The 70639-nt window shown below is 51.6% G+C and overlaps 2 protein-coding genes across 4 annotated transcripts in view; both read left to right on the forward strand.

The window, feature by feature from the left end:
- Positions 1-3965, forward strand: part of INO80B (INO80 complex subunit B) — a 6840-nt gene extending 2875 nt beyond the window's left edge. Inside the window, exons 2-5 of one of the 2 annotated variants that reach the window (XM_077478268.1) lie at positions 226-430; positions 1045-1157; positions 2101-2261; positions 3124-3965. In XM_077478268.1, the coding sequence (XP_077334394.1) occupies positions 226-430; positions 1045-1157; positions 2101-2261; positions 3124-3618 (974 nt within the window). In that variant the 3' untranslated portion in view covers positions 3619-3965. The remainder of the gene's footprint in view (positions 1-225; positions 431-1044; positions 1158-2100; positions 2262-3123) is intronic. The other variant, XM_077478269.1, reaches the window with a different exon arrangement.
- Positions 3966-18837: 14872 nt separating this feature from the next.
- Positions 18838-49340, forward strand: WBP1 (WW domain binding protein 1). Of its 2 annotated transcripts, none has more exons than XM_077478271.1 (4): positions 18838-19057; positions 32179-32281; positions 34218-34379; positions 46141-49340. In XM_077478271.1, exons 1-4 carry the CDS (start codon positions 19004-19006, stop codon positions 46770-46772), a joined length of 951 nt encoding a protein of 316 aa, XP_077334397.1. In that variant the 5' UTR covers positions 18838-19003; the 3' UTR covers positions 46773-49340. The 2 variants fall into 2 exon arrangements, with proteins under 2 accessions (XP_077334397.1, XP_077334396.1); XM_077478270.1 differs by lacking the exon at positions 18838-19057 and adding an exon at positions 28138-28254.
- The last annotated feature ends 21299 nt before the right edge of the window (positions 49341-70639 follow it).

Raw genomic sequence — 70639 nt, forward strand, 5'->3', positions numbered from 1 at the left:
ACCTGCTCCCCATTCACACCTGAGACCTTATAACACTAACGAGTCACATGACACCGGGGGGAGGGAAAATGGCTAATTGGGCCCAATTTGGAGATTTTCACTTAGGGGTGCACAATGTGTATATATTATATATAAAGGGTGGGGGGGGGGGGTGGGTCACTGTCTGTAGATTATATAATCAGATTGTATGATGTGTGGTCACCTGACTTTCTCCCCTCCTCCCAGGTGATGATGGTGACGCCCCCTCACACGGAGCTCATAAGAAGAAACATAAAAAACACAAAAAACATAAGAAGAAGCATCACCAGGAAGTGGGCGGGACCTCAGGTTACTCCCTCCATCACCATCCTGACTCCTCCCACAAATCTCAGCACAAACCACAACTGAAACTGAAGATTAAACTGGGAGGTCAAGTGTTGGGGACCAAGAAGTGAGTCGACCCCCCCCCTCTTCTCTCCCCTCTTCTCTCCCTCTTCTCTCCCCTCTTCTCTCCCCTCTTCTCTCCCCTCTTCTCTCCCCTCTTCTCTCCCCTCTTCTCTCCCCTCTTCTCTCCCCTCTTCTCTCCCCTCTTTGCTTCCTTTCTCTCCCCTCTTTGCTTCCTTTCTCTCCCCTCTTTGCTTCCTTTCTCTCCCTTCTTTCCCCTCTTTCCCCTCTTTCCCCTCTTTCCCCTCTTTGCTTCCTTTCTCTCCCTTCTTTCCCCCGATGTTCTGAGTGAACAGGGACCCTTCTGGGATTGGGTTGATGGGGACGTGTGGGCGGGGCGATGTTGGGATCTCATGCAGCGGCGCTCTCCTCCTGTACGGGGGGCGGAGACACTGACCATTTTCATGTCCAGGGAGGAAGGGGGCGGGGTCAGGTTTGACTTATTGGGAAGTCAGAGATCTGCTTGTGACTCCAGCATGCTGTGCGGGTTTTCTCTGCTGATATGTTTTTTTCCTTTCACATGTCTCTGTATATGAATAGAAGAGATTGAACTGACTGGTTCCTGAATTCTGCCTGCACTGACATCACATGTGCCCCCCCCCCCCCTCTCTCTCTCTGCAGTGTCCCTACATTCACGGTGGTCCCAGAGGTGCCGCAGTCTCCACTCACGGTGGTGGACGAGGATGAGGAGCCGATGGAAGGAGTCCCTATTGAGCAGTACCGAGCCTGGCTGGGTGAGAGCTCGCTGATCCTCCTAGAGCTTTATATGTCAGTATTGGGTGGGCTAGGCTCCACCCCCTTCCACTGCATGGGGGCCTACATTGCTGAGCTCCGCCCCCTTCCACTGCATGGGGGCCCTACATTGCTGAGCTCCGCCCCCTTCCACTGCATGGGGCCTACATTGCTGAGCTCCGCCCCCTCCACTGCATGGGGCCTACATTGCTGAGCTCCGCCCCCTCCACTGCATGGGGCCTACATTGCTGAGCTCCGCCCCCTCCACTGCATGGGGCCTACATTGCTGAGCTCCGCCCCCTCCACTGCATGGGGCCTACATTGCTGAGCTCCGCCCCCTCCACTGCATGGGGGGGCCTACATTGCTGAGCTCCGCCCCCTCCACTGCATGGGGGGGCCTACATTGCTGAGCTCCGCCCCCTCCACTGCATGGGGGGGCCTACATTGCTGAGCTCCGCCCCCTCCACTGCATGGGGGGCCTACATTGCTGAGCTCCGCCCCCTTGCACTGCATGGGGGGCCTACATTGCTGAGCTCTGCCACTGCATGGGGGGCCTACATTGCTGAGCTCTGCCACTGCATGGGGGGCCTACATTGCTGAGCTCTGCCACTGTATGGGGGGGGGGGGCTACATTGCTGAGCTCTGCCACTGTATGGGGGGGGGGGGGGGCTACATTGCTGAGCTCTGCCACTGTATGGGGGGTACTTTCATCCTAATGCATACTCCGCCGAGGCCATTCTACCCTCCAGTGACGGCTCCTGGTGGGTTTGGTTGCTGAAATGTGGTGGTTGGCACATCACTCATCATCCTCACCATAACTGACTGAGGGAATGGGCTGAAGGTTGTAAGTTCCCAGGAACTCCTCACCGCCACCGTGACAGATTACAGTGTGTGCGCTCAGGTAGAGTGCCTGGTCTGTGACCGTATTCTGGATCCTCCCTACAGATGAGGACAGTAATCTGGACCCTCTACCTTCCTCAGTGGGACCTCGGGAGACAGAGCAGGATGAGGAGAAACGCTGGTTGGACGCGCTGGAGAGAGGAGAGCTGGATGTGAATGGAGACCTGAAACGGGACATCGATGAGACGCTGCTGACCGCTCGTCAGGTGAGGGGGCGGGCCTATCTCTTCAAAAACGTCCGCTGAGGGGCAGACCCATCCCATCATAACATCCCCTGAGGGGCAGACCCATCCCAACTCGTCCCCTGAGGGACAGACCCATCTCAACTCGTCCCATCCCCCCCCCGTCCCCTGAGGGGCAGACCCATCCCAACTCGTCCCATCCCCTGAGGGGCAGACCCATCTCAACTTGACCCATCATAACGTCCCCTGAGGGGCAGACTCGTCCCATCCCCCTCCCGGTCCCCTGAGGGGCAGACTCGTCCCATCCCCCTCCCGGTCCCCTGAGGGGCAGACTCGTCCCATCCCCCTCCCGGTCCCCTGAGGGGCAGACTCGTCCCATCCCCCTCCCGGTCCCCTGAGGGGCAGACTCGTCCCATCCCCCTCCCGGTCCCCTGAGGGGCAGACTCGTCCCATCCCCCTCCCGGTCCCCTGAGGGGCAGACTCGTCCCATCCCCCTCCCGGTCCCCTGAGGGGCAGACTCGTCCCATCCCCCTCCCGGTCCCCTGAGGGGCAGACTCGTCCCATCCCCCTCCCGGTCCCCTGAGGGGCAGACCCTTCCCCCTCCCGGTCCCCTGAGGGGCAGACCCTTCCCCCTCCCGGTCCCCTGAGGGGCAGACCCTTCCCCCTCCCGGTCCCCTGAGGGGCAGACCCTTCCCCCTCCCGGTCCCCTGAGGGGCAGACCCTTCCCCCTCCCGGTCCCCTGAGGGGCAGACCCATCCCAGTGCCTCTCTAGGTCCCTATAGCCCTATCAGACTGCTGTCCTAGTTCTGCAGGCCTCCAGTCTATGAAGTTTATGGTTCTGGGTGCGGTCAGATGAATAACCCTCTTTTTTTTATTTTCTCTACAGAAAGCCCTCCTACAAAAGCAGCAGACCCCGCCCATGCCTCTGTACCCTCCCGCTGTATACACCCGTCCCCTGCCTGAACTGTCCCAGGAGATGTTGGTGAAGAGGGAGGAGAAGGCCCGGAAAAGACGGCTGCAGGCTGCTAAGAAGGCAGAGGAGAGCAAGAAGCAGACCATCGAGAGACTGACCAAAACCTCCAAATCACGGGGTGCCAAACCCAACCAAGGGAGACGTGGACGCCAGCCGCCCTGCCCCACCGTCCGCTACCAGCACACCGCACACGGTATCACCTTGTCCTATCCGGTGGGAGTGCCCTACCCAACCCCTGCAGAGCCGCGCCCCGCTCTGCCGGCACCACAGCTCTGCGGAGTCCACGGCTGCACCAACCTTAAACGCTACGCCTGTTCCAAGACTCTAATCCCGCTGTGCAGCCTAGAATGTTACCGCAAGAACCTGCAGAGCGTTGGGGTGGAGGGGGCGCCGGACACCATGGCCTGAGATGGACTGAGTCCCGGGGCATGGGGGTGGATGGGACTGAGTCCCGGGGCATGGGGGTGGATGGGACTGAGTCCCGGGGCCTGGCGAGGGGGATGGGACTGAGAGCCACAAGGACTTTTGTATATAGTGTTCTGCACAGTGTCTGAACTGATATCCACCTTTTTTCTGTTGCCAGTATCTGGAATGTCATTGGAGAACGCAGGTCACATGACGGCAGCAGCTTCCTCCTGGCACTCGGCGTGGGGCACAAAGAATTTTATTTTTATAGAAATCTGCAATGTATTGTGATAAATAGAAATTAAAGTACCTCTCTGCAGGAGAGAGGAATTGTGTGAAGAGTGATTGAATATGGAGAGTTCTGCAGTACTTTACCCATATCTATGGTGCTGTCATCCCCAATACAGTGCCCCTCCTCTGGGTTACGTGATGCCCGGTGTCACACCCCACTTCCTGTGATCTCAGGGTGCCAAGGCCCTGCCCTCTAGGTATCTGTTAACTTCAAGGTCCTTCTAATACATGACTGACCCAATGCTAGTCCACCGGGGTCCTTCCAATGACTGACCCAATGCTAGTCCACCGGGGTCCTTCCAATGACTGACCCAATGCTAGTCCACCGGGGTCCTTCCAATGACTGACCCAATGCTAGTCCACCGGGGTCCTTCCAATACATGACTGACCCAATGCTAGTCCACCGGGGTCCTTCCAATACATGACTGACCCAATGCTAGTCCACCGGGGTCCTTCCAATACATGACTGACCCAATGCTAGTCCACCGGGGTCCTTCCAATACATGACTGACCCAATGCTCGTCCACCGGGGTCCTTCCAATACATGACTGACCCAATGCTAGTCCACCGGGGTCCTTCCAATACATGACTGACCCAATGCTAGTCCACCGGGGTCCTTCCAATACATGACTGACCCAATGCTAGTCCACCGGGGTCCTTCCAATACATGACTGACCCAATGCTAGTCCACCGGGGTCCTTCCAATACATGACTGACCCAATGCTAGTCCACCGGGGTCCTTCTAATGACTGACCCAATGCTAGTCCACCGGGGTCCTTCTAATGACTGACCCAATGCTAGTCCACCGGGGTCCTTCTAATGACTGACCCAATGCTAGTCCACCGGGGTCCTTCCAATACATGACTGACCCAATGCTAGTCCACCGGGCTCCTTCCAATACATGATGACTGATCCAGTACAACTTCGCCAGGGTTCTTCTGATAACTGATCCAATACTAGTCCTCCAGGGTCCTTCCAATCGAAGACTGACCCAATATAACTCCACCAGGGTCCTAATAACTGACCCAATACAACTCCACCAGGGTCCTTCTAATACATGGCCGGTAAGTGTTTCAGCTTTAAACATGATGGGGTGGTGAAAGGATATGACGGGAGGGGAGGATATAAGGAGTATATGGGGGGGGGGGGGGGTGTTCTGGTGCAGGATATGATGAAATTAAGGTTTCAATAGCTTCTTTCTGAGCAGCTTGCCAGGTGGACTGAATGGAAGGAGAAGATTTACCTTTTTGATGAATGGACTGTTGGCAAGAGAACAATGTAAGAGGGGCTGCAGTCTGAGCAAATTTTGTGATAAAACACGGGTAGTACCCTACTAGTGCCAGAAAGGAGTGCAGTTCTTTCTTTTGGGAATGGGAACAATCCCGTACTGCCCGGATCTTAGCCAAATCGGGGGGTGGGGGGGTCCTCCAGCCTCCTCTAAATGGGCCAGGTACTGTACTTGACTCCTCATAAGATGACATGTTTGCTGGGCTTCACCTTCAGTCCATTCTACATCAATCGGGCTAAAAACCTGGTCAAGGCGATGGGTATGGTCTTCAGAGGTTTTTGTGAAAGAACCATCTGGGAATTGAGGTCCTCCAAACATTGTTCTAGGAGTTTTTAAAAGTACCGGGGGGAGGGCCTTGGTTAGGCTTTAAGGCATTTTATTGAACTTTTACCATCCCGGGGAAGTGAAAACGTTTGTTTTTTTCCCCTACTTTCTTAAAAAGGTTCACCTTTGTACACTTCCGTGGCTCATCCGTCTTTCCGTTAGTAATGTCTTTCTTCCTGATCACACTGGAGGTCATGACACAGGAAGGAGTTGACCAGCTGACCAAATTAGCACACGCCCCTCCCAACTACACGTGTTGTGTGTTTTTTTTATTTTTATTTTTTTATTTTTTTAGAAATGAAATGCGATCAATAAGGCTCGGTTCACACAGGGGGCGATGCGAGGCGACACGACTTGCCTCGCCGCGACCTCATCGGCGACTTGCAAATGACTTCTGTATAGAAGTCAATGCAAGTCGCCCCCCGAGGTCGCCTAAAAGTAGTACAGGAACCTTTTTTCTGAGTCGGAGCGACTCGAGTCGCTCCTCTCAGAACGGTTCCATTGTACAGAACGGGGGCGACTTGTCAGGTCGCGGCGAGGCAAGTCGTGTCGCCTCGTGTCGCCCCCTGTGTGAACCGGCCCTCATCCTTCTCACTAAATACACAATCAGATTGCATGGAGTTTAGAGGTCGGCTGATATTTGGCGTTTTTTAATTAATCGGCATCTGATAAAAAGGCCGATTAGATCTTCAGCGCCACTTGCAAATGATTTCTGTAATAGAAGTCAATGGAAGTTGCCTGAAGTCTTCAGTGAAGGGACTTGTCTCTCCTTCTCTGGGCAGTCTGCCAAGAAAAGAGCAAAGAGATACAAAGTTTACACTTCTGATTGAACTGAACTCCCTGCATAGAAGTTCTCAGTTTAATCATTTAAAGACTTAGGCCTCTTTCACACTGACGTCCCGTTCAGGCCCGCCTGTCAGTTTTTCAGGCGGACCTGAACGGGTGCTCCATAGAGCTCTATGGAGCGTCGGATGTCAGCGGTGACATGTCCGCTGACATCCGACCCGCTCCGATCCGAAAAAGTGTAACGGAGGAAAAAGCTATTTTTCCATCCATCTGCGGATCGGATCGGGTGACGACGGGCACTGCGGTCCGTCGTCATCCGATCTCCCATAGGGGAGAGCGACGCTGTGACAGGTCCGTCCCTGCGCAGTGTGCAGAGACGGAGCTGTCATCTCCCTGCTCAGCGGGGATCGGCGGAGTGATCCCCGCTGAGCAAACGGATATCCACGGGGCGGATCAGAACTGATCCGCCCCGTGTGAAAGGACCCTAAATCTTTTCTGACACTTGATGCTCACAAGTAAAAATCCTGCATTTTCTGCTAGAAAATCACTTGGAACCCCCAAAAATTATATATATATAAATTTTTAGCAGAGACCCTAGGGAATAAAATAGCGGTTGTTGAAATATTTTACGTCACACGGTATTTGCGCAGAGGTCTTTCAAATGCATTTTTTTTTTTTTTTTTGGAAAAAAGACACTGATTTAAAAAAAAAAAAAAACGTAAAGTTAGCCCATTTATTATTTTTTTTTTTTTTTTATTTTTTTTTTTTGTCCAAAAGTTTTGAGTACCTGTTTTTGTGTATTTAATATATAGGGTTTTTTTTTTTTTTTTTTTTTATAATCTAAATGATACATACAAGTGATCTGATTTGGAGGTTTGTTTTGTTTAATAAATGTAAGAAATTTTCTGTATCACTTATGAAGGCGGCTTTCACACTGGAGTGGGCGGGTGTTGACGGTAAAACGCTGCAAGTTTTAGCGGAGCTTTACCGTCATTTTAGCGGCGCTATTCGGCTGCTAGTGGGGCGCATATAACCCAGCTAGCGGCCGAGGGAGGGGTTAAATGCGCCCCCGTAAAGCATTCCTCCTAAATCGCATTGCAGGCACATCGGCAGCGGTGCCCATTCATTTCAATGGGCAGGAGTGGTGGGGGAGGGGTGTACACCGCACCAAAGGTGCTGCTTGCAGGACTTTTTTTTTTTTAACATCCTGCCAGCGCGTCGCCTCCGTGTGACAGCACTCGGGGGGGCTTCCAAACAGACTGCAGGGGAGCTGTTTCCCAGGAGCTATTTTTTAGCCCAAAAGCGCCTGAAAAACGCCCAACTGGGAAAGGTGTCTATTAGATTTTATGAAATGAAGGGTGGGGGGGGGGGGAAGAAAAAAAAAAATCGTCCCAAAAAAAAATCAGCATTATATCTCGGCTATCGGCCGCCGCGATTTCTAAATATCGGCCAGAGGAAAAAACCCATATCGGTCGACCTCTAAGCCCTTGTACACACGGTCGGAGATTCCGACGGAATGTGTCCGATCGGACCGTTTTGTCGGATAATCCGACTGTGTGTGGTCTCCATCGGACTGTTTCCGTCGGAATATCCGTCGGACCAAATTTTCTAACTTGCCGGAAAAAATGCTCCGATCGGACATACTCCAATCATGTGTAGAGAATTCCGATCGGACAAAGTGCCACGCATTCTCAGATCAAATTCCTAGACCAAAGCTATTAGCTACTAGCCTGAACGTAGTCCCATCGTAACGAAATTACGTCATCACGTTCTGAATGTTCGGATTTTTCGACAACTTTGTCCGACCGTGTGTATGCAACAGTTTCGGACAAAATCCGACGGATTTGGTTGTCGGAATGTCCGACCGTGTGTACAAGGGCTAATAGTGTTAGAGCATTTTCACCCATCCCCCCCGTGAATGTGCCACCCCACACACACAGCAATTTCCCCACAAAGAAGCTTCAGAACTTTTTTTTTTTTTTTAGAGCGGAGCTTCTGGGGTTTTTTTTTACCGTGATTTTTATTTTATTTTATTTTTTTATGTATTGGTGCAGCACATCTCTGAAATGTAAGGAAACGCACAGATGTGAATGGAGCCTCCTTGTTCTCCCAACAATCTCACTTTCGGGTCCCCATTCACATCTAGCATAGCGGGAGAGAACGTTTTACGTCTCGTTTTTTTTTTTTTTTTTCGGTGACACACATAGGGGGCAGCCTGTTGATTTCGATGGGCTGCCCTACATGAGGCTGATGGGAGATTTTGGCATTTTGTGGGTCGTGTGTTTGTTTTTTTTTTATTTTGCACAGCATTTGCCTCTCGTTTTTTTTTTTCCAACGGGGCAAAATGTGTGTTCTTGTTTCTGTGTTTGGTGCGCCGTTATCAATTAATGGCACTGAAAGCGCAACTAGTAATTTTTAAGTGTATAAAAAAAGGTAGGTGGCCATACACTATACCAGTGATGGGGAACCTCGGCACCCCAGATGTTTTGGAACTACATTTCCCATGATGCTCAAATACACTACAGAGTGGATGAGCATCATGGGAAATGTAGTCCCAAAACATCTGGGGTGCCAACGTTTGCCATCACTGCTCTAGTGTGTGCTAGAAGCGAGGGTAGGCAAACCACACTCTGACTTACAGTTAGACTGATGAGTCTTAATTGGGTCAGCGTTCATTAGAGTTCAGGGCTGGGTGACTCATCCTGGCAGCTCACTTGGTCTACAAGGTTGAAGAATCTTCTAGAACTTAGAGGGTGGAGATTAGGAGGATCTGCCTTGAATATTTAGGAATCCTTGGCAGTGGGCTGGCAGGAGGCCATGCCAGCAGGGGCAGTCGGGTGGAAGATAGAGATGAAGTGTTGAGGAGGCTGTCAGTGGCCCTGGGAGGGGGGGCGGCACCTAAGGATTCTGCCAAAACACATGGGAGGAAGCCTTTCCTGGAGACACGGGAGCAAGAGAGGTCAGAGAGCGAGTAGAGCAGTGATGGTGAACCTTGGCAGACCAGATGTTTTGGAACTACATTTCCCATGATGCTCAGCTACACTGCAGAGTGGATGAGCATCATGGGAAATGTAGTCCCAAAACATCTGGGGTGCCAAGGTTCCCCATCACTGCCCTATACAATCCATGAAGACAGTGAAGTACGTGTCTGTAGAATTAATGGAAATCTTTGATATTTTTGCAGAAGTAGTACATGAATGGTATATTGGTACATATATATATATATATATATATATATATATATATATATAGGGGGGGGGGGCTGTGATTTAGGAAAAAATAAAATAAAAGTGTACAAAGGTGAACTTATCCTTTAAGAAGGTAGACAAAAAAAAAAGCTCTTTCACTTCCCTGGGACAGTACAAGTTCAATAAAATGCCTTTTTAGGCTAACCAAGGCCCCCGGTATTTCTAAAAACTCATAGAGCGATGTTTGGAGGACCTCAATTTCCAGATGGTTCTTTTACCTATGTAGCACTAATCCCCCCCGAAGGAGCTGCTGGTTAGATTTGGGCTTACCGTTACCTTCCGTTTTCCTGGTTGTACGTCTAGGCCAGTGATGGTGAACCTTGGCACCCCAGATGTTTTGGAACTACATTTCCCATGATGCTCATGTACTCTGCAGTGTAGTTGAGCATCATGGGAAATGTAGTTCCAAAACATCTGGGGTGCCAAGGTTCACCATCACTGGTCTAGGGGTGTCCCGTGGTAAATGGCCCAGTAACTTTTCAACCTGACTAACTATGTAACTCGAGAGACTGACAACAGATCCACTTGAATGGATTTTATTTGCAAAACGTAGACAATGAACAGTCTCTTAAATTGGGATCAGAGGGTTGGAAAGGAAGTTCAGGTTCTCTTAATGTCAAAGTCAAAATGTTGAAGGACATTATTACTTTGACTGCATCCAGAGAATAGCCAATCACAGCTGGATGATCCCTCAGGTTGGACAGTCCGCCTCTCACAAGGCCTAGCAACCAACAAGGAGCTTCCTCAGGAACAAAGTCTTTATCACAGACGTTGTTGTAGAACACGTAGGGAAACACTTGTAGGATTCCTGGATCTTCCAGCCAGCTTGGTGATATCCACAAGACCGGATTCTCTCGGGTACTTCAGCCCTTCCAGGCTCTTACTAAGAAACCAACCCGTACGTGGTCTTCTTCTGAAGAGTCTTCCCCTGGAATGCTTGAAGTCACTGGGTCTCTCCCGAACCGGAGACGGCACCCAACCACCTCAGAATCCTCCTTTAGTTTCCTTGCCTTGGGCTAGCCAGCCCCGAGACACCAAGATTGGGTGGATCCGCACCCCAAGCCATAGCCTTCCTGGGGGCTGGTCAGGAGGACCATGAAGTCAGCACCGAGAATGAGTAACTTAAAGGGGTTGTAAAGGTTCATTTTTTTTTTTTCTAAATAGGTTCCTCTAAGCTAGTGCATTGTTGGTTCACTTATCTTTTCCTTCGATTTCCCTTCTAAATGTTTGTTTTCTTTGTCTGAATATCTCACTTCCTGTTTCTCCTCAGTAAGCTGTTCAGTAAGCTGTTCTGGCTGACTAACCACCAGCTCGGATGATGGTGAGAAGTTTACCGAGGAGAAACAGGAAGTGAGATATTCAGACAAAGAAAAAAAACATTTAGAAGGGAAATCAAAGGAAAAGATAAGTGAACCAACAATGCACTAGCTTAGAGGAACCTACGTAGAAAATAAAAAACAAACCTTTACAACCCCTTTAACCAGTTGCCGACCGCCGCACGACGATGTACGTCGACAGCATGGCACGGGCAGGCATAAGGGCGTACATGTACGTCCCTGCCTTCCCGCGGGTCGGGGGCCCGATCGGGCCCCCGCCCGGTGCCTGCGGCGGTCGGTTTTCGTGCGGGAGCGATCCCGGACGAGGGGACGGCCATTCATTCATGGCCACCCCCTCGCGATCGCTCCCGACGAATGAAAATCCTTCGTGACATCACTTCCTCTCCTGTGAGGAGAGGAAGTGATGTATTCTCTCCTCCGTGTCGGTATTTTTCGTTCCGACACGGAGGAGAACGGATCGGTGAGTTGCACCAACACTCTACACAAACAGTAGAACATGCCAGGCACACTCACACCCCCCCTTTACCCCCCGATCACCCCCCCAATTACCCCTGCCCCCCAGTCACAGTGACACCAATGTCATTTTTTTTTTTTTTTTTTTTTTTTTTTTGCATTGGTGTCATTTGTGACTGTAATAACTGTTAGGGCAGTTAGGGTTAGCCCCCTTTAGTTCTAATGTACCCCCCTAACCCCCCCAATAAAGGTTTAACCCCGTGATCACCCCCCGTCGCCAGTGTCACTAAGGCTGGGTTCACATTGCAGCGGTTTATGAGAACGAATGTGATTCGCACCGCACTGCAGTGCAAATCACATCCGATCTCTGTGCGATTCGAGTTCAGCCATTCGCCGCACCCGCCGCACCCGCCGCACCCGCCACACCCGCCGCAAATTCGCACGGGACCCTTTTTTTGGCCCGCAGCAGAATCGGATCGCATGGGTGTTCACACCATGCGATCCGAGTTTGCAGATCGCACTGCGATATGCAAACTGATCTGGGGGTGTCAGTAACATTTCACTGACACTCCCAGCAGTTCGCATAGGGCAGTGTGAACTGCCGCCGGGAGGCATGCGATGCGGGAACCCGCCGCGCATTCGTGGCGTTCCCGCATCGCTCCAGTGTGAACCCAGCCTAATAAGCGATCATTTTTCTGATCGCCGTATTAGTGTCACAGGTGACGCTAGTTAGGCAGGTAGGTATTTAGGTTCGCCGCAGCTTTTTATAGCACCAGGGACCCCCATATACTACCGCATAAAGCCCCCTGATTGCCCCCTAGTTAACCCTTTCACCAGTGATCACCATATAACTGTTACAGGTGACGCTGGTTGGTTAGTTATTTTTTTATAGTTTCAGGGCACCCGCCATTTATTACCTAATAAAGGTTTAACCCCCTGATCACCCGGCGGGTGTCATTTGTGACTAATAACTGTTAGGGCAGTTAGGGTTAGCCCCCTTTAGTTCTAAGGTACCCCCCTAACCCCCCCAATAAAGGTTTAACCCCGTGATCACCCCCCGTCGCCAGTGTCACTAAGGCTGGGTTCACATTGCAGCGGTTTATGAGAACGGATGTGATTTGCACCGCACTGCAGTGCAAATCACATCCGATCTCTGTGCGATTCGAGTTCAGCTATACAGATAGTATACAGATAGTATACAGATAGTATGGCTGAATTCGTGTCGCACCCGCCGCACCCGCCGCAAACTCGCACGGGACCCTTTTTTTGGTCCGCAGCAGAATCGGATCGCATGGGTGTTCACACCATGCGATCCGAGTTTGCAGATCGCACTGCGATATGCGAACTGATCTGGGGGTGTCATTAACATTTCACTGACACTCCCAGCAGTTCGCATAGGGCAGTGTGAACTGCCGCCGGGAGGCATGCGATGCGGGAACCCGCCGCGCATTCGTGGCGTTCCCGCATCGCTCCAGTGTGAACCCAGCCTAATAAGCGATCGTTTTTCTGATCGCTGTATTAGTGTCACAGGTGACGGCAGTTAGGTATTTAGGTTCGCCGCAGCTTTTTATAGCGCCAGGGACCCCCATATACTACCGCATAAAGCCCCCTGATTGCCCCCTAGTTAACCCTTTCACCAGTGATCACCATATAACTGTTACAGGTGACGCTGGTTGGTTAGTTATTTTTTTATAGTTTCAGGGCACCCGCCATTTATTACCTAGTCTCACTAGTGTACCCCTAAATTTAGGGGTGTCTACTTTCTAAAATGGGGTCATTTGGGGGGGGGGGGTTTGTGCCATCTTGGCATTTTATGGCCTTCAAAACTGTAACGCCCTTAGAAAGCCTGAAGGCGGTGCTTGGTTTTCGGGGCCCCGTACGCGGCTAGGCTCCCAAAAAGTCCCACATATGTGGTATCCCCGTACTCAGGAGAAGCAGCAGAATTTATTTTGGGGTGTCATTTCACATATGCCCATGGCATGCGTGAGCAATATATCATTTAGTGACAACTTTGTGAAAAAAAAAAAAAAAAAAAAAAAGTTTGTAATTTTCCCGCAACTTGTGGCAAAATATAAAATATTCCATGAACTCAACATGCCTCTCAGCAAATAGCTTGGGGTGTCTACTTTCTAAAATGGGGTCATTTGTGGGGGTTTTGTGCCATCTTGGCATTTTATGGCCTTCAAAACTGTAATAGGTAGTGAGAAGTGAACTCAAAAATTTACGCCCTTAGAAAACCTGAAGGCGGTTCTTGGCTTTCGGGGCCCCGTACGCGGCTAGGCTCCCAAAAAGTCCCACATATGTGGTATCCCCGTACTCAGGAGAAGCAGCAGAATTTTTTTTGGGGTGTCATTTCACATATGCCCATAGCATGTGTGAGCAATATATCATTTAGTGACAACTTTGTGTAAAAAAAAAAAAAAAATTTTTTTTTTGTCATTATTCAATCGCTTGAGGCAAAAAAATAAAATATTCAATGGGCTCAACATGCCTCTTATCAATTTCCTTAGGGGGTCTACTTTCCAAAATGGGGTCATTTGGGGGGGTTTTGTACTGCCCTGCCATTTTAGCACCTCAAGAAATGAGATAGGCAGTCGTAAACTAAAAGCTGCGTAAATTCCAGAAAACGTACCTTAGTTTGTAGATGTGACAACTTTTGCGCAAACCAATAAATATACAATTATTGACTTTTTTTTTACCAAAGACATGTGGCTGAATACATTTTGGCCTAAATGTATGACTAAAATTGAGTTTATTGGATTTTTCTAATAACAAAAAGTAGAAAATATCATTTTTTTTCAAAATTTGCGGTCTTTTTACGTTTATATCGCAAAAAATAAAAATCGCAGAGGCAATCAAATACCATCAAAAGAAAGCTCTATTTGTGGGAAGAAAAGGACGCAAATTTTGTTTCGGTACAACATTGCATGACCGCGCAATTACCAGTTAAAGCAGCGCAGTGCCAAAGTGTAAAAAGACCTCTGGTCATTTACCAGCAAAATGGTCCGGTCTTAAAGTGGTTAAGCACCTAACCAGACCATAGTTCCATGCCTGCCAGAAGAGACAGTGCCCCCCCTGTGGCCAGGCTGAACATCTCACAGTCCAGTCAGACTGATGCCAAAGTCTAATTTAGATAATTGTACCCAAACCAAACTGCAGTTTAGGCAATTTTAACTTTGAAAAAAAAAAAAAAAACGCAGAGCGCGTGCTCTTCAGGAGCCGCCGCTACATGTGGATGAAATGATCATCTTTTCCAAAAACCTTCTGAAGACCATACCTATCGTCTTGATCAGGTTTTCACCCGATTGCTGCAGAATGGACTGAAGGTGAAGTCCAGAAAATATGTCCTCTTATGAGGAGTCAAATGCAGTACCTGGCTCTGAATTTCCCAGATGACCCCAGTCTACAACATATTATGGAGCAGATCCTTCACTTCCTGGCTCAGGGCTTGAAGAATGTTTAAAGTATCTTTGGGCGCACCGTGTCCCTGATGGGTATAGGACAGTGATGGTGAACCTTGGCACCCCAGATGTTTTGGAACTACATTTCTCATGATGCTCTTGCACTCTGCAGTGTAGTTGAGCATCATGGGAAATGTAGTTCCAAAACATCTGGGGTGCCAAGGTTCTCCATCACTGGTATAGGATGATCTAGCGCAGTCGTGCACCTGTACTCTTCGGGCCCACTTACAAACACCACTACATGCCTTTCCAACAGTTGATCTAAGAGCCGTTCTTGTTCAAGCAAGAATTTAAGCAACCTCCATGACAGGACACTTCAATACGCTTCTTCTGAACTCTATACTGCTCGTTGATGACCAGCTGAGCTGAGATGTATGGGGTTGGTCTTCAGGCTGATCATTTGGACCAGCAACTTACCATGATGCACTTTGGACAAAGTCCTGGCCTCTGCTCACTCGCCCTTCACCTCCAGATCCTGTCTGGGTTCCACCAGACATTGTTCTATGAGTTTTTAAAAGTACCGAGGGCCTTGGTTAACCTTAAAGGCGTTTTATTGAACTTGTACTGTCCCGGGGAAGTGCAACTTTTTTTTTTGTTTTCCTACTTTTTATTTTTTTAATCCCAGCTCCCCTTTGTACCAAGTACTTTTTTTTTTTTGCAAAAATATCAAAGCTTTCCATTAAATCCTAAATGAAATGGCTTACTTTTCTTGTGCTCATCCACGTTTCCATTAGTAATGTCTTTCTTCCTGATCAGACTGGAGGTCATGACACAGGAAGGAGTTGACCAGCTGACCTCATTAGCACACGCCCCCTGCATCATCAGTTGATCTAAGAGCCGTTCTTGTTCAAGCAAGAATTTCTTTATGGGCAGAGCCAGTTGAGCGTCCTCTAGAGTGGTCTAGGCAACCTCCATGACAGGACACTTCAATACGCTTCTTCTGAACTCTATACTGCCCGTTGATGACCAGCTGAGCTGAGATGTATGGGGTTGGTCTTCAGGCTGATTATTTGGACCAGCAACTTACCATGATGCACTTTGGACAAAGTCCTGGCCTCTTCTCACTCACCCTTCACCTCCAGATCCTGTCTGGGTTCCACCATGCTCGTATCCCCTTGCCGTTTCTTTCTGGCCCCCCAGCGGGAGCGGACAAACCACCTCTTATTGCGGCGAGGTGATAGTCCTATCTGACGTTTGTCCTCCCTGTGTTGGACTTGATAAGCATTCACCAGGGATTTGCTCCTTCCCGAGCCATGCAATGCACAGCTGCTCTCCCAGGACACACATACACAGTACCACGGGAACATCCTTCGAGGCGGACCCACAGGTCATCACCACCCCATTTCAATCTACCATTTGGTCAAACAATCGGATGGACATCCAGTTGGTCCCACTCCACTGGGATAGGAAGATTGCTGGTGTCCTTCAGAGTCAGCCAGGAGGGATCCAGAGTCAAGCTTTTCAGAACTATCACTGATAGAAAGCATAGTTTACGGCAGTGGTGGAGAACCTCGGCACCCCAGATGTTTTGGAACTACATTTCCCATGATGCTCATGCATTCTGCGGTGTAGGTGAGCATCATGGGAAATGTAGTTCCAAAACATCTGGGGTGCCAAGGTTCACCATCACTGGTTTAGGGTGGTGACCTTTGATCCAGTGTCCACTAAGCACTGGGCCTAGTGCCCATTTAGCACTGCAGAGACCATAAGGCAAGAGGATATCATTTTGGAGTCAAGCCTGGGACTTGTTGAACTAGTTCCCACATAGTAATCCCAAAGCCCCACCCAGGAACATGGGGGGGATCCTCAACTCTCATCTCTGCCATTGTTCCCTGCAGTGTGCCCCCACCACTAGGTCCACATCAGGATCTGCCTCAGAGGATTGCTGGCCAATGGAACCTGGCCCATCTCTCACTCTTGACAGATGAGATTTCCAATTGAAAGGATGGAAGGGCCTCAGTCTGGTTCCTCACTTCTAATGCAGAAATAGGAGAAGGGACAGCAGCTTCCTTTCTCGGCAATAGCCGTCCTTCTCTCCTGGTAACCCCCATACCCTGACTTTGGTCCCTTCGTGTTCCCCTTCCACTGCTTCCAGGGTACTGCAATATCTGCCCCGTACACAATCCTGCAAGGCCCCTTTAAGAGGACCAGTGAGAATCCCGAATATAAATGGATCTTGTAGGACTTCTTCAGGAGAACCTCCAGTAGGACAGCCTTGGTGGCCTTTCTCCTCCAAAGACTTCTATGGCTCCTGGAAGGCCACCCCACACCGAGGAACTGCCTCACCCTCTTGCTGCTTCCGGGGGAGAAACTTCCACCATAGGCCTGACTTCCTCATGAAGACTTCCTAGGCGTGCCACTACCTGCACGAAGGTGGTCTCTTCCATAGGGCCCCCCTGGCACCCTCCCCCCATGGAGTTGATGACCAAATCAGGGAGGAGTTTGGGTGAGTTGCACTCTCTACCCTTTCCAGCCAATCTTGGGGTATTGCCGCCGTTCTGTTTTGGGATCATTTCTAATGCAGCTCCCAGGGGTATCGCGGTGGCAATTGGGCCCTCGTGTGAAGAGGACCGCCTTTCCATATGCAGGGCCACCATGGAGGGGGTGGGGGTCATCCCATACACATGAAGGGGGCCCAGACCCCAACCAAGCTGTTGTTGCTGCGTCCAAACTACCCCCAGAGCGTCCTGCCCAGATGTCCAGTCAGTGCCCCTACAATACCGCAGCCGTGCCGCTCATCACAGCTGTCCCTGAATGTACGGCGGCTGAGAGCATCCACCGCCGCCCGCTGTTCTTACAGCTAGGGTTTGGTTGCTAGGACTGCCCATGTCCTAGCAACCAGTCATGTGCTTGCCCCTCCCCCGTACTCCGGCATTCAGAGGAGGAGGAAGTTCCTCCTGCAATCCTATCCGGTCCCAGTGCCCAGCCTTCCAGCTTCCTCCTGTTCCTGTAGCCGACTGCTGCAATAAGAGGGAACGGATCCTGATGGGGTCTTCACAATAGTCCCCTCCCCCCCTTCCACTACCCCAACTATTCCCTTACACCTACCTCTCCACTCACCTTACCCCGCTCTGCACTCCCCTTATAAGTTTAGGGGCCCCCTTCTGAAAGGGAACGGGCTCTAGGAACTACGGCGTAAGGAGGATTTGAGCACTCTGATGTATGGTCGCTTTAGGGACCCTGATGTAAGGAGGGTGGCTCTGGGGGGGACCATGATATAAGAGGGGGGGGGGTGACTTTACGGATCCTAATTAAAGGGGAAGGACCCTGATGTAAGGGGAAACACTGGAGGACCTGATTTAAGGAGGGTGGCTCTGGGGGGGCATGATATAAGGGGGGGGGGGGGGCTCTGGGGATTCTAATTAGAGAGGAAGGACCCTGATGTAAGGGAAGACTCTGGGGACCCTGATGTAAGGGGGAGGGGTGACTCTGGGGACCCCAATTTAAGGGGGACTCTGATGTAATAGAATTGGGAGATGTTTGCTGTGGGTTTTCCTTTTAGAGACACATTTTGGGGTAAATTTGTGTGTTTTTTTTTAATTTATGAAATTGGATTTTATTGAACGTGTGGCGTTTGCTGTGCAGATTGGGGGTGAGATGAAATCTACGCCTCCATTTTATTCTCCGGGGTCTCTGATCAGACATACAGATCTATCATGTTTGGGGATTGATGTGGAGAAGAATGTTCTGGAACCTTCTGATTGGACACACAGCTGTGGCTCGGGTGTCCCCATAATAAGAAACTTGTCAGGAGCTCTGTGTGTGACCCCACCACTAATAACTGATCACTTCCGGAGTCACCTCTCTGCGGGAGGGCGGGACTTCCTGTCTCTCGATAACGCCATCTCCTACCACACATCCTCCAATCATCGCTCACAATCAGTACCGGAAGAAGCCCAGCGCTCACTGGCATTGGACATATTTCCTAGACCCCGCCCCCAAAGGCGGGAAGCGGCAGGGTGTGATTGGCCGCGGAAGCTGTCCGTCGGACTCGGAGCACCGCCTCCCCCCGCTATTGGTGGATCTGTTTCGGGCAATCAGCGCGCGCGGCCTCCGTAGGGCGCCGTTGATTGGCGGAGTGGGGCCGGATAGGCGGGGTCGGCAGTGTTGCTATGCGAGCGGCTGCCGGGCGGAATAAGATGGCGGCGCTGGAGCCGGAGAGCGGGGAGAGGAGGGGACCCCGACATCCATTGTGACAGCATGGAGGAGGCCGGGAACAGCGCCGGCCTGTGGGAGAGGAGGGGAGCGCACCCGGTGAGGGGAATCCGCCGACACCACCCCCACACACTCACAGGACACGCCTCCCGACCGAAACCACGCCCCAACCTCACAGGCCACACCCCCGCCTGATATCCCTCACCACACATGAGGCCACACCCCCTACCTCACACCACGCCCACCCCTAACCGAAACCACTCCCACCATATCAGAGACCACGCCCCTTTACCAAACCACACATGGAGCTCCTCCCCCTGACCACAGGAGCTGACATTCCAGAGAACCTAACTCCTCCTATTTACCCCCCAGACTCCTCCCCCTGACCCCAGGAGCTGACACTTCCCCCACAGACTCCTCCCCCTGACCCCAGGAGCTGATACTCCCCCACACACTCCTCCCCCTGACCCCAGGAGCTGACACTTTACCCACAGACTCCTCCCCCTGACCCCAGGAGCTGACACTTTACCCACAGACTCCTCCCCCTGACCCCAGGAGCTGACACTTCCTCCACAGACCCCTCCCCCTGACCCCAGGAGCTGACACTTCACCCACAGACCCCTCCCCCTGACCCCGGGAGCTGACACTTCCACCACAGACCCCTGACCCCGGGAGCTGACACTTCACCCACAGACCCCTCCCCCTGACCCCAGGAGCTGACACTTCCCCCACAGACCCCTCCCCCTGACCCCGGGAGCTGACACTTCACCCACAGACCCCTCCCCCTGACCCCGGGAGCTGACACTTCACCCACAGACCCCTCCCCCTGACCCCGGGAGCTGACACTTTACCCACAGACTCCTCCCCCTGACCCCGGGAGCTGACACTTTACCCACAGACCCCTCCCCCTGACCCCGGGAGCTGACACTTTACCCACAGACCCCTCCCCTGACCCCGGGAGCTGACACTTTACCCACAGACCCCTTCCCTTGACACCAGGAGCTGACACTTTACCCACAGACCCCTCCCCCTGACACCAGGAGCTGACACTTTACCCACAGACCCCTCCCCCTGACCCTAGGAGCTGACACTTTACCCACAGACCCCTCCCCCTGACCCCAGGAGCTGACGCTTTACCCACAGACCCCTCCCCCTGACCCCAGGAGCTTACACTTTACCCACAGACCCCTCCCCCTGACCCCAGGAGCTGACGCTTTACCCACAGACCCCTCCCCCTGACCCCAGGAGCTGACACTTTACCCACAGACCCCTCCACCTGACCCCAGAAGTTGACACTTTACCCACAGACCCCTCCCCCTGACCCCAGGAGCTGACACTTTACCCACAGACCCCTCCCCCTGACCCTAGGAGCTGACACTTTACCCACAGACCCCCCCACCTGACCCCAGAAGTTGACACTTTACCCACAGACCCCTCCCCCTGACCCCAGGAGCTGACACTTTACCCACAGACCCCTCCCCCTGACCCCAGGAGCTGACACTTCCCTCACAGACCCCTCCCCCTGACCCCGGGAGCTGACACTTTACCCACAGACTCCTCCCCCTGACCCTAGGAGCTGACACTTTACCCACAGACCCCTCCCCCTGACCCCAGGAGCTGACACTTTACCCACAGACCCCTCCCCCTGACCCCAGGAGCTGACACTTTACCCACAGACCCCTCCCCCTGACCCCAGGAGCTGACACTTCCCTCACAGACCCCTCCCCCTGACCCCGGGAGCTGACACTTTACCCACAGACTCCTCCCCCTGACCCTAGGAGCTGACACTTTACCCACAGACCCCTCCCCCTGACCCCAGGAGCTGACACTTTACCCACAGACCCCTCCCCCTGACCCCAGGAGCTGACACTTCCCCCGTAGTCTGGAGGAAAGAAGGGAAAAGATGGAGATGAGTGAACTCCATGAAGGGGGTGAATGAGGTTCAGGAGGGCGGGATCTTCAGTGTGACACGGGAACATGACCTCCAACTAACTGGAGGAAAGTTCATAACTAACCCTAGAGGGTGGATTCCTGGAGCGGTAGAGGTAGCGGGTCAGTCCCGGGAAGTGACCGTATCTTACATGGGATGAATGTAGATGTCAGACTGAGGGAGTGCTCGATGTTCTGCTGTGACTCCGTCCTGGATACCTCAGGGAGGGGACATGGAGGTCAAAGTAGTGTGACACTGGTGGGACTGGTGAGTGGGATGTTTGTGATAACGTCACGTAATATATTGGGGCCGGGATTGTGGATCTCTCAGATGGTTTCAATTTTATCTTGCTACGCTAGATCTCATAGGGGGCGGTGATGGTTCCAGCTTGGACAGATCTCATAGGGGGCGCTGATGGTTCCAGCTTGGACAGATCTCATAGGGGGCGCTGATGGTTCCAGCTTGGACAGATCTTATAGGGGGCGCTGATGGTTCCAGCTTGGACAGATCTCATAGGGGGCGCTGATGGTTCCAGCTTGGACAGATCTCATAGGGGGTGCTGATGGTTCCAGCTTGGACTGATCTCATAGGGGGCGCTGATGGTTCCAGCTTGGACAGATCTCATAGGGGGCGGTGATGGTTCCAGCTTGGACAGATCTTATAGGGGGCGCTGATGGTTCCAGCTTGGACAGATCTCATAGGGGGCGCTGATGGTTCCAGCTTGGACAGATCTCATAGGGGGCGGTGATGGTTCCAGCTTGGACAGATCTCATAGGGGGCGCTGATGGTTCCAGCTTGGACAGATCTTATAGGGGGCGCTGATGGTTCCAGCTTGGACAGATCTCATAGGGGGCGCTGATGGTTCCAGCTTGGACAGATCTCATAGGGGGCGGTGATGGTTCCAGCTTGGACAGATCTCATAGGGGGCGCTGATGGTTCCAGCTTGGACAGATCTTATAGGGGGCGCTGATGGTTCCAGCTTGGACAGATCTCATAGGGGGCGCTGATGGTTCCAGCTTGGACAGATCTCATAGGGGGCGCTGATGGTTCCAGCTTGGACAGATCTCATAGGGGGCGCTGATGGTTCCAGCTTGGACAGATCTCATAGGGGGCGCTGATGGTTCCAGCTTGGACAGATCTCATAGGGGGCGCTGATGGTTCCAGCTTGGACAGATCTCATAGGGGGCGCTGATGGTTCCAGCTTGGACAGATCTCATAGGGGGCGCTGATGGTTCCAGCTTGGACAGATCTCATAGGGGGCGCTGATGGTTCCAGCTTGGACAGATCTTATAGGGGGCGCTGATGGTTCCAGCTTGGACAGATCTCATGAGGGGTGGTGATGGTTCCAGCTTGGACAGATCTCATAGGGGGCGGTGATGGTTCCAGCTTGGACAGATCTCATAGGGGGCGGTGATGGTTCCAGCTTGGACAGATCTCATAGGGGGTGCTGATGGTTCCAGCTTGGACAGATCTCATAGGGGGCGCTGATGGTTCCTGCTTGGACTGATCTTATAGGGGGCGCTGATGGTTCCAGCTTGGACAGATCTCATAGGGGGCGGTGATGGTTCCAGCTTGGACAGATCTTATAGGGGGCGCTGATGGTTCCAGCTTGGACAGATCTTATAGGGGGCGCTGATGGTTCCAGCTTGGACAGATCTCATAGGGGGTGCTGATGGTTCCAGCTTGGACTGATCTCATAGGGGGCGCTGATGGTTCCAGCTTGGACAGATCTTATAGGGGGCGCTGATGGTTCCAGCTTGGACAGATCTTATAGGGGGCGCTGATGGTTCCAGCTTGGACAGATCTCATAGGGGGCGGTGATGGTTCCAGCTTGGACAGATCTCATAGGGGGCGCTGATGGTTCCAGCTTGGACAGATCTTATAGGGGGCGCTGATGGTTCCAGCTTGGACAGATCTCATAGGGGGCGCTGATGGTTCCAGCTTGGACAGATCTCATAGGGGGCGCTGATGGTTCCAGCTTGGACAGATCTCATAGGGGGCGCTGATGGTTCCAGCTTGGACAGATCTTATAGGGGGCGCTGATGGTTCCAGCTTGGACAGATCTCATAGGGGGCGCTGATGGTTCCAGCTTGGACAGATCTCATAGGGGGCGCTGATGGTTCCAGCTTGGACAGATCTCATAGGGGGCGCTGATGGTTCCAGCTTGGACAGATCTCATAGGGGGCGCTGATGGTTCCAGCTTGGACAGATCTCATAGGGGGCGCTGATGGTTCCAGCTTGGACAGATCTCATAGGGGGCGCTGATGGTTCCAGCTTGGACAGATCTCATAGGGGGCGCTGATGGTTCCAGCTTGGACAGATCTCATAGGGGGCGCTGATGGTTCCAGCTTGGACAGATCTTATAGGGGGCGCTGATGGTTCCAGCTTGGACAGATCTCATGAGGGGTGGTGATGGTTCCAGCTTGGACAGATCTTATAGGGGGCGCTGATGGTTCCTGCTTGGACTGATCTTATAGGGGGCGCTGATGGTTCCAGCTTGGACAGATCTCATAGGGGGCGGTGATGGTTCCAGCTTGGACAGATCTCATAGGGGGCGGTGATGGTTCCAGCTTGGACAGATCTCATAGGGGGTGCTGATGGTTCCAGCTTGGACAGATCTCATAGGGGGCGCTGATGGTTCCTGCTTGGACTGATCTTATAGGGGGCGCTGATGGTTCCAGCTTGGACAGATCTCATAGGGGGCGGTGATGGTTCCAGCTTGGACAGATCTCATAGGGGGCGCTGATGGTTCCAGCTTGGACAGATCTTATAGGGGGCGCTGATGGTTCCAGCTTGGACAGATCTCATAGGGGGCGCTGATGGTTCCAGCTTGGACAGATCTCATAGGGGGCGCTGATGGTTCCTGCTTGGACTGATCTCATAGGGGGTGGTGATGGTTCCAGCTTGGACAGATCTTATAGGGGGCGCTGATGGTTCCAGCTTGGACAGATCTCATAGGGGGCGCTGATGGTTCCAGCTTGGACAGATCTCATAGGGGGCGCTGATGGTTCCAGCTTGGACAGATCTCATAGGGGGCGCTCATGGTTCCAGCTTGGACAGATCTCATAGGGGGCGCTGATGGTTCCAGCTTGGACAGATCTCATGAGGGGTGGTGATGGTTCCAGCTTGGACAGATCTCATAGGGGGCGCTGATGGTTCCTGCTTGGACAGATCTCATAGGGGGGCGCTGATGGTTCCAGCTTGGACAGATCTCATAGGGGGCGCTGATGGTTCCAGCTTGGACAGATCTCATAGGGGGCGGTGATGGTTCCAGCTTGGACAGATCTCATAGGGGGCGCTGATGGTTCCTGCTTGGACAGATCTCATAGGGGGGCGCTGATGGTTCCAGCTTGGACAGATCTCATAGGGGGCGCTGATGGTTCCAGCTTGGACAGATCTCATAGGGGGCGCTGATGGTTCCAGCTTGGACAGATCTTATAGGGGGCGCTGATGGTTCCTGCTTGGACTGATCTCATAGGGGGCGGTGATGGTTCCTGCTTGGACAGATCTTATAGGGGGCGCTGATGGTTCCTGCTTGGACTGATCTCATAGGGGGCGGTGATGGTTCCAGCTTGGACAGATCTCATAGGGGGCGCTGATGGTTCCAGCTTGGACAGATCTTATAGGGGGCGCTGATGGTTCCTGCTTGGACTGATCTCATAGGGGGCGGTGATGGTTCCAGCTTGGACAGATCTCATAGGGGGCGCTGATGGTTCCTGCTTGGACTGATCTCATAGGGGGCGGTGATGGTTCCAGCTTGGACAGATCTCATAGGGGGCGCTGATGGTTCCAGCTTGGACAGATCTCATAGGGGGCGGTGATGGTTCCAGCTTGGACAGATCTCATAGGGGGCGCTGATGGTTCCAGCTTGGACTGATCTCATAGGGGGCGCTGATGGTTCCTGCTTGGACAGATCTCATAGGGGGCGCTGATGGTTCCAGCTTGGACTGATCTCATAGGGGGCGCTGATGGTTCCAGCTTGGACTGATCTCATAGGGGGCGCTGATGGTTCCAGCTTGGACAGATCTCATAGGGGGCGCTGATGGTTCCAGCTTGGACAGATCTCATAGCGAGCGCTGTTGGTTCCAGCTTGGACAGATCTCATAGGGGGCGCTGATGGTTCCAGCTTGGACAGATCTCATAGGGGGCGCTGATGGTTCCAGCTTGGACAGATCTCATAGGGGGCGCTGATGGTTCCAGCTTGGACAGATCTCATAGGGGGCGCTGATGGTTCCAGCTTGGACAGATCTCATAGGGGGCGCTGATGGTTCCAGCTTGGACAGATCTCATAGGGGGCGCTGATGGTTCCAGCTTGGACAGATCTCATAGGGGGCGCTGATGGTTCCAGCTTGGACAGATCTCATAGGGGGCGCTGATGGTTCCAGCTTGGACAGATCTCATAGGGGGCGCTGATGGTTCCAGCTTGGACAGATCTTATAGGGGGCGCCGATGGTTCCAGCTTGGACAGATCTTATAGGGGGCGCTGATGGTTCCAGCTTGGACAGATCTTATAGGGGGCGCTGATGGTTCCTGCTTGGACTGATCTCATAGGGGGCGGTGATGGTTCCAGCTTGGACAGATCTCATAGGGGGCGCTGATGGTTCCAGCTTGGACAGATCTCATAGGGGGCGCTGATGGTTCCAGCTTGGACAGATCTCATAGGGGGCGCTGATGGTTCCAGCTTGGACAGATCTTATAGGGGGCGCTGATGGTTCCTGCTTGGACTGATCTCATAGGGGGCGGTGATGGTTCCAGCTTGGACAGATCTCATAGGGGGCGCTGATGGTTCCAGCTTGGACAGATCTCATAGGGGGCGCTGATGGTTCCAGCTTGGACAGATCTCATAGGGGGCGCTGATGGTTCCAGCTTGGACAGATCTCATAGGGGGCGCTGATGGTTCCAGCTTGGACAGATCTCATAGGGGGCGCTGATGGTTCCAGCTTGGACAGATCTCATAGGGGGCGCTGATGGTTCCAGCTTGGACAGATCTCATAGGGGGTGCCTGCTGATGGTTCCAGCTTGGACAGACTCCATAGTGGTTGGTGATGGTTCCAGCTTGGACAGACTCCATAGTGGTGGATGAGGATTCCAGGTTTGGACAGACCCCATAGTGGTGGATGCTGGATTCCAGGTTTGGACGGACCCCATAGTGGTTGGTGATGGTTTCAGGTTTTGACAGACCCCATAGTGGTGGATGATGGTTCAGGTTTGGGCAGATCCCATAGTGGGTAGTGATGTTTACGGCTTGGATAGACTCCATAGTGGGTGGTGATGGTTCTGGCTTTGATAGCTCCTATAGAGGGTGGTGATGGTTCCGGCTTCAGACAGTTACCTTTCTGGATGGTGATGCTTTTGTTTTGGTCAGATTCCATAGTGGGTAGTGATGTCTCCAACTTTCGATTGACCCCATAGTGGGTGGTGATGGTTTAGGCTTGGATAGACCCCATAGTGGGTGGTGATGGTTTAGGCTTGGATAGACCCCATAGTGGGTGGTGATGGTTCCGACTTGGACAGACCCCATAGTGGTTGGTGATGGTTCCAGGTTTGGACAGACCCCCATAGTGGTGGATGATGGATTCCAGGTGTGGACGGACCCCATAGTGGTGGATGATGATTCCTGGTTTGGACGGACCCCATAGTGGTGGATGATGATTCCAGGTTTGGACGGACCCCATAGTGGTGGATGATGATTCCAGGTTTGGACGGACCCCATCATGATGGATGATGGATTCCAGGTTTGGACGGACCCCATAGTGGTGGATGATAATTCCTGGTTTGGACGGACCCCATAGTGGTGGATGATAATTCCTGGTTTGGACGGACCCCATCGTGATGGATGATGGATTCCAGGTTTGGACGGACCCCATAGTGGTGGATGATGGATTCCAGGTTTGGACGGACCCCATAGTGGTGGAGGATGATTCCAGGTTTGGACGGACCCCATCGTGATGGATGATGGATTCCAGGTTTGGACAGACCCCCATAGTGGTGGATGATAATTCCTGGTTTGGACGGACCCCATAGTGGTGGATGATGGATTCCAGGTTTGGACGGACCCCATAGTGGTGGATGATGATTCCAGGTTTGGACGGACCCCATCGTGATGGATGATGGATTCCAGCTTTGGACGGACCCCATAGTGGTGGATGATGGATTTCAGGTTTGGACGGACCCCATAGTGGTGGATGATGGATTCCAGCTTTGGACGGACCCCATCGTGATGGATGATGGATTCCAGCCTTGGACGGACCCCATAGTGGTGGATGATGGATTTCAGGTTTGGACGGACCCCATAGTGGTGGATGATGGATTCCAGCTTTGGACGGACCCCATCGTGATGGATGATGGATTCCAGCTTTGGACGGACCCCATAGTGGTGGATGATGATTCCAGCTTTGGACGGACCCCATAGTGGTGGATGATGGATTTCAGGTTTGGACGGACCCCATAGTGGTGGATGATGGATTCCAGGTTTGGACGGACCCCCATAGTGGTGGATGATGGATTCCAGGTTTGGACGGACCCCATAGTGGTCGATGATGGATTCCAGGTTTGGACGGACCCCATAGTGGTGGATGATGGATTCCAGGTTTGGACGGACCCCATAGTGGTGGATGATGGATTCCAGGTTTGGACGGACCCCATAGTGGTGGATGATGGATTCCAGGTTTGGACGGACCCCATAGTGGTGGATGATGGATTCCAGGTTTGGACGGACCCCATAGTGGTTGGTGATGATTCCGGTTTGGACAGTTCCCATAGTGGCTGGTGATGGTTCCAGGTTTGGATGGACCCCATAGTGGTGGATGATGATTCCAGGTTTGGACGGACCCCATAGTGGTGGATGATGGATTCCAGGTTTGGACGGACCCCATAGTGGTGGATGATGGATTCCAGGTTTGGACGGACCCCATAGTGGTGGATGATGGATTCCAGGTTTGGACGGACCCCATAGTGGTGGATGATGGATTCCAGGTTTGGACGGACCCCATAGTGGTGGATGATGGATTCCAGGTTTGGACGGACCCCATAGTGGTTGGTGATGATTCCGGTTTGGACAGACCCCTTAGGGGCTGGTGATGATTCCGGTTTGGACAGTTCCCATAGTGGCTGGTGATGGTTCTGGTTTGGACAGATCTCACTGTGGGTGGTGGGTCAGTCAGCTCTGGTTGTATCTTGGTTTGTTGGGTGTAGAATGTTACCTTGTGTTTACAGTACACAGATGGGGCGGGGGAGGTTCTGTGTAGAGTGTATCATTGTCTGTCAGTCGGTGTGACTTCACTCAGACATGGTTGTGCCCGGACTGTATGACGCTCACATGCTCGCTGCTGAACATTTGCTGCCATCCATCTACCCCAGTAACACGGTGAGTCCCCAGGAGGGTCCCATCCATGGTGTACCAGGTGCAGGATTTCCAGCTTTGGGTGGAGAGTATTTTGATGCTGGTGATTGGTGGAGTGGACTCCGGTGTACCGGAGGACCTGTTATTAGAATGTTTATCAGCCAGAACCTTACGTCCTGTACAACAGCCGGTCATGTGATCAGTGCCAAGGCATTCATTTTGTTTTCAGGGTTACTGTTGCTACAGAGAAGGTATGGGGGGGTCTCAGTGCTCCTTCCTCAGAGGTCAATGTTGCAGTTATTGGGGATCAGAGATAGAGAATTCTCTCAGGGTGAGGGGTCAGTATAGCCTGGGGGGTCCCTCCTCACTGGAGGGGGCAGAGATCCAGGAATTTTGTGTAATTGCTGGGTTCAACTGTGCTGCTGGGTGTGGGATTGTTGTGGCTGGAGGGGGCAGGATGGAATTGAGGGGTGCCATGGCTGGAGACGGAGTGGTTGGTATGTAATAAGTGTTAGTCTGGCTGAAGGAGTCAGGATGGAATTGGAGGGGGGGTCTGGCTTGAGTGGGAGGGGTCGGGGTGGAATTGGGGGTGCTTTTGCTGGAGAATTCAAGATGGGATTGGGGTAGTTAAGCTGGAGGGGGCAGGATGGAATTGAGGGGTGCTTTGGCTGTAGAGGGAGGGATCAGGACGGAATAGGGCGTAGATTAGCTGGAGGAGTCGGGGCAAAATTGGAGGTGCTCTGTTTGGAGTAGGTCAGCCAGGATGGAACTGGGGGTGTTTGGGTTGGAGGGGGAGGAGTCAGTATGAAATTGGAGGTACTCTCATTGGCGGGAGAGGAGGGGGAGGGTCAGTGTTGGAATGGGGGGTGCTCTGGGTGGAGGGGGAGGGTCAGTGTTGGAATGGTGGGTGCTCTGGGTGGAGGGGGAGGGTCAGTGTTGGAATGGTGGGTGCTCTGGGTGGAGGGGGAGGGTCAGTGTTGGAATGGTGGGTGCTCTGGGTGGAGGGGGAGGGTCAGTGTTGGATTGGTGGGTACTCTGGGTGGAGGGGGAGGGTCAGTGTTGGAATGGTGGGTGCTCTGGGTGGAGGGGGAGGGTCAGTGTTGGAATGGTGGGTGCTCTGGGTGGAGAGGAAGGGTCAGTGTTGGAATGGTGGGTGCTCTGGGTGGAGGGGGAGCATCAGTGTTGGAATGGTGGGTGCTCTGGGTGGAGGGGGAGGGTCAGTGTTGGAATGGTGGGTGCTCTGGGTGGAGGGGGTGGGTCAGTGTTGGATGGGTGGGTGGAGGGGGAGGGCCAGCGTTGGATTGGTGGGTGCTCTGGGTGGAGGGGGAGGGCCAGCGTTGGATTGGTGGGTGCTCTGGGTGGAGGGGGAGGGTCAGCGTTGGATTGGTGGGTGCTCTGGGTGGAGGGGGAGGGTCAGTGTTGGATTGGTGGGTGCTCTGGGTGGAGGGGGAGGGTCAGTGTTGGATTGGTGGGTGCTCTGGGTGGAGGGGGAGGGTCAGTGTTGGATTGGTGGGTGCTCTGGGTGGAGGGGGAGGGTCAGTGTTGGAATGGTGGGTGCTCTGGGTGGAGGGGGAGGGTCAGTGTTGGATTGGTGGGTGCTCTGGGTGGAGGGGGAGGGTCAGTGTTGGATTGGTGGGTGCTCTGGGTGGAGGGGGAGGGTCAGTGTTGGAATGGTGGGTGCTCTGGGTGGAGGGGGAGGGTCAGTGTTGGAATGGTGGGTGCTCTGGGTGGAGGGGGAGGGTCAGTGTTGGATTGGTGGGTGCTCTGGGTGGAGGGGGAGGGTCAGTGTTGGATTGGTGGGTGCTCTGGGTGGAGGGGGAGGGTCAGTGTTGGAATGGTGGGTGCTCTGGGTGGAGGGGGAGGGTCAGTGTTGGAATGGTGGGTGCTCTGGGTGGAGGGGGAGGGTCAGTGTTGGATTGGTGGGTGCTCTGGGTGGAGGGGGTGGGTCAGTGTTGGATGGGTGGGTGGAGGGGGAGGGCCAGCGTTGGATTGGTGGGTGCTCTGGGTGGAGGGGGAGGGTCAGTGTTGGAATGGTGGGTGCTCTGGGTGGAGGGGGAGGGTCAGTGTTGGAATGGTGGGTGCTCTGGGTGGAGGGGGAGGGTCAGTGTTGGAATGGTGGGTGCTCTGGGTGGAGGGGGAGGGTCAGTGTTGGAATGGTGGGTGCTCTGGGTGGAGGGGGTGGGTCAGTGTTGGATGGGTGGGTGCTCTGGGTGGAGGGGGAGGGTCAGTGTTGGAATGGTGGGTGCTCTGGGTGGAGGGGGAGGGTCAGTGTTGGAATGGTGGGTGCTCTGGGTGGAGGGGGAGGGTCAGTGTTGGATGGGTGGGTGCTCTTGGTGGAGGGGGTGGGTCAGTGTTGGAATGTTAGGTGGAGGGGAGGGTCAGTGTTGAATTGGTGTGTGGAGGAGGAGGGTCAGCGTTGGATTGGTGGGTGCTCTTGGTGGAGGGGGAGGGTCAGTGTTGGATTGGTGTGTGGAGGAGGAGGGTCAGCGTTGGATTGGTGGGTGCTCTGGGTGGAGGGGGAGGGTCAGTATTGGATGGGTGGGTGGAGGGGAGGGCCAGCGTTGGATTGGTGGGTGCTCTTGGTGGAGGGGGAGGGTCAGTGTTGGATTGGTGTGTGGAGGAGGAGGGTCAGCGTTGGATTGGTGGGTGCTCTGGGTGGAGGGGGAGGGTCAGTGTTGGATGGGTGGGTGGAGGGGAGGGCCAGCGTTGGATTGGTGGGTGCTCTTGGTGGAGGGGGTGGGTCAGTGTTGGAATGTTAGGTGGAGGGGAGGGTCAGTGTTGAATTGGTGTGTGGAGGAGGAGGGTCAGCGTTGGATTGGTGTGTGCTCTGTGGAGGGGGAGGGTCAGCGTTGGATTGGTGGGTGCTCTGGGTGGAGGGGGAGGGTCAGCGTTGGAATGGTGGGTGCTCTGGGTGGAGGGGGAGGGTCAGTGTTGGAATGGTGGGTGCTCTGGGTGGAGGGGGAGGGTCAGTGTTGGAATGGTGGGTGCTCTTGGTGGAGGGGGAGGGTCAGTGTTGGATTGGTGTGTGGAGGAGGAGGGTCAGCGTTGGATTGGTGGGTGCTCTTGGTGGAGGGGGAGGGTCAGTGTTGGATTGGTGTGTGGAGGAGGAGGGTCAGCGTTGGATTGGTGGGTGCTCTTGGTGGAGGGGGAGGGTCAGTGTTGGAATGTTGGGTGGAGGGGAGGGTCAGTGTTGAATTGGTGTGTGCTCTGTGGAGGGGGAGGGTCAGCGTTGGATTGGTGGGTGCTCTGGGTGGAGGGGGAGGGTCAGCGTTGGATTGGTGTGTGGAGGAGGAGGGTCAGTGTTGGAATGGTGGGTGCTCTGGGTGGAGGGGGAGGGTCAGTGTTGGAATGGTGGGTGCTCTTGGTGGAGGGGGAGGGTCAGTGTTGGATTGGTGTGTGGAGGAGGAGGGTCAGCGTTGGATTGGTGGGTGCTCTTGGTGGAGGGGGAGGGTCAGTGTTGGATTGGTGTGTGGAGGAGGAGGGTCAGCGTTGGATTGGTGGGTGCTCTGGGTGGAGGGGGAGGGTCAGTGTTGGATGGGTGGGTGGAGGGGAGGGCCAGCGTTGGATTGGTGGGTGCTCTTGGTGGAGGGGGTGGGTCAGTGTTGGAATGTTGGGTGGAGGGGAGGGTCAGTGTTGAATTGGTGTGTGCTCTGTGGAGGGGGAGGGTCAGCGTTGGATTGGTGGGTGCTCTGGGTGGAGGGGGAGGGTCAGCGTTGGATTGGTGGGTGCTCTGGGTGGAGGGGGAGGGTCAGCGTTAGATTGGTGGGTGCTCTTGGTGGAGGGGGAGGGTCAGCGTTAGATTGGTGGGTGCTCTTGGTGGAGGGGGAGGGTGAACGTTAGATTGGTGGGTACTCTATGGTGATTGCAGAATGTGGATGGGCGGGGGGAGGGGTTGTGTGTTTGCTGTGATTTGTTGTCCATCACATGACTCCTTTGTCCTCTCCGCAGACGCGGGAGCAATGCCCCGGGGTGAACAATAAGCCCTACGTGTGTGAGAACGGTCACTGCTGCGGGGAGACTGGCTGCTGCACCTACTACTACGAGCTGTGGTGTGAGTATCCGCCATTGCTCACATTTGTGTGACATCACCACTATGACATCATCAGGGAATGAAGGATTTCCTTTCCGAGAACTGAATTTATATCTTAATGTAACTATTGGCAGGAAATTGATGACATGGGATTCAGCTCCTTCTCCGCTGAAAGGCTCAGATCCAGGTTTGCAGTTGGCATCAAGGTTCAGGTCCAGGTTTGGAGTCTAGTGTCGGGGTTCAGGTCCAGGTTTGGAGTCTAGTGTCGGGGTTCAGGTCCAGGTTTGGAGTCTAGTGTCGGGGTTCAGGTCCAGGTTTGGAGTCTAGTGTCGGGGTTCAGGTCCAGGTTTGGAGTCTAGTGTCGGGGTTCAGGTCCAGGTTTGGAGTCTAGTGTCAGGGTTCAGGTCCAGGTTTGAAGTCTAGTGTCGGGGTTCAGGTCCAGGTTTGGAGTCTAGTGTTGGGGTTCAGGTCCAGGTTTGGAGTCTAGTGTCGGGGTTCAGGTCCAGGTTTGGAGTCTAGTGTCGGGGTTCAGGTCCAGGTTTGGAGTCTAGTGTCGGGGTTCAGGTCCAGGTTTGGAGTCTAGTGTCGGGGTTCAGGTCCAGGTTTGGGGTCTAGTGTCGGGGTTCAGGTCCAGGTTTGGAGTCTAGTGTCGGGGTTCAGGTCCAGGTTTGGAGTCTAGTGTCGGGGTTCAGGTCCAGGTTTGAAGTCTAGTGTCGGGGTTCAGGTCCAGGTTTGGAGTCTAGTGTCGGGGTTCAGGTCCAGGTTTGGAGTCTAGTGTCGGGGTTCAGGTCCAGGTTTGGAGTCTAGTGTCGGGGTTCAGGTCCAGGTTTGGAGTCTAGTGTCGGGGTTCAGGTCCAGGTTTGGAGTCAGTATAAGGGTCCAGGTCCAGGTTTGAAGTCTAGTATCGGGGTTCAGGTTTGGAGTATATTGTCTGAGTTCAGGTCCAGGTTTGGAGTCTAGTGTCGGGGGGTCCAGGTTTGGAGTCTAGTGTCGGGGGGTCCAGGTTTGGAGTCTAGTGTCGGGGGGTCCAGGTTTGGAGTCTAGTGTCGGGGTCCAGGTTTGGAGTCTAGTGTCATGGTCCAGGTTTGGAGTCTAGTGTCATGGTCCAGGTTTGGAGTCTAGTGTCGGGGTCCAGGTTTGGAGTCTAGTGTCGGGGTCCAGGTTTGGAGTCTAGTGTCGGGGTCCAGGTTTGGAGTCTAGTGTCGGGGTCCAGTTCCAGGTTTGAAGTCTAGTGCTAGTGTCGGGGTCCAGGTTTGGAGTCTAGTGTCGGGGTCCAGGTTTGGAGTCTAGTGTCGGGGTCCAGGTTTGGAGTCTAGTGCTAGTGTCGGGGTCCAGGTTTGGAGTCTAGTGTCGGGGTCCAGGTTTGGAGTCTAGTGTCGGGGTCCAGGTTTGGAGTCTAGTGTCGAGGTCCAGGTTTGGAGTCTAGTGTCGGGGTCCAGGTTTGGAGTCTAGTGTCGGGGTCCAGGTTTGGAGTCTAGTGTCGGGGTCCAGGTTTGGAGTCTAGTGTCGGGGTCCAGGTTTGGAGTCTAGTGTCGGGGTTCAGGTCCGGGTTTGGAGTCTAGTGTCGGGGTCCAGGTTTGGAGTCTAGTGTCGGGGTCCAGGTTTGGAGTCTAGTGTCGGGGTCCAGGTTTGGAGTCTAGTGTCGGGGTCCAGGTCCGGGTTTGGAGTCTAGTGTCGGGGTCCAGGTCCGGGTTTGGAGTCTAGTGTCGGGTCTTGGATCAAGACTTGCATTCAATAGTCTTTTATTGGGCAGATTGGGGAATGTTCTCTTTTCTTAATCCTACATCACAGGACACTTCATATTCATGACCACTTGGGCGGGTATCTAGTGAAGGGTCTCTATGGTGTTCTATGGAGATTCAAGAGACGCCCAATTCCAGATTTACTGGTTGTGATGATATAAATTTCTAAGAAGCATTTTATGGATTGTGGCCCCTCTCCTCCTCCTCCCCCGCAGGGTTTTGGCTCCTCTGGACGGTTCTCATCCTCCTCAGTTGTTGCTGTGCCTATCGCCATCGCCGCGCCAAACTGCGCCTGCAGCACCAACAAAGACAGCGAGAGATAAACCTTATCGCCTACCATCGTGCCTGCCATTACCCGCCGTCCATGCTTGATCTGAGTAAGTATCCAAATCGTAGCACACTGCTGACCCCGGGTGCAGGGGATCAGGAAAGAATGGGATGGAGGGGATCAGGAAAGAATGGGATGGAGGGGATCAGGAAAGAATGGGATGGAGGGGATCAGGAAAGAATGGGGTGGAGGGGATCAGGAAAGAATGGGGTGCAGGGGATCAGGAAAGAATGGGGTGCAGGGGATCAGGAAAGAATGGGATGGAGGGGATCAGGAAAGAATGGGGTGGAGGGGGTCAGGAAAGAATGGGGTGGAGGGGGTCAGGAAAGAATGGGATGGAGGGGATCAGGAAAGAATGGGATGGAGGGGATCAGGAAAGAATGGGATAGAGGGGATCAGGAAAGAATGGGGTGGAGGGGGTCAGGAAAGAATGGGATGGAGGGGATCAGGAAAGAATGGGGTGCAGGGGATCAGGAAAGAATGGGATGGAGGGGATCAGGAAAGAATGGGGTGGAGGGGGTCAGGAAAGAATGGGATGGAGGGGATCAGGAAAGAATGGGGTGGAGGGGTCAGGAAAGAATGGGGTGGAGGGGGTCAGGAAAGAATGGGGTGTGCAGGGGATCAGGAAAGAATGGGGTGGAGGGGATCAGGAAAGAATGGGGTGGAGGGGATCAGGAAAGAATGGGGTGGAGGGGGTCAGGAAAGAATGGGGTGGAGGGGATCAGGAAAGAATGGGATGGAGGGGGTCAGGAAAGAATGGGGTGCAGGGGATCAGGAAAGAATGGGATGGAGGGGATCAGGAAAGAATGGGGTGGAGGGGATCAGGAAAGAATGGGATGGAGGGGATCAGGAAAGAATGGGGTGGAGGGGGTCAGGAAAGAATGGGGTGGAGGGGGTCAGGAAAGAATGGGATGGAGGGGATCAGGAAAGAATGGGGTGGAGGGGTCAGGAAAAGAATGGGGTGGAGGGGGTCAGGAAAGAATGGGGTGCAGGGGATCAGGAAAGAATGGGATGGAGGGGGTCAGGAAAGAATGGGGTGCAGGGGGTCAGGAAAGAATGGGATGGAGGGGATCAGGAAAGAAATGGGGTGGAGGGATCAGGAAAGAATGGGATGGAGGGGATCAGGAAAGAATGGGGTTGGAGGGGGTCAGGAAAGAATGGGATGGAGGGGATCAGGAAAGAATGGGGTGGAGGGGGTCAGGAAAGAATGGGGTGGAGGGGGTCAGGAAAGAATGGGGTGCAGGGATCAGGAAAGAATGGGATGGAGGGGGTCAGGAAAGAATGGGGTGCAGGGGATCAGGAAAGAATGGGATGGAGGGGATCAGGAAAGAATGGGGTGGAGGGATCAGGAAAGAATGGGATGGAGGGGATCAGGAAAGAATGGGGTGGAGGGGGTCAGGAAAGAATGGGATGGAGGGGATCAGGAAAGAATGGGGTGGAGGGGGTCAGGAAAGAATGGGGTGGAGGGGGTCAGGAAAGAATGGGGTGCAGGGGATCAGGAAAGAATGGGGTGGAGGGGATCAGGAAAGAATGGGGTGGAGGGGGTCAGGAAAGAATGGGGTGGAGGGGATCAGGAAAGAATGGGGTGGAGGGGATCAGGAAAGAATGGGGTGGAGGGGATCAGGAAAGAATGGGGTGGAGGGGGTCAGGAAAGAATGGGGTGGAGGGGGTCAGGAAAGAATGGGGTGGAGGGGGTCAGGAAAGAATGGGGTGGAGGGGGTCAGGAAAGAATGGGGGTGCAGGGGATCAGGAAAGAATGGGGTGGAGGGGATCAGGAAAGAATGGGGTGGAGGGGGTCAGGAAAGAATGGGGTGGAGGGGATCAGGAAAGAATGGGGTGGAGGGGATCAGGAAAGAATGGGATGGAGGGGGTCATGGAAAGAATGGGGTGGAGGGGGTCAGGAAAGAATGGGGTGGAGGGGGTCAGGAAAGAATGGGGTGGAGGGGATCAGGAAAGAATGGGATGGAGGGGGTCATGGAAAGAATGGGGTGGAGGGGGTCAGGAAAGAATGGGGTGGAGGGGGTCAGGAAAGAATGGGGTGCAGGGGATCAGGAAAGAATGGGGTGGAGGGGATCAGGAAAGAATGGGGTGGAGGGGGTCAGGAAAGAATGGGGTGGAGGGGATCAGGAAAGAATGGGGTGGAGGGGATCAGGAAAGAATGGGGTGCAGGGGATCAGGAAAGAATGGGGTGGAGGGATCAGGAAAGAATGGGGTGCAGGGGATCAGGAAAGAATGGGGTGGAGGGGATCAGGAAAGAATGGGGTGGAGGGGATCAGGAAAGAATGGGGTGGAGGGGATCATGGAAAGAATGGGATGGAGGGGGTCATGGAAAGAATGGGGTGGAGGGGGTCAGGAAAGAATGGGGTGGAGGGGGTCAGGAAAGAATGGGGTGCAGGGGATCAGGAAAGAATGGGGTGGAGGGGATCAGGAAAGAATGGGGTGCAGGGGATCAGGAAAGAATGGGGTGGAGGGGGTCAGGAAAGAATGGGGTGGAGGGGATCAGGAAAGAATGGGATGGAGGGGATCATGGAAAGAATGGGATGGAGGGGATCAAGGAAAGAATGGGGTGGAGGGGGTCATGGAAAGAATGGGGTGCAGGGGATCAGGAAAGAATGGGGTGCAGGGGATCAGGAAAGAATGGGGTGGAGGGGATCAGGAAAGAATGGGGTGGAGGGGGTCAGGAAAGAATGGGGTGGAGGGGGTCAGGAAAGAATGGGGTGGAGGGGATCAGGAAAGAATGGGGTGGAGGGGATCAGGAAAGAATGGGGTGCAGGGGATCAGGAAAGAATGGGGTGCAGGGGATCAGGAAAGAATGGGGTGGAGGGGATCAGGAAAGAATGGGGTGGAGGGGATCAGGAAAGAATGGGGTGGAGGGGATCAGGAAAGAATGGGGTGGAGGGGATCAGGAAAGAATGGGGTGGAGGGGGTCAGGAAAGAATGGGGTGGAGGGGATCAGGAAAGAATGGGATGGAGGGGGTCATGGAAAGAATGGGGTGCAGGGGATCAGGAAAGAATGGGGTGCAGGGGATCAGGAAAGAATGGGGTGCAGGGGATCAGGAAAGAATGGGGTGGAGGGGGTCATGGAAAGAATGGGATGGAGGGGATCAGGAAAGAATGGGATGGAGGGGATCAGGAAAGAATGGGGTGCAGGGGATCAGGAAAGAATGGGGTGCAGGGGATCAGGAAAGAATGGGGTGCAGGGGATCAGGGAAAGAATGGGGTGCAGGGGATCAGGAAAGAATGGGGTGGAGGGGGTCATGGAAAGAATGGGATGGAGGGGGTCATGGAAAGAATGGGGTGGAGGGGGTCATGGAAAGAATGGGGTGGAGGGGGTCAGGAAAGAATGGGATGGAGGGGATCAGGAAAGAATGGGGTGCAGGGATCAGGAAAGAATGGGGTGGAGGGGATCAGGAAAGAATGGGGTGCAGGGGATCAGGAAAGAATGGGGTGCAGGGGGATCAGGAAAGAATGGGATGGAGGGGATCAGGAAAGAATGGGGTGGAGGGGGTCAGGAAAGAATGGGATGGAGGGGGTCATGGAAAGAAATGGGGTGGAGGGGATCAGGAAAGAATGGGGTGCAGGGGATCAGGAAAGAATGGGGTGCAGGGGATCAGGAAAGAATGGGGTGCAGGGGATCAGGAAAGAATGGGGTGGAGGGGATCAGGAAAGAATGGGGTGGAGGGGGTCAGGAAAGAATGGGGTGCAGGGGATCAGGAAAGAATGGGGTGGAGGGGATCAGGAAAGAATGGGGTGGAGGGGTCAGGAAAGAATGGGGTGGAGGGGGTCAGGAAAGAATGGGGTGGAGGGGATCAGGAAAGAATGGGGTGTAGGGGGTCAGGAAAGAATGGGGTGCAGGGGATCAGGAAAGAATGGGGTGGAGGGGATCAGGAAAGAATGGGGTGGAGGGGGTCAGGAAAGAATGGGGTGCAGGGGATCAGGAAAGAATGGGGTGGAGGGGATCAGGAAAGAATGGGGTGGAGGGGGTCAGGAAAGAATGGGGTGGAGGGGGTCAGGAAAGAATGGGGTGCAGGGGATCAGGAAAGAATGGGGTGGAGGGGATCAGGAAAGAATGGGGTGGAGGGGGTCAGGAAAGAATGGGGTGGAGGGGATCAGGAAAGAATGGGGTGGAGGGGATCAGGAAAGAATGGGATGGAGGGGATCAGGAAAGAATGGGGTGGAGGGGATCAGGAAAGAATGGGGTGGAGGGGATCAGGAAAGAATGGGGTGGAGGGGGTCAGGAAAGAATGGGGTGGAGGGGATCAGGAAAGAATGGGGTGGAGGGGATCAGGAAAGAATGGGATGGAGGGGGTCAGGAAAGAATGGGGTGGAGGGGATCAGGAAAGAATGGGGTGGAGGGGATCAGGAAAGAATGGGGTGGAGGGGATCAGGAAAGAATGGGGTGGAGGGGATCAGGAAAGAATGGGGTGGAGGGGATCAGGAAAGAATGGGGTGCAGGGGATCAGGAAAGAATGGGATGGAGGGGGTCAGGAAAGAATGGGGTGGAGGGGATCAGGAAAGAATGGGGTGGAGGGGGTCAGGAAAGAATGGGGTGGAGGGGATCAGGAAAGAATGGGATGGAGGGGGTCATGGAAAGAATGGGGTGCAGGGGATCAGGAAAGAATGGGGTGCAGGGGATCAGGAAAGAATGGGGTGCAGGGGATCAGGAAAGAATGGGGTGGAGGGGATCAGGAAAGAATGGGATGGAGGGGATCAGGAAAGAATGGGTGGAGGGGGTCAGGAAAGAATGGGGTGGAGGGATCAGGAAAGAATGGGATGGAGGGGATCAGGAAAGAATGGGGTGGAGGGGGTCAGGAAAGAATGGGGTGGAGGGGGTCAGGAAAGAATGGGGTGCAGGGGATCAGGAAAGAATGGGGTGGAGGGGATCAGGAAAGAATGGGATGGAGGGGATCAGGAAAGAATGGGGTGGAGGGGGTCAGGAAAGAATGGGGTGCAGGGGATCAGGAAAGAATGGGGTGGAGGGGATCAGGAAAGAATGGGATGGAGGGGATCAGGAAAGAATGGGGTGGAGGGGATCAGGAAAGAATGGGGTGGAGGGGATCAGGAAAGAATGGGGTGGAGGGGGTCAGGAAAGAATGGGGTGGAGGGGATCAGGAAAGAATGGGGTGGAGGGGATCAGGAAAGAATGGGATGGAGGGGGTCAGGAAAGAATGGGGTGGAGGGGATCAGGAAAGAATGGGGTGGAGGGGATCAGGAAAGAATGGGGTGGAGGGGATCAGGAAAGAATGGGGTGGAGGGGATCAGGAAAGAATGGGGTGGAGGGGATCAAGGAAAGAATGGGGTGCAGGGGATCAGGAAAGAATGGGGTGCAGGGGATCAGGAAAGAATGGGGTGCAGGGGATCAGGAAAGAATGGGGTGCAGGGGATCAGGAAAGAATGGGGTGCAGGGGATCAGGAAAGAATGGGATGGAGGGGGTCAGGAAAGAATGGGGTGGAGGGGATCAGGAAAGAATGGGGTGGAGGGGGTCAGGAAAGAATGGGGTGGAGGGGATCAGGAAGAATGGGATGGAGGGGGTCATGGAAAGAATGGGGTGCAGGGGATCAGGAAAGAATGGGGTGCAGGGGATCAGGAAAGAATGGGGTGCAGGGGATCAGGAAAGAATGGGGTGCAGGGGATCAGGAAAGAATGGGGTGGAGGGGATCAGGAAAGAATGGGATGGAGGGGATCAGGAAAGAATGGGGTGGAGGGGATCAGGAAAGAATGGGGTGGAGGGGATCAGGAAAGAATGGGGTGGAGGGGATCAGGAAAGAATGGGGTGGAGGGGGTCAGGAAAGAATGGGGTGGAGGGGGTCAGGAAAGAATGGGGTGGGGAGGTCTAGATGGAGGTGCTGTACAGAAAACGCTGAGCCAGTCACATCCGTCTCGGCACCAGAGAAGACCACAACCTAATGACCCATGGAATGGTGCAACGCTTGAGAAAGTACCTGCTGTCATTGGATCAGGCTGAAGCTTTTGATCGGGTCAATCATGAGCACCTATGGTTGCTTCTTGGCAAGTATGGCCTGTGGGGGAGGGGGGGGGGCTTTATCAATTTGGCTGAACACCTTGTACAGAGGGTCTGAAAGCTTCATGCTTGTGAATGGTTGGATCAGACGGCCCTTTGAGGTTGGCTCGGGTGTGCATCAAGGGTGTCCCTTTGAGCCCCCTGCTATACGTGTTCACAATCGATCCCTTCATCCGGAGTTTTAGAGAGCGGAGCGTTGTGCGGCGGGCCTTTTGGGCATTCCTGGTGAGCCTCCTCTGAGGGTCATGGGCCTATGCAGGTGACGTGTCTGTTTTCATCTCTGAGGTGGTCTCGGTGATGAAGCAGCATGCTGAGGCACATGGCTCAAATCTGGATAAGAGGTGACGTTTTCTGGATGGGAGAGGAGGGCAAAGGCTTTGAGCTACCGGACATCTTCCTAGACCCTTGGCAGGAAATTAAGGTTGTAGGCATGTAACCTACCTTCTCTTATGGATGGGTGGCCTAGGTATGGCAAACCCCGTGATGTTTCTGAAACATAATTTTGGTAATTTGCTCGTAGAGGAGACACCTGGGTGGGTTTGTATTGTTCAGTCCTTGTTTAGGCCTTTTCTGCAGAGCTGGGAGAATGGTGGGGCCGGTGAAAAGCCTGAGGGTCCATTATGGTGAGCTCCCGGCTTGTGTTGCTTTGTGCCTGAAAATACTTTGACAGGGGCGAGTGACAGTGGAGGAAATGATGTCTCTTCCTAGGAAGGCCCAGGAGAGGGGGAGGGGGGGTTGTTGAATCTGCCTTTAGTGAGCCACGGGTCTTGAGGGATTGCCCAGGCCCCGTTATGAGGGAGGGTCAGCGATTCATTAATCTGGAGAGAATCCCTTTAATGTTTTGGGATTTGGCCTGGTGCTCATTCCATGGCAGACTCTCTGTGGAGGACCGTGGCTGTCCAAGAATGGAGCGTGGTGGCGTGGAGGAAACGATTCACCATTTCTTGATTTGGTGTCCATTCAATATAGAAGTCTTTAAGCGGTGGGTGTGCAGGCTTTTCAGGCTTCTCAGGCTTTTCAGGCTTCTCAGACTCGCTGGGATTTTGATTTGGAGACACTTTGTTTTAGTAAACTTATTATTTCATGACTTCACGCGGAGTGCTCAGAGAAAAGTCCTTCCTGTTGAGGGTGGTACATGTAGGACAGGGATTTTGAGACAACTTTTTATTTTTTTGTTAGCGTGGTAGTTGGATACTTCACACGGAATGCGCGGTGTCGGGTTTCCACTCGAAAAACGAGTCCTTCCTGTTGAAGTGGTGGGGCTCAACATTCTGGGAGAGGTTGGGAAGATTTGGGACCTTGAGAAGGAAAGGTGGCAGCAAGGAGGCCTGGACAAAGGTGCGGAGCAGTGGTCTCCAAACTACGGCCCAAGGGCTGGAGGTGGCCCTGTGCCTTTATTTGGCCCTTGGGGCACTTTTCCTCCAACTGACACCAACAACGGGGCATTATTCCTTCTACTTATACAAGTCACTATTACTCCCACTAAGCCGAGTAGTCATGAATATGAAGTGTCCTGTGATGTATCATTAAGAAAAGAGAACATTCCCCAATCTGCCCAATAAAAGACTATTGAATGTAAGTCTGGATCCAAGACCCGATACTAACCTCAAACCTGGACCTGAAACCCCCGACACTAGACTTCAAACCTGGACCTGAAACCCCCGACACTAGACTCCAAACCTGGACCTGAAACCCCCGACACTAGACTTCAAACCTGGACCTGAAACCCCCGACACTAGACTCCAAACCTGGACCTGAAACCCCCGACACTAGACTCCAAACCTGGACCTGAAACCCCCGACACTAGACTCCAAACCTGGACCTGAAACCCCCGACACTAGACTCCAAACCTGGACCTGAAACCCCCGACACTAGACTCCAAACCTGGACCTGAAACCCCCGACACTAGACTCCAAACCTGGACCTGAAACCCCCGACACTAGACTCCAAACCTGGACCTGAAACCCCCGACACTAGACTTCAAACCTGGACCTGAAACCCCCGACACTAGACTCCAAACCTGGACCTGAAACCCCGACACTAGACTCCAAACCTGGACCTGAAACCCCCGACACTAGACTCCAAACCAGGACCCGAACCCCCGACACTAGACTTCAAACCTGGACCTGAAACCCCCGACACTAGACTTCAAACCTGGACCTGAAACCCCAGACACTAGACTCCAAACCTGGACCTGAAACCCCCGACGCTAGACTCCAAACCTGGACCCCCGACACTAGACTCCAAACCTGAACCCCCGACACTAGACTCCAAACCTGAACCCCCGACACTAGACTCCAAACCTGAACCCCCGACGCTAGACTCCAAACCTGGACCCCCCCGACGCTAGACTCCAAACCTGGACCCCCGACGCTAGACTCCAAACCTGGACCCCCCCGACGCTAGACTCCAAACCTGGACCCCCGACGCTAGACTCCAGACCTGGCCCCCCGACACTAGACTCCAAACCTGAACCCCCGACACTAGACTCCAAACCTGAACCCCCGACACTAGACTCCAAACCTGGACCCCCGACACTAGACTCCAAACCTGGACCCCCCCGACGCTAGACTCCAAACCTGGACCCCCGACGCTAGACTCCAAACCTGGACCCCCCGACACTAGACTCCGAACCTGGACCCCCCGACACTAGACTCCGAACCTGGACCCCCCCGACGCTAGACTCCAAACCTGGACCCCCGACACTAGACTTCGAACCTGGACCCCCGACACTAGACTCCAAACCTGGACCTGAACCCCCCCCCCCCCCGCCACTAGAGTCCAAACCTGGACCCCCCGACACTAGACTCTAGACACTATTCCTCCCACTGACATCAATGATGGGGCACTATTCCCCCCACTGACATCAATGATGGGGCACTATTCCCCCCACTGACATCAATGATGGGGCACTATTCCCCCCACTGACATCAATGATGGGGCACTATTCCCCCCACTGACATCAATGATGGGGCACTATTCCCCCCCACTGACATCAATGATGGGGCACTATCCCCCCACTGACACCAATGATGGGGCACTATTCCCCCCCCACTGACATCAATGATGGGGCACTATTCCCCCCACTGACATCAATGATGGGGCACTATTCCCCCCCCCACTGACATCAATGATGGGGCACTATTCCCCCCCACTGACATCAATGATGGGGCACTATCCCCCCACTGACACCAATGATGGGGCACTATTCCTTCCACTGACACCAGTGATGGGGCACTATTCATCCCACTGATACCAGTGATGGGGCACTATTCATCCCACTGATACCAATGATGGGGCACGATTCCCCCCACTGACACCAATGATGGGGCACTATTCCTCCCACTGACACCAATGATGGGGCACGATTCCCCCCCACTGACGCCAATGATGGGGCACGATTCCCCCCCACTGACGCCAATGATGGGGCACGATTCCCCCCCACTGACGCCAATGTTGGGGCACGATTCCCCCCCACTGACGCCAATGATGGGGCACGATTCCCCCCCACTGACACCAATGATGGGGCACTATTCCTCCCACTGACACCAATGATGGGACACTATTCCTCTCACTGACACCAATGATGGGACACTATTCCCCCCACTGACACCAATGATGGGACACTATTCCCCCCACTGACACCAATGATGGGGCACTATTTCCCCCACTGACACCAATGATGGGGCACTATTCCACCCACTGATACCAATGATGGAGCACTATTCCCCCCACTGACACCAGTGATGGGGCACTATTTCCCCCACTGACACCAATGATGGGACACTATTCCTCCCACTGACACCAATGATGGGGCACTATTTCCCCCACTGACACCAATGATGGGACACTATTCCTCCCACTGACACCAATGATGGGACACTATTCCTCCCACTGACGCCAATGATGGGGCACGATTCCCCCCACTGACACCAATGATGGGGCACTATTCCTCCCACTGACACCAATGATGGGACACTATTCCTCTCACTGACACCAATGATGGGACACTATTCCTCCCACTGATACCAATGATGGGACACTATTCCCCCCACTGACACCAATGATGGGACACTATTCCCCCCACTGACACCAATGATGGGGCACTATTTCCCCCACTGACACCAATGATGGGGCACTATTCCACCCACTGATACCAATGATGGAGCACTATTCCCCCCACTGACACCAGTGATGGGGCACTATTTCCCCCACTGACACCAATGATGGGACACTATTCCTCCCACTGACACCAATGATGGGGCACTATTTCCCCCACTGACACCAATGATGGGGCACTATTCCTCCCACTGACACCAATGATGGGACACTATTCCTCTCACTGACACCAATGATGGGACACTATTCCCCCCACTGACACCAATGATGGGACACTATTCCCCCCACTGACACCAATGATGGGGCACTATTTCCCCCACTGACACCAATGATGGGGCACTATTCCACCCACTGATACCAATGATGGAGCACTATTCCCCCCACTGACACCAGTGATGGGGCACTATTTCCCCCACTGACACCAATGATGGGACACTATTCCTCCCACTGACACCAATGATGGGGCACTATTTCCCCCACTGACACCAATGATGGGACACTATTCCTCTCACTGACACCAATGATGGGACACTATTCCCCCCACTGACACCAATGATGGGACACTATTCCCCCCACTGACACCAGTGATGGGGCACTATTTCCCCCACTGACACCAATGATGGGGCACTATTCCTCCCACTGACACCAATGATGGGACACTATTCCTCCCACTGACACCAATGATGGAGCACTATTCCCCCCACTGACACCAATGATGGGACACTATTCCTCTCACTGATACCAATGATGGAGCACTATTCCCCCCACTGACACCAGTGATGGGGCACTATTTCCCCCACTGACACCAATGATGGGGCACTATTCCACCCACTGATACCAATGATGGAGCACTATTCCCCCCACTGACACCAGTGATGGGGTACTATTCCCCCCACTGACACCAATGATGGGACACTATTCCTCCCACTGACACCAATGATGGGACACTATTCCCCCCACTGATACCAATGATGGGGCACTATTCCTCCCACTGATACCAATGATGGGACACTATTCCTCCCACTGACACCAATGATGGGGCACTATTCCTCCCACTGATACCAATGATGGGACACTATTCCTCCCACTGACACCAATGATGGGACACTATTCCTCCCACTGATACCAATGATGGGGCACTATTCCTCCCACTGACACCAATGATGGGGCACTATTCCTCCCACTGACACCAATGATGGGGCACTATTCCCCCCACTGACACCAATGATGGAGCACTATTCCCCCCACTGACACCAGTGATGGGGCACTATTTCCCCCACTGACACTAATGATGGGGCACTATTCCCCCCACTGACACTAATGATGGGGCACTATTCCCCCCCACTGACACTAATGATGGGGCACTATTCCCCCCACTGACACTAATGATGGGGCACTATTCCCCCCACTGACACCAATGATGGGGGTTTGTGATGATTTACATATATTGGTGATAAAAATGTTTGTTTTGTGTATATATAGAAAATTACACCCCAATACCCCCTTCTAAGGTGCTTTTCCCTCCTAGTAACCAATCGGTGTCCCCCTTACATGTTCCATTCTGCCTTTAAAGGATGGAAGGGAGAAGCTGGTTGGCTGCCAGGAAGGGGGGGGGGCTTGTCTGGGGTTCAGTAAAATGTGACTCTCTTCATTTTTCCTCTCCCTCAGGGGCGCTGTCATCATTCAAACTTCCGGCCTACGAGGAAGTGGCGTGCCGGCCCACCACCCCTCCTCCTCCATACAGCTCCATCCTCACCCAGCTGGGCCTGCCCTCCTCGTCGCCTCCTCCACCCCCAACCTCCGACCCACCTTCCCTCACCCCCAGCTCCGAGCACACCAGCAGCTGCTCCTGCACCTCTGGCTGCATGCTGTCCGGCAGCAGCTCCTTCACCGTCCAAGTGACTGACGAGACGGGGACCAGCCCGGGCAGCTCGGCCAGCGAAGGCGGGAGCTGGGAGGCCAGCCCCGAGGAAGAGGAGGAGGAGGGGGCTTGTGGCAGGGAGCGTGGTCTTCACAAGCAGACGGCCTTCTCCTCCTATGTTGATTTCTTCGACGGTCACCACTGCTGGGATATCGAAGAGGTGGATGAGGAGGATGAGGAAGAACATTACAGACAGAGGAGGCTGACCGGGGACTCAGGAATAGAAGTGTGCCTCTGCCAGGTCACCAGGGAGGAGGTGGATGGGGAAGATACGAGGCAAATCCACGATAACCCGGACTGTGCCCAGAGGAGCCAATCGCAAGAGCAGACCGCAGAGAAAGCAGACGCAGAGTCAGATTCCCGGGTCCAAGCCGTGTGACTATAGGAGGGAGACGGTTATGGAGCCGGGGGGGGGGGGGGGTCTGTGTGAAGAGAGAGGGCAACTGGGCCCATCTTCCTATCAATCCATCTTGGGAGAGAGGGCAACCTGGGCTCTCGACCACACTAGTCCATCTCAGGAGAGGGGGGCAGCTGGACCACCTGGGCCCCTAGCTCTGTATCAGAAGGACCATTGGGCAATTGGGACCTTCAACCCTAACAGTCCATCTCAGGAGAGGGGGGGGGGCAGCTGGACCACCTGGGCCCCGCCTTCATATCAGGAGAGGCACCATTGGGCAATTTAGGCCTTCAACCCCAACAGTCCCATCTCAGGAGAGGGGGCAGCTGGATACTCCATCAATTTATTGCAGGAGAGGGGCCAGTGGGCAACAAAAAAAAACCCAAGCCTCCAAGACCTTCTCAATAGTTGGAGCAACATTGGGCAACATGTGTTCACAATTCAGTCCACCTTAGAAGAAAGGGCAAATGGGCCTCTCTCACTATTAATTCATCTCAGGGGGGGGGGGTCACTTGACTATAGGAGGGAGATGGTTATGGAGCCTGGGTGAAAGGAGAGGGCAACTGGGCTCATCTTCCTAACAATCCATCTTGGGAGAGAGGGCAACCTGGGCCCTCAACCCCACCAGTCCTTCTCAGGAGAGGGGGTAGCTGGGCCCCTAACGCCATAGCAGGAGAAGGGACCATTGGACAATTTGGGCCTTCAACCCCCAACAGTCTTTCGCAGGAGAGGGGGCAGCTGGATAGTCTGCACCAGGGATTCCATCAGTTTATTGCAGGAGAGGGTCCAATGGGCAACATAAGCCCCCAATCCTAGAAGTCCATCTCAGTAGTTGGAGCCATAGGGCAACATGAGTTATCAATTCTATCAGTCTACCTTCAGAAGAAAGGGCAACTGGGCCTATCTCCCTATTAATCCATCTCAGGGCAGACGTTCACTCAACAAACCCCACTAGTCCATCGCAGTAGAGGGGGCAGCTGGACCACCTGGGTCCCTGACTCCCATGTCAGTAGAGGGACTAATGGACTATCTGAGCCCTCAAGGCCATCAGTCCATCTCAAGAGAGGAGACAGAACACTTAGACCTCTGACTTCATGGGCCCTCAAACCCTATAAGTCCAGTTCGGGAATGGGGGTAATTGGGCAACATGGGCTCCCATCCCTACCAGTCTATTCCAGGAGAGGGGGAAGCTGGACCACTTGGCCTCTGACTCCAAGTCCGGGGAGGGACCTTTTGGTAATTTGGGCCCTCAACCCCAATAAGCCATCTAAGCAGAGGGGGCAGTTGGACCACCTCACTTATAAATCCTGGACATGTGGTTGGGAGGATGTAGCAAAAAAAAAATGGTGATCTCGCTCAAAAATCAGGTTGGAAGATCTCTTTTTGAACAAAATTGTTTACAGCTCAGAATTTCGGGTGGCGGGCCTTCCCCTTCTTCAGGGGTTGAAGGAAAAAAGTACGTAGAGGACATGACCGCAGTGGGGTGAAGTGGCTGATTCTGGCTTATAGTGGTCAGGACCTTCTCAGCCCCCCATTTTGGCTTAACTCGGGCTCTATCGCAATTGTAATTTATTTTATTTTTTTTCCTATAGACTTTTTTTTTTATGCCCTGAAGAAGGGTGAGGCCGGTCTCCTGAAATGCGTTGGCTGTAAACAATAATTGTGTTCAAGAAAGATCGTAAAATGGATTTCTGGGCGAGATCACCGTTTGTGCTAGATGGCTCTTGACCACATATTCAGGACTTCATTCAATTCATACAAGGGCAGTCTAAAGGGGTAGACCTGTGAGTTGCCCCAGATACTCCCTAGGAAGCTGATTGTATTGGGGGGGGGGGGGGCTGTGAGTTGCCCCAACTACCCTCCAGTGGTAGGAGACTGATTGTGTGAAGTAGAGGGAGGTCTGTGAATTAGCCCCACTACTACCCTGTGTTAGGGGGTTGATTGTATGAGCTACAGGTGGGCCTTTAAGTTGCCCCAGCTACCCTCTGGAATTAGGAAACTGTTTGAGATAGGGAAGGGCCTCTGATTGCCCCCAGCTACTTCTGAATGAAGGAATCTGATTGTATGGAGTAGAAGGAAGCCCGTGAATTGCCTGATCTGTAGCATTAGGGGATTGAGGAAGACCCGTCATTTGCCCCAGCTACCCCTGGAAATAGGAACCTATGAAATAGGAGGGAGGCCTGTGAATTGCCCGATCCCCATTGTTAGGAGTAGGATATTAAAAGTGCCCAAGAGGAAACATAGACTTTTGATGATTGATGGTCTCAGTTGGTTGCCGCCCCCCCCCAATTCCTCTCCTTCTATTGTGATGACACCAGCAGCCAGGTAGTCATTGACTGTATACTGACCCCTCCCGAAACGCGGTCACAAGGACTGAAATTCCAGAATGTATTACCACAAGTCACCGACTCTGCCATGTATATGAACTGTCTCTCTCTCTCTGCGAAAGTGGAATGTGGTGGTCGGATGGCACCAGTTCACTTTACCAGCTGGGAGAATATATTCCACGGAGCGTGTGATGACACCAAATAAAAGCCTGTTTACAATGAAGTGTGCCGCGTCTCCTTCCTCCATGTCACACAAGTCACACCATGGGGGGTGGGGGTCGGATATCTGGGTGCTCCTCGGGGGCGTGTTCTGGTTCAGTGACTTCTCTGAGGATGGGCTCACCACACCCTAAATACAGGAATATTTTATACCAATTCTTGGATCCAGGCCCTCAACCTTTACAGGCATTATAGCAGCCTGTGGTAGACAGGTCCCCTTGGCCGGCTGACATTCCCATGGTACAAGTACTGCCATGGGGTAGATGTACGGCCTTCAAATTGCTCTGCAGAGGTTCAGTTTCCATCTCCGCTATAAATATATAAGATTTGTGAATCGCAGTGTGCCCAAATACAAATCTGATAGTGAATGGTACTGACCCTTCATTGAAGGGATGTGTCGCCCCCTGCAGGCTGGTCCCACACTTCTGTATTACATCATTAACATACATTACAAGATGAGGATTGTACAAAGTCACAGATCAGACCATTGCAAAAAAATCCACGGCAATCCCCCGTCTCTCAGGCTGCCATTTTCCTGTCTCCCGGATTACCAATCTCTCGTCTCTCAGGCTGCCAATCTGGGAGGAGGAGGATTGGCATCCCGAGAAACAGGAGTTTTGCAGTATGGGAGAAGGAAGATTGGCGGTCTAGGAGAAGGAAGATTGGCAGTCTTGCAGGCGAGAGACTGGCAGCCTGAGAGACTGGCAGTCTGAGAGAGTGGCAGTCTGAGAGATTGGCAGTCTAGGTGAAGGAAGATTGGCAGTCTGAGAGATTAGCAGTCTAGGTGAAGGAAGATTGGCAGTCTGGGAGATTGGCAGTCTAGGTGAAGGAAGATTGGCAGTCTGAGAGATTGGCAGTCTAGGTGAAGGAAGATTGGCAGTCTGAGAGATTAGCAGTCTAGGTGAAGGAAGATTGGCAGCCTGGGAGATTGGCAGTCTAGGAGAAAGAAGATTGGCAATCTGAGAGATTGGCAGTCTAGGTGAAGGAAGATTGGCAGCCTGAGAGATTGGCAGTCTAGGAGAAGGAAGATTGGCAGTCTGAGAGATTAGCAGTCTAGGAGAAGGAAGATTGGCAGCCTGGGAGATTGGCAGTCTAGGTGAAGGAAGATTGGCAGTCTGAGAGATTAGCAGTCTAGGAGAAGGAAGATTGGCAGTCTGAGAGATTGGCAGTCTAGGTGAAGGAAGATTGGCAGTCTGAGAGATTGGCAGTCTAGGTGAAGGAAGATTGGCAGTCTGAGAGATTGGCAGTCTAGGAGAAGGAAGATTGGCAGTCTGAGAGATTAGCAGTCTAGGAGAAGGAAGATTGGCAGTCTGAGAGATTGGCAGTCTAGGTGAAGGAAGATTGGCAGTCTGAGAGATTGGCAGTCTAGATGAAGGAAGATTGGCAGTCTGAGAGATTGGCAGTCTAGGTGAAGGAAGATTGGCAGCCTGGGAGATTAGCAGTCTAGGAGAAAGAAGATTGGCAGTCTGAGAGATTGGCAGTCTAGGTGAAGGAAGATTGGCAGCCTGGGAGATTAGCAGTCTAGGAGAAGGAAGATTGGCAGCCTGGGAGATTGGCAGTCTAGGTGAAGGAAGATTGGCAGTCTGAGAGATTGGCAGTCTAGGTGAAGGAAGATTGGCAGCCTGGGAGATTGGCAGTCTAGGAGAAGGAAGATTGGCAGCCTGGGAGATTAGCAGTCTAGGAGAAGGAAGATTGGCAGCCTGGGAGATTGGCAGTCTAGGTGAAGGAAGATTGGCAGTCTGAGAGATTGGCAGTCTAGGTGAAGGAAGATTGGCAGTCTGAGAGATTGGCAGTCTAGGAGAAGGAAGATTGGCAGTCTGAGAGATTGGCAGTCTAGGAGAAGGAAGATTGGCAGCCTGGGAGATTAGCAGTCTAGGAGAAGGAAGATTGGCAGCCTGGGAGATTGGCAGTCTAGGTGAAGGAAGATTGGCAGTCTAGGAGAAGGAAGATTGGCAGCCTGGGAGATTGGCAGTCTAGGAGAAGGAAGATTGGCAGTCTGAGAGATTGGCAGTCTAGGAGAAGGAAGATTGGCAGTCTGAGAGATTGGCAGTCTAGGAGAAGGAAGATTGGCAGTCTGAGAGATTAGCAGTCTAGGTGAAGGAAGATTGGCAGTCTAGGTGAAGGAAGATTGGCAGTCTGAGAGATTGGCAGTCTAGGTGAAGGAAGATTGGCAGTCTGAGAGATTGGCAGTCTAGGTGAAGGAAGATTGGCAGCCTGGGAGATTGGCAGTCTAGGAGAAGGAAGATTGGCAGCCTGTGAGATTGGCAGTCTAGGAGAAGGAAGATTGTCAGCCTGGGAGATTGGCAGTCTAGGTGAAGGAAGATTGGCAGTCTGAGAGATTAGCAGTCTAGGAGAAGGAAGATTGGCAGTCTGAGAGATTGGCAGTCTAGGTGAAGGAAGATTGGCAGTCTGAGAGATTGGCAGTCTAGGTGAAGGAAGATTGGCAGTCTGGGAGATTAGCAGTCTAGGAGAAGGAAGATTGGCAGTCTGAGAGATTGGCAGTCTAGGAGAAGGAAGATTGGCAGCCTGGGAGATTAGCAGTCTAGGTGAAGGAAGATTGGCAGTCTAGGTGAAGGAAGATTGGCAGTCTGAGAGATTGGCAGTCTAGGAGAAGGAAGATTGGCAGTCTGAGAGATTGGCAGTCTAGGAGAAGGAAGATTGGCAGTCTGAGAGATTGGCAGTCTAGGTGAAGGAAGATTGGCAGTCTGGGAGATTGGCAGTCTAGGTGAAGGAAGATTGGCAGTCTAGGTGAAGGAAGATTGGCAGCCTGGGAGATTGGCAGTCTAGGTGAAGGAAGATTGGCAGTCTGAGAGATTAGCAGTCTAGGAGAAGGAAGATTGGCAGCCTGGGAGATTGGCAGTCTAGGTGAAGGAAGATTGGCAGTCTGAGAGATTAGCAGTCTAGGAGAAGGAAGATTGGCAGTCTGGGAGATTGGCAGTCTAGGTGAAGGAAGATTGGCAGTCTAGGTGAAGGAAGATTGGCAGTCTGAGAGATTGGCAGTCTAGGTGAAGGAAGATTGGCAGTCTGAGAGATTAGCAGTCTAGGAGAAGGAAGATTGGCAGTCTGAGAGATTGGCAGTCTAGGTGAAGGAAGATTGGCAGTCTAGGTGAAGGAAGATTGGCAGCCTGGGAGATTGGCAGTCTAGGTGAAGGAAGATTGGCAGTCTGAGAGATTAGCAGTCTAGGAGAAGGAAGATTGGCAGCCTGGGAGATTGGCAGTCTAGGTGAAGGAAGATTGGCAGTCTGAGAGATTAGCAGTCTAGGAGAAGGAAGATTGGCAGTCTGAGAGATTGGCAGTCTAGGTGAAGGAAGATTGGCAGTCTGAGAGATTGGCAGTCTAGGTGAAGGAAGATTGGCAGTCTGAGAGATTAGCAGTCTAGGAGAAGGAAGATTGGCAGTCTGAGAGATTGGCAGTCTAGGTGAAGGAAGATTGGCAGTCTGAGAGATTAGCAGTCTAGGAGAAGGAAGATTGGCAGTCTGAGAGATTGGCAGTCTAGGAGAAGGAAGATTGGCAGTCTGAGAGATTGGCAGTCTAGGTGAAGGAAGATTGGCAGTCTGAGAGATTGGCAGTCTAGGAGAAGGAAGATTGGCAGCCTGGGAGATTAGCAGTCTAGGTGAAGGAAGATTGGCAGTCTAGGTGAAGGAAGATTGGCAGCCTGGGAGATTGGCAGTCTAGGAGAAGGAAGATTGGCAGTCTGTGAGATTGGCAGTCTAGGAGAAGGAAGATTGGCAGCCTGGGAGATTGGCAGTCTAGGTGAAGGAAGATTGGCAGTCTGAGAGATTAGCAGTCTAGGAGAAGGAAGATTGGCAGCCTGGGAGATTGGCAGTCTAGGTGAAGGAAGATTGGCAGTCTGAGAGATTAGCAGTCTAGGAGAAGGAAGATTGGCAGTCTGAGAGATTGGCAGTCTAGGTGAAGGAAGATTGGCAGTCTGAGAGATTGGCAGTCTAGGTGAAGGAAGATTGGCAGCCTGGGAGATTAGCAGTCTAGGAGAAAGAAGATTGGCAGTCTGAGAGATTGGCAGTCTAGGTGAAGGAAGATTGGTAGTCTGAGAGATTGGCAGTCTAGGTGAAGGAAGATTGGCAGCCTGGGAGATTAGCAGTCTAGGAGAAGGAAGATTGGCAGTCTGAGAGATTGGCAGTCTGAGAGATTGGCAGTCTAGGTGAAGGAAGATTGGCAGCCTGGGAGATTGGCAGTCTAGGTGAAGGAAGATTGGCAGCCTGGGAGATTGGCAGTCTAGGAGAAGGAAGATTGGCAGCCTGGGAGATTAGCAGTCTAGGTGAAGGAAGATTGGCAGCCTGGGAGATTGGCAGTCTAGGTGAAGGAAGATTGGCAGTCTAGGTGAAGGAAGATTGGCAGCCTGGGAGATTGGCAGTCTAGGTGAAGGAAGATTGGCAGCCTGGGAGATTGGCAGTCTAGGTGAAGGAAGATTGGCAGCCTGGGAGATTAGCAGTCTAGGAGAAGGAAGATTGGCAGTCTAGGTGAAGGAAGATTGGCAGTCTGAGAGATTGGCAGTCTAGGAGAAGGAAGATTGGCAGTCTGAGAGATTGGCAGTCTAGGAGAAGGAAGATTGGCAGTCTGAGAGATTGGCAGTCTAGGTGAAGGAAGATTGGCAGTCTGAGAGATTGGCAGTCTAGGAGAAGGAAGATTGGCAGCCTGGGAGATTGGCAGTCTAGGTGAAGGAAGATTGGCAGCCTGGGAGATTAGCAGTCTAGGAGAAGGAAGATTGGCAGTCTAGGTGAAGGAAGATTGGCAGTCTGAGAGATTGGCAGTCTAGGAGAAGGAAGATTGGCAGTCTGAGAGATTGGCAGTCTAGGAGAAGGAAGATTGGCAGTCTGAGAGATTGGCAGTCTAGGTGAAGGAAGATTGGCAGTCTGAGAGATTGGCAGTCTAGGAGAAGGAAGATTGGCAGTCTGAGAGATTGGCAGTCTAGGTGAAGGAAGATTGGCAGTCTGAGAGATTGGCAGTCTAGGAGAAGGAAGATTGGCAGTCTGAGAGATTGGCAGTCTAGGTGAAGGAAGATTGGCAGTCTGAGAGATTGGCAGTCTAGGTGAAGGAAGATTGGCAGCCTGGGAGATTGGCAGTCTAGGTGAAGGAAGATTGGCAGTCTGAGAGATTGGCAGTCTAGGTGAAGGAAGATTGGCAGCCTGGGAGATTGGCAGTCTAGGTGAAGGAAGATTGGCAGCCTGGGAGATTGGCAGTCTAGGAGAAGGAAGATTGGCAGCCTGGGAGATTAGCAGTCTAGGAGAAGGAAGATTGGCAGCCTGGGAGATTGGCAGTCTAGGAGAAGGAAGATTGGCAGCCTGGGAGATTAGCAGTCTAGGAGAAGGAAGATTGGCAGCCTGGGAGATTAGCAGTCTAGGAGAAGGAAGATTGGCAGTCTAGGTGAAGGAAGATTGGCAGTCTGAGAGATTGGCAGTCTAGGTGAAGGAAGATTGGCAGTCTGAGAGATTGGCAGTCTAGGAGAAGGAAGATTGGCAGTCTGAGAGATTGGCAGTCTAGGAGAAGGAAGATTGGCAGCCTGGGAGATTAGCAGTCTAGGAGAAGGAAGATTGGCAGCCTGGGAGATTGGCAGTCTAGGTGAAGGAAGATTGGCAGCCTGGGAGATTGGCAGTCTAGGAGAAGGAAGATTGGCAGTCTGAGAGATTGGCAGTCTAGGAGAAGGAAGATTGGCAGTCTGAGAGATTGGCAGTCTAGGAGAAGGAAGATTGGCAGTCTGAGAGATTAGCAGTCTAGGTGAAGGAAGATTGGCAGTCTAGGTGAAGGAAGATTGGCAGTCTGAGAGATTGGCAGTCTAGGTGAAGGAAGATTGGCAGTCTGAGAGATTAGCAGTCTAGGAGAAGGAAGATTGGCAGTCTGAGAGATTGGCAGTCTAGGTGAAGGAAGATTGGCAGTCTAGGTGAAGGAAGATTGGCAGCCTGGGAGATTGGCAGTCTAGGAGAAGGAAGATTGGCAGCCTGTGAGATTGGCAGTCTAGGAGAAGGAAGATTGGCAGCCTGGGAGATTGGCAGTCTAGGTGAAGGAAGATTGGCAGTCTGAGAGATTAGCAGTCTAGGAGAAGGAAGATTGGCAGCCTGGGAGATTGGCAGTCTAGGTGAAGGAAGATTGGCAGTCTGAGAGATTAGCAGTCTAGGAGAAGGAAGATTGGCAGTCTGAGAGATTGGCAGTCTAGGTGAAGGAAGATTGGCAGTCTGAGAGATTGGCAGTCTAGGTGAAGGAAGATTGGCAGTCTGGGAGATTAGCAGTCTAGGAGAAGGAAGATTGGCAGTCTGAGAGATTGGCAGTCTAGGTGAAGGAAGATTGGCAGTCTGAGAGATTGGCAGTCTAGGTGAAGGAAGATTGGCAGTCTGAGAGATTAGCAGTCTAGGAGAAGGAAGATTGGCAGTCTGAGAGATTGGCAGTCTAGGTGAAGGAAGATTGGCAGTCTGAGAGATTAGCAGTCTAGGAGAAGGAAGATTGGCAGCCTGGGAGATTAGCAGTCTAGGTGAAGGAAGATTGGCAGTCTGAGAGATTGGCAGTCTAGGAGAAGGAAGATTGGCAGCCTGGGAGATTAGCAGTCTAGGTGAAGGAAGATTGGCAGTCTGAGAGATTGGCAGTCTAGGAGAAGGAAGATTGGCAGTCTGAGAGATTGGCAGTCTAGGAGAAGGAAGATTGGCAGCCTGGGAGATTAGCAGTCTAGGTGAAGGAAGATTGGCAGTCTGAGAGATTGGCAGTCTAGGTGAAGGAAGATTGGCAGTCTAGGAGAAGGAAGATTGGCAGTCTGAGAGATTGGCAGTCTAGGAGAAGGAAGATTGGCAGTCTGAGAGATTAGCAGTCTAGGAGAAGGAAGATTGGCAGTCTGGGAGATTGGCAGTCTAGGTGAAGGAAGATTGGCAGTCTAGGTGAAGGAAGATTGGCAGCCTGGGAGATTGGCAGTCTAGGTGAAGGAAGATTGGCAGTCTGAGAGATTAGCAGTCTAGGAGAAGGAAGATTGGCAGCCTGGGAGATTGGCAGTCTAGGTGAAGGAAGATTGGCAGTCTGAGAGATTAGCAGTCTAGGAGAAGGAAGATTGGCAGTCTGGGAGATTGGCAGTCTAGGTGAAGGAAGATTGGCAGTCTAGGTGAAGGAAGATTGGCAGTCTGAGAGATTGGCAGTCTAGGTGAAGGAAGATTGGCAGTCTGAGAGATTAGCAGTCTAGGAGAAGGAAGATTGGCAGTCTGAGAGATTGGCAGTCTAGGTGAAGGAAGATTGGCAGTCTAGGTGAAGGAAGATTGGCAGCCTGGGAGATTGGCAGTCTAGGTGAAGGAAGATTGGCAGTCTGAGAGATTAGCAGTCTAGGAGAAGGAAGATTGGCAGCCTGGGAGATTGGCAGTCTAGGTGAAGGAAGATTGGCAGTCTGAGAGATTGGCAGTCTAGGTGAAGGAAGATTGGCAGTCTGAGAGATTAGCAGTCTAGGAGAAGGAAGATTGGCAGTCTGAGAGATTGGCAGTCTAGGAGAAGGAAGATTGGCAGTCTGAGAGATTGGCAGTCTAGGTGAAGGAAGATTGGCAGTCTGAGAGATTAGCAGTCTAGGAGAAGGAAGATTGGCAGTCTGAGAGATTGGCAGTCTAGGAGAAGGAAGATTGGCAGTCTGAGAGATTGGCAGTCTAGGTGAAGGAAGATTGGCAGTCTGAGAGATTGGCAGTCTAGGAGAAGGAAGATTGGCAGCCTGGGAGATTAGCAGTCTAGGTGAAGGAAGATTGGCAGTCTAGGTGAAGGAAGATTGGCAGTCTGAGAGATTGGCAGTCTAGGTGAAGGAAGATTGGCAGCCTGGGAGATTAGCAGTCTAGGAGAAAGAAGATTGGCAGTCTGAGAGATTGGCAGTCTAGGTGAAGGAAGATTGGTAGTCTGAGAGATTGGCAGTCTAGGTGAAGGAAGATTGGCAGCCTGGGAGATTGGCAGTCTGAGAGATTGGCAGTCTAGGAGAAGGAAGATTGGCAGTCTGAGAGATTGGCAGTCTGAGAGATTGGCAGTCTAGGTGAAGGAAGATTGGCAGCCTGGGAGATTGGCAGTCTAGGTGAAGGAAGATTGGCAGCCTGGGAGATTGGCAGTCTAGGAGAAGGAAGATTGGCAGTCTAGGAGAAGGAAGATTGGCAGCCTGGGAGATTAGCAGTCTAGGTGAAGGAAGATTGGCAGCCTGGGAGATTGGCAGTCTAGGTGAAGGAAGATTGGCAGTCTGAGAGATTGGCAGTCTAGGTGAAGGAAGATTGGCAGCCTGGGAGATTGGCAGTCTAGGTGAAGGAAGATTGGCAGCCTGGGAGATTAGCAGTCTAGGAGAAGGAAGATTGGCAGTCTGAGAGATTGGCAGTCTAGGAGAAGGAAGATTGGCAGTCTGAGAGATTGGCAGTCTAGGTGAAGGAAGATTGGCAGCCTGGGAGATTAGCAGTCTAGGAGAAGGAAGATTGGCAGTCTGAGAGATTGGCAGTCTAGGAGAAGGAAGATTGGCAGTCTGAGAGATTGGCAGTCTAGGAGAAGGAAGATTGGCAGTCTGAGAGATTGGCAGTCTAGGTGAAGGAAGATTGGCAGTCTGAGAGATTGGCAGTCTAGGAGAAGGAAGATTGGCAGCCTGGGAGATTGGCAGTCTAGGTGAAGGAAGATTGGCAGCCTGGGAGATTAGCAGTCTAGGAGAAGGAAGATTGGCAGTCTAGGTGAAGGAAGATTGGCAGTCTGAGAGATTGGCAGTCTAGGAGAAGGAAGATTGGCAGTCTGAGAGATTGGCAGTCTAGGTGAAGGAAGATTGGCAGTCTGAGAGATTGGCAGTCTAGGAGAAGGAAGATTGGCAGTCTGAGAGATTGGCAGTCTAGGTGAAGGAAGATTGGCAGTCTGAGAGATTGGCAGTCTAGGTGAAGGAAGATTGGCAGTCTGAGAGATTGGCAGTCTAGGTGAAGGAAGATTGGCAGTCTGAGAGATTGGCAGTCTAGGTGAAGGAAGATTGGCAGTCTGAGAGATTAGCAGTCTAGGTGAAGGAAGATTGGCAGCCTGGGAGATTGGCAGTCTAGGTGAAGGAAGATTGGCAGTCTAGGAGAAGGAAGATTGGGAGCCTGGGAGATTAGCAGTCTAGGAGAAGGAAGATTGGCAGTCTGAGAGATTGGCAGTCTAGGTGAAGGAAGATTGGCAGTCTAAGAGATTGGCAGTCTAGGAGAAGGAAGATTGGCAGTCTGAGAGATTGGCAGTCTAGGTGAAGGAAGATTGGCAGTCTGAGAGATTAGCAGTCTAGGAGAAGGAAGATTGGCAGTCTGAGAGATTGGCAGTCTAGGTGAAGGAAGATTGGCAGTCTGAGAGATTGGCAGTCTAGGTGAAGGAAGATTGGCAGTCTGAGAGATTAGCAGTCTAGGTGAAGGAAGATTGGCAGCCTGGGAGATTGGCAGTCTAGGTGAAGGAAGATTGGCAGTCTAGGAGAAGGAAGATTGGCAGCCTGGGAGATTAGCAGTCTAGGAGAAGGAAGATTGGCAGTCTAAGAGATTAGCAGTCTAGGAGAAGGAAGATTGGCAGTCTGAGAGATTGGCAGTCTAGGTGAAGGAAGATTGGCAGTCTGAGAGATTGGCAGTCTAGGAGAAGGAAGATTGGCAGTCTAAGAGATTAGCAGTCTAGGAGAAGGAAGATTGGCAGTCTGAGAGATTGGCAGTCTAGGTGAAGGAAGATTGGCAGTCTAAGAGATTGGCAGTCTAGGAGAAGGAAGATTGGCAGTCTGAGAGATTGGCAGTCTAGGTGAAGGAAGATTGGCAGTCTGAGAGATTGGCAGTCTAGGTGAAGGAAGATTGGCAGTCTGAGAGATTGGCAGTCTAGGTGAAGGAAGATTGGCAGTCTGAGAGATTGGCAGTCTAGGTGAAGGAAGATTGGCAGCCTGGGAGATTAGCAGTCTAGGTGAAGGAAGATTGGCAGTCTGAGAGATTGGCAGTCTAGGTGAAGGAAGATTGGCAGTCTAAGAGATTAGCAGTCTAGGAGAAGGAAGATTGGCAGCCCGAGAGTCTCCCGTCTCTCAGACTTCCAGTCTCTCCGGATGCCAATCTCTTGTCTCTAAGACTACCAATCTCTCAGACCACTAATTTTCCGTCTCTCGGTCCACCAATCTCCCATTTTTTGGACTGCCAATCTCTTGTCTCTCAGACCACCAATCTTCCATCTCTCAGACTACAATCTCTCATTTCTCGGACCACCAATCTTCCGTCTCTCGATCTGCCAATCTTTAGTCTCTCGGGCTGCCATACTCTCAGACTACCAATCTCTTGTCCCGGATCACCAATCTCCCGTCTCTCAGACTACCAATCTCTCGGGATGCCAAGCTCCCGTCTCTAAAGTCTTGTACACACGGTCGGAGAATCCGTTGGAATGAGTCTTATCGGACCGTGTTGTCGGATAATCCGACTGTGTGTGGTCTGCATTGGACTGATTCCATCGGACCCAATTTTCCAACATGTTGGAAATATTTCCCGACCAACTGGTTAGATCGGACATACTCCGATCATGTGTAGAGAATTTCGATCGGACCAAGTGCCACGCATGTTCAGATCAAATTCCTACATCAAAGCTATTGGCTACTAGCGTGAATGTAGTCCCATCGTAACGAAATTACGTCATCACGTTCTGAAAGATCGGATTTTCCGACAACTTTGTCCGACCGTGTGTATGCAAGAGTTTCGGACAAAATCCGACGGGCAAAATCCGAGGGATTTGGTTGGCAGAATGTCTGACCGTGTGTACAAGGGCTAAGACTACCAATCTCTCAGACCACTAATCTTCCATCTCACGGGGTGCCAATCTCCCAAATTTTGGACTGCCAATCTCCCGTCTCTCAGACTACCAATCTTTCATCTCTCGGACCACTAAACTTACGTCTCTCGGTCTGCCAGTCTCTGACCACCAATCTCTCAGACTACCAATCTCATCTCTTGGACCACCAATCTTCCGTCTCTCGGACCACTAATCTTACGTCTCTCGGCCTGCCAATCTCCCGTCTCCCAGACTGCCAATCTTTATTCTCTTGGGCTGCTAGTCTCCCGTCTCTCAGACCATCAATCTCTCGGACCACCAATCTCCTCTCTCTAAGACTACCAATCTATCATCTCTCTCTCATCTTTCCCGTCTCTTGGGCTGCCAACCTCCCAGACTGCCAATCTCCCGTCTCTCGGGATGCCAATCGCCGGTCTCCCAGACTGCCAATCTTTAGTCTCTCGGGCTGCCAATCACCTTTAAAATCTCACGTAAATGGCCTCTCCTTACTGCCTCACACGCACAAGTGAGGGTTACTATATGCTGCACCGATCTCATGGAGACGGCGGCCGTGTATCCCAATCCATAATAAACTAAAGCCCCCATACACACTATTAGATTTTCTGCAGATTGTCTTCAGATTTACCAAAACCATATCGTATGAGGTCAAACCTTAGGAGTTTCTGCAATCAGCCAGGCCCTTGCACTACGTGGTTTTAGTAAATCTAAATAGAAAAATCTGCATAAAATCTAATAGTGTGTATGGGGGTCTAACTGAACACCATTAAAGTACAACTCTGACCAAAACTTTATTTCATTTTATGGACAGACAAAATATTATATTAAGTAGAGTGAGAATTTCTCACAATCCTATCATTGCTGTCTGTGTCTTCATGTTCCTGTGACAACCCTTCCCCTCAATCATCTTGTTCAGGTGTCACGAGGACAGGAAGTGAAGGGACATCTCCTGACTGGTGTCACAGGTGAGAATAAAATCCAACAAGAACTTTTCCCAGCTCCATCTTAAACTTGGGGTAAAGTTGGTTGGGGTTTCGATTTAATATTCCATCCTTGACTGCCAGATCCGGTTGGGCGACATTTTTTTTTTCTCTGTTGTCACAACAGATAATTCAAAATATCTGATCCTACAGCAATACTCCCCCTTGTGGCCATTTTAGGGTAGTAAACAGGGCAAAAGTCCATGTATTGAGGAATGATCTGTTCTCTAGATCAGTGATCTCCAAACTGCGACCGGGCGGCAGATGTGACCCTTTGCTTGCTTTTACCTGGCCCTTGGGGGCACGGTTTCATCCACTAATGCCAACAATGTGGGATAACCCCCCCCCCCATATGACACCGACGATGGGGCACAATTCCTCCCACTGATACCAAAGATGGGGTATTGTATTTTGCCATTGACGCCTGGACCTTTTCTACTCCCAATGGCCACAATCTGACCCCCCCCCCCCCCCCCCCCAAAATCTGAAGGACAGTAAACTGGCACCTTGTTTAGAAAGTTTGAAGACCCCCTGCTTTAGCTGGAGAGTGGCCACACAAAGGTCCTAACATTTTGAACTCTTAGCAGCCTGGTGGACCCCCCCATAAGTGGTAAGTGCATCTATAGGAAGGGTTCTTTTTCTGGAAGGTTACCCTGAGCTTATGTCACGTGACCACTATAAACACAGTGGAGTTCTTTCTTTTTTGTTTACAAATGATTTTTATTTGGTACATAGAGAAAGTACAGAGAGTAAGCATAGATATAATATAATAAATGCAATGTATATCAAGACAAACATAGAAAATCACCATAGATACAAAATTTTGTACAAGATACAGTGCAGATATATTGCAATAGTTTGTGTTTTCATTTGGTAAGGTGATGGGCTAGAGCCATAATAGTGCAGTAAACCGTAGACAGTCATATATAGGAGACCCAATTTCAGGGAGTATTAAAAAAGGAGGTAGAGTGGTTAAAGCAGGGATCCCATTTCTTACTATATAAATGGAATATCTTTTCCATCAGATTAACCACTTCCCGACCAGCGCACGCCGATGTACGTCGACAGAATGGCACGGGCAGGCATATTGGCGTACATGTACGTCCAATATTCGATGCCGTCCTGCCGCGCTGGTCGGGACCCCCGTGAGTCCGGTCGCGGGACCCGCGGACTCGATCGCCGCGGGCATCCCCGCGATCGTCTCACGGAGCGGCCGAATGGAGGAAATGCTGTATAAACAACATTTCTCCATTCTGCCTAGCAACTAGTGACGCTGATCTCTGCTCCATGTGATTGGAGCAGAGATCAGTGTTCACTAAATGAAAGCCCAACCCCCCCCCCCCCACAGTTAGTAACACACCCCTAGGAACACTTAACCCCTACACTGCCACCCACTGGTTAACCCTTTCACTGCCGGTGTCATTTACACAGGAATCACTGCATTTATATAGCACTGATTGCTGTATAAATGACAATGGTCCCAAAAATATGTGTCAAAAATGTCCGATGTGTCCGCTGCAATGTTGCAGTCACAATAAAAATCGCAGATCGCCGCCATTACTAGTAAAAAAAAAAAATAATAAAAATGCTATAAAACTATCCCCTATTTTGTAAACGCTATAACTTTTGCGCAAACCAATCAATAATCGCTTATTGCGATTTTTTTTTTACCAAAAATATGTAGAAGAATACGTATCGGCCTAAACTGAGGGAAAAAAATGTTTTTTTTATATATATTTTTGGGGGATATTTATTATAACAAAAAAGTAAAAAATAATGCGTTTTTTTCAAAATTGTCGCTCTATTTTTGTTTATAGCACAAAAAATAAAAACCGCAGAGGGGATCAAATACCACCAAAAGAAAGCTCTATTTGTGGGAAAAAAAGGGCGCCAATTTTGTTTGGGAGCCACGTTGCCACGACCGCACAATTGTCAGTTAAAGCGACGCAGCGCCGAATCGCAAAAAGTGGTCTGGTCTTTGACCAGCAAATTGGTCCGGGGGCTGAAAGTGGCTAATGTTATTAATTCTGATTTTAAGGTGATCCAAGGGGACGGAATGCGATTTCCAATGAAAAGCAATTAGCCAATGAATTGCGACACAGATTGTATGAATCAATCTCATATTGTAAGTGGAAAGAGAGGGGATAGGGGCATATAGGAGGCAATTCTGTAGGGTTAGTTTTATGTTTTTATTTGAGATCACTGAGGCAAAGGTTTCCAACTGTTTCCATATGTATGTAATTTTGGAACAATCCCAGAAGATATGTGAGAATGAGCCCGGGGAATTACAGCCTGAAGCATGTATTAGGTGTTATGGGGGTATATTGAATGTAATTTTACTGGGGTATAGTACCATCTGGTGAATAATTTTAGTGCTGTCTCTTTGACTGTGATTGATCTCGTGCATTTGTGTAGATTGCTAATACAAATGTCCCAGTCGTGGGAAGAAAGCAAAAGATTTGTTTCCTGTTCCCATTTGATCATGTATGGGAGTTTGGTCATGTATGGGAGTTTGGTCATGTATGGGAGTTTGGTCATGTATGGGAGTTTGGTCATGTATGGGAGTTTGGTCATGTATGGGAGTTTGATCATGTATGGGAGTTTGGTCATGTATGGGAGTTTGGTCATGTATGGGAGTTTGATCATGTATGGGAGTTTGGTCATGTATGGGAGTTTGGTCATGTATGGGAGTTTGGTCATGTATGGGAGTTTGGTCATGTATGGGAGTTTGGTCATGTATGGGAGTTTGATCATGTATGGGAGTTTGGTCATGTATGGGAGTTTGGTCATGTATGGGAGTTTGATCATGTATGGGAGTTTGGTCATGTATGGGAGTTTGGTCATGTATGGGAGTTTGGTCATGTATGGGAGTTTGGTCATGTATGGGAGTTTGGTCATGTATGGGAGTTTGGTCATGTATGGGAGTTTGGTCATGTATGGGAGTTTGGTCATGTATGGGAGTTTGGTCATGTATGGGAGTTTGGTCATGTATGGGAGTTTGGTCATGTATGGGAGTTTGGTCATGTATGGGAGTTTGGTCATGTATGGGAGTTTGGTCATGTATGGGAGTCTGATCATGTATGGGAGTTTGGTCATGTATGGGAGTTTGATCATGTATGGGAGTTTGGTCATGTATGGGAGTTTGGTCATGTATGGGAGTTTGGTCATGTATGGGAGTTTGGTCATGTATGGGAGTTTGGTCATGTATGGGAGTCTGATCATGTATGGGAGTTTGGTCATGTATGGGAGTTTGATCATGTATGGGAGTTTGGTCATGTATGGGAGTTTGGTCATGTATGGGAGTTTGGTCATGTATGGGAGTTTGGTCATGTCAGTGTGATTGAGAAGGTTATGATATATTTCTGAGATGAGTCCGGGATTCCTTGGTGTTTTAAGGCAGATATTTTCAAAAAACGAGGGGGGAGGGGGATTTGTTGTTTGGAAATATGTATTGAAGAAATGTCTAATCTGCAGATATCCACAAAATTCTGTATTTGGGATCTGATGTTTTGATTTAAGAGATGCAAATGAGGAGAAATTGTTATTTTCTATAAAGTTCTTAAGGGAGGTCAAATTATGGTTGATCCACCATATCATTGTCGTTCTGTGGGGATCTTGGATCTCCTACAAAGGAGGAGTGGGGTGGAGATCTAGAAATAAGATTGAATTTTTTATTGTGTAAAGTCCATAATCGATAAGAGTGTGCGACTATTTGGTGGAGAGCGTCAATAGTGTTTATTGGGATTTTGTTGCCCCAGAGAATACCGGAGATAGATAGTGGTTTGATAGACTCTTCTTCAAATCTGACCCATGGTATCTTAGAGTTGTGAATATGCCATTGGGCCATTTGCGCCCATCTTGCAGACAGATAGTATAACCAAAAGTCCGGAAGGCCTAATCCTCCGTTTCTGTGTGGTTTATATAATACCAGTCGCATTGGCGACTAGAATCAGCGACCTTAAAACAGCAGACCAAATAATTTCCGACCAATCGCTGGCCCCATTCCCCAAGTTGATTTCTGACTTCAACATCCTGCAGAGCTATTTTTTTAGATATCTACAACTCTCCCATGCCTTCAGATGCCAGTTCTCCGGGTCTCCCCCCCCCCAGGTTGTCCAGTCCGCACTAGAGGACCTCCTCAAGTCCAGCTGTGACAATAAGCCCACCTCAAAACTTTACTCCCATTTGATAACGACCTCCCTCCCTACTTTGGGAAAACTCAGATATAAGTGGGTGCGAGACATTCCCACCTTTGATAACGATGATTGGGATGACATGTGGGACTTCCCCTTCAGATCCCTGGTCTCCCTGAGAGACCGGCTAATACAGTTTAAGATGGTCCACCGAGCATATTTCACCCCATACAGACTGCACAAAATGAACCCCCGCCTCCCCCCCCCCCGGGGTGTTGGCGTTGTGGGACAATACCCGGGGGACTTCACTCATATTTTTTGGACCTGCCCAGCCATTGTCGACTACTGGAAGGAGATACTAGGGGTCATTACACAGGTCACCTCCATATCGCTCCCACTCTCTATAGAAACTTGCATACTGGGCCTGATAGATCATATTATTCCCACTGTGGCGCGACGCACCCTGGTTGGGCTTCTCCTTTTCTACGCCCGCAAGGCCATTGCCCTCAGCTGGCGTAAGCCAACTCCCCCTCCTCTCTCCCTGTGGAAGAAATTGATCAACGACAGCCTGCCTCTTTACAAAGACTGCTATGCTAATAGGGGCTGCCCGCAAAAATATGACAAGGTCTGGTCCAGCTGGCTGGCTGACGCCTCCACAGCCTCTGACCCGTAGCCTACTTAACAAGTTACTCTTTGCTAGTAACCGGGAAACTGCACCAGTGGAAATGTCATATGTCTGAGTAGAGTGTTGTAACCCCAAGTTGTCCTGCTGCTCATGGAGTCAGCTATCTGTGGCCAATGAGGTGCCTTAGACTCTCCGTCATATTCTGTATGTACCAAACTATCTTGTATTACAAATCTGTATACATCACGCCTGTAACTGTAGTCGTGACCAATGTATGTGTTCTTTTTTGTTTGTTAGTTTGCTTGCTGTTGTTTACTGCATAAACTTTAACCACTTGGGTACCGCGCTATTGCAAAATGACGGCAACAGCGCAGACCCACATTTCCGGGACTACGTCTATTGACGTCATCCCGGATACGAGTGGCCTGCGCGCCCCCTGAGGGGCGCGCGCGGCGCGCTCTGTGATCGGCGAGTCCGTGAGACTCGCCTGATCACCGATCCGTGTAAGGGGTCGATCCCGACCCCTTATCACGTGATCAGCTGTCAGCCAATGACAGCTGATCATGTGATAGAACGGAGCCGGTAATCGGCTAGTATTCCTCCTCGCGCTGACAGCGCGAGGAGAAAAAAAAAAAGCCGATCGCCGGCGGCCGTGTTCGGGACATCAGTCCCGATCACGGCCAGAAATTTAAGCGGACACCTGCCCCCTGCCAGTGCCCACCTGCCACCCGCAGTGCCATCCTGAAATAAAGTAAGTGCCCCCCTGTCAGTGCCACCCAGCAGTGCCCATAGTGCCCACAGTGCCACCCAGCAGTGCCCACAGTGCCACCCAGCAGTGCCCACAGTGCCACCCAGCAGTGCCACCCACAGTGCCACCCAGCAGTGCCACCCACAGTGCCACCCAAAATCTGCCTCAAAGGTGCTGCACCCCAGTGCCGCCCATCAGTGCCCAGCAGTGCCGCCCATCAGTGCCACCTATCAGAGCCACCTATCAGTGCCCATCAGTCCCATCTATCTGTGGTACCTATCAGTGCCCATCCGTGCCACCCATCCGTGCCACTTATCCGTGCCACCCATCCGTGCCATCTTATCTGTGCCCATCTTTGCCCATCAGTGCCGCCTTATCTGTGCCCATCGGTGCCGCCTTATCTGTGCCTATTAGTGCCGCCTTAACTATGCCTATCAGTGCCCACCAGTGCAGCCTATCAGTGCCCACCAATGCAGCCCATCAGTGCCCACCAATGCAGCCCATCAGTGCCCACCAATGCAGCCTATCAGTGCCGCCTAATCAGCGCACTTCAATGAAGGAGAAAAATGACCCGTTTGCAAAATTTTATAACAAACTATTAAAACATGATTTTTTTTTTTTTTGCATCTTTTTTTGTTTGTTTAGCAAAAAATAAAACTCCGAGCTGTAACTAAATACCACCAAAAGAAAGCTCTATTTGTGGGAAAAAAATGATAAAAATTTCATTTGGGTACAGAGTTGTATGACCGCGTAATTGTCATTCAAAGTGCATCAGCGCTGAAAGCTGAAAATTGGTCTGGGACTGAGGGGGGTTTAAGTGCCCAGTAAGCAAGTGGTTAATAAAAAGATTTGCAAAAAAAAAAAAAGAATCAGCGACCTTGCGCCTGGGGCAGCATAGCTGGGGGTATCCCGTCTCCGTGGACCCCCCCCCCCCCTGCGCGATCGCGTCGGGCCGCGCCGCAGGCGGCCGGTAATTGAGCCCCCGGCTTTGAGGCCTTCTGTGATCCTATGGTTCCTTCTGGAATCTGGCGCCCTCTTGTGGTGGCCGTTGGAATTACAACCAACAATGCTAATGGGATTGCCTGCCAGTCTTTCTCCATCCCTTTACTTAGAACCCCTAAACAAAACAAAAAAAAAAATATATATATATATATATAAATATATAATTAAAAAAAAAAAAAAAAAAAAAAATATATATATATATATATATATATATATAAAAAAAATTTTATTATTTATTCTAACACCCTAGAGAGTAAAATGGTGGTCGTTGCAATACTGTCTGTCACACCGTATTTGCACAGCGGACTTACAAGCGCACTTTTTTTGGGGAAAAATTTTTTATTTAATAAAAAAAAAAAAGACAACAGTAAAGTTAGCCCAATTTTTTTTTTTTTTTATATTGTGAAAGATAATGTTACGTCGAGTAAATCGATACCCAACATGTCACGCTTCAAAATTGCGCCCGCTCATGGAATGGCGACAAACTTTTACCCTTTAAAATCTCCATAGGCGACGTTTTAAAAAATTCTACAGGTTGCACGTTTTGAGTTACAGAGGAGGTCTGGGGGTAGAATTATTGCTCTTACTCTACCGATCGCAGCGATACCTCACATGTGTGGTTTGAACACCGCTTTCATATATGCGTTCGCTTCTGCATGCAAGCTTGGCGAGACAGGGCGCATTTAAAATAATTTTTTTTTTTCTTATTTTAACTTTTATTTTTTTTTTTTTCACTGTTCTTTTAAAAAAAAAAAAAAAAATGTGTGTCACTTTTATTCCTATTACAAGGAATGTAAAAATCCCTTGTAATAGAAAAAAATCATGACAGGTCCTCTTTTATATATGCGATCTGGGGGGTCAGAGAGACCTCACATCTCATATTTACACTAAAATGCAATTTAAAAAAAAATCGTCATTTGAATAAAATAAACCAAAATGTCCCTCTAAGAGCTATGGGGGGCAATGACTTGGAGACAGGTGGGGGGCGGCACTATCTTCCCCTCACTTGTCTCCATGTCAGGCCAGGGACAGGTCCAGATCGCCGTCACCGACCCGGCTCCTAACTTTTTTAGCTGGCTCCTAGATTCCAAGCAAATGTGTCAACCCCTGGATTAAAGGTATATAATTTTTGGAATATAAATCATTGATGTTGGGGGTGAGGATGGTAATGTATGGTCTTTATTTGGTTTCGGAATGAGTGACATATTTGCATGTAACATCTCTTCTGGGAAGTGGTTCCCTTTTAGAACATTATTATATAGCTTTATTAACCACTACAATACCGGGGGGCACTTTCACCCCCTTCCTTCCCAGCCCAATTTTCAGCTTTCATCGCTCTCTCGCGCTTTCAGTGACAATTGCGCGGTCGTGCTACACTGTACCCAAATGAAATTGTTATCATTTTGTTCGCACAAATAGAGCTTTATTTTGGTGGTATTTATTCACGACTCCGTTTTTTATTTTTTGCGATATAAGCGCAAAAAAAGCGGAAATTTGGAAAAAAAACAATATTTTTTTTTTTCTATTTTAAAAGAAATCCAATAAAATAAAATTTTGTCATAAATTTAAGCCAAAATGTATTCTGCTACATGTTTTTGGTAAAAAAAATTCCGTTAAGTGTATAATAATTGGTTTGTGTGATCACGGACATATGTACGCAAATGATCATGTACATATGTGTGCAGGTGATCACGTACATATGTGTGCAGATAATCATTGGGACATGTGATTTTAGTGGGACATATGTGGGGGACGTGTTTTTATTATTAGGGACATGTGTTTTTATTTTTTGGGGACATGTATGTTTTGGGGACATGTGTGTTATGGGGGACATGTGTGGGGACTGTGTTTACACTGTGTGGTGTGTTGTGTGTTTATACTGTGTGGTGTGTTGTGTGTTTATACTGTGTGGTGTGTTTGTACTGTGTGGTGTGTTGTGTGTTTGTACTGTGTGGTGTGTTTGTACTGTGTGGTGTGTTTATACTGTGTGGTGTGTTGTGTGTTTATACTGTGTGGTGTGTTTATACTGTGTGGTGTGTTGTGTGTTTATACTGTGTGGTGTGTTGTGTGTTTATACTGTGTGGTGTGTTGTGTTTATACTGTGTGGTGTGTTGTGTGTTTGTACTGTGTGGTGTGTTTGTACTGTGTGGTGTGTTGTGTGTTTATACTGTGTGGTGTGTTTGTACTGTGTGGTGTGTTGTGTGTTTATACTGTGTGGTGTGTTTGTACTGTGTGGTGTGTTGTGTGTTTATACTGTGTGGTGTGTTGTGTGTTTATACTGTGTGGTGTGTTGATACTGTGTGGTGTGTTGTGTGTTTATACTGTGTGGTGTGTTGTGTGTTTATACTGTGTGGTGTGTTGATACTGTGTGGTGTGTTGTGTGTTTATACTGTGTGGTGTGTTTGTACTGTGTGGTGTGTTGTGTGTTTATACTGTGTGGTGTGTTGATACTGTGTGGTGTGTTGTGTGTTTATACTGTGTGGTGTGTTGTGTGTTTATACTGTGTGGTGTGTTTGTACTGTGTGGTGTGTTGTGTTTGTACTGTGTGGTGTGTTTATACTGTGTGGTGTGTTGTGTGTTTATACTGTGTGGTGTGTTTATACTGTGTGGTGTGTTGTGTGTTTATACTGTGTGGTGTGTTGTGTGTTTATACTGTGTGGTGTGTTGTGTGTTTGTACTGTGTGGTGTGTTTGTACTGTGTGGTGTGTTGTGTGTTTATACTGTGTGGTGTGTTTGTACTGTGTGGTGTGTTGTGTGTTTATACTGTGTGGTGTGTTGTGTGTTTATACTGTGTGGTGTGTTGTGTGTTTATACTGTGTGGTGTGTTGTGTGTTTGTACTGTGTGGTGTGTTTGTACTGTGTGGTGTGTTGTGTGTTTATACTGTGTGGTGTGTTTGTACTGTGTGGTGTGTTGTGTGTTTATACTGTGTGGTGTGTTTGTACTGTGTGGTGTGTTGTGTGTTTATACTGTGTGGTGTGTTTGTACTGTGTGGTGTGTTGTGTGTTTATACTGTGTGGTGTGTTGTGTGTTTATACTGTGTGGTGTGTTGTGTGTTTATACTGTGTGGTGTG

This window comes from Lithobates pipiens, unplaced genomic scaffold (genome assembly GCF_037356315.1).
Source record: "Lithobates pipiens isolate NorthernLeopardFrog02 unplaced genomic scaffold, aLitPip1_a1.2 Scaffold_13, whole genome shotgun sequence".
Lineage (NCBI taxonomy): Eukaryota > Metazoa > Chordata > Amphibia > Anura > Ranidae > Lithobates > Lithobates pipiens.

Coding starts and splice junctions, on each gene's coding strand:
- WBP1 (XM_077478270.1), top strand. CDS start 28,177: ATGGTTGTGCCCGGACTGTATGACGCTCACATGCTCGCTGCTGAACAT. Junction 32,282..34,217: donor CTACTACTACGAGCTGTGGT/GTGAGTATCCGC, acceptor CCTCCCCCGCAG/GGTTTTGGCTCCTCTGGACG. Junction 34,380..46,140: donor GCCGTCCATGCTTGATCTGA/GTAAGTATCCAA, acceptor CCTCTCCCTCAG/GGGCGCTGTCATCATTCAAA.